General features: G+C 44.9%; 1 protein-coding gene across 1 annotated transcript; it reads left to right on the plus strand.

Moving 5' to 3' along the window:
- Positions 1-2919: 2919 nt before the first annotated feature.
- LOC147668244 (katanin p60 ATPase-containing subunit A-like 2) lies at positions 2920-56024 on the plus strand (the record flags this gene model as incomplete). Its single annotated transcript, XM_086948674.1, has 7 exons — positions 2920-2965; positions 16866-16992; positions 28145-28246; positions 44389-44487; positions 44600-44677; positions 54102-54200; positions 55961-56024. Coding segments are annotated over 7 exons (615 nt in total), but the record flags the coding sequence as incomplete, so codon positions are not given.
- Positions 56025-63404: the final 7380 nt, after the last annotated feature.

The raw sequence follows: 63404 nt of genomic DNA on the forward strand, positions 1-63404 counted from the left end.
GTAGCAGATAAGTCCAAGAGCTTAGGCAAAAATGTTTGAAAGAAGATGGTTGGAGTAGAGCTCTCAATATTCTCGGGAAGACCATACATTCAAAGGTTGTTTCTGCGATTTCGATTTTCTAAATCTTCAGATTGCTTCCTATTTATGACTCCAGAATTAAAATGCGAGAACATGAGACTTAAAGAGAATGTGTTCTTTGTTCCACAACAAGCATACGTGATTCCAACGAAGACCACTTATCATCCAAATGCTGTAGAGTTTTATTAGTTTCCTCCATGAAGGGTTTTAAAGCACAAATTTCTTCAAGGATTATATCTATCGAGGCTAAAGATGAGTTCACTGGAGAAGGAGGGTATTTTTTCGGTCGTTTAGTGGAAATCGCAGGTAGTTTGCTTAAAAGTTGTGTTTTTGGAATGGTGCCTGTCGTGTGATCATGTTTCTGAGGAGGAATGTCCTCTATTTTGTTGAGTCGAGTCAGAATCCAAGTGTGCAGTAAGTTTGGAAGAAGTAGTAAGCTTAAGGTTTCTTAGTCTCCCCCATAAAAAGACAAAGAAATTATAGTAAACAATGCTTAATTTTGAGTTTTCGAAATCAATACAGCAAAGTCAGGTGCAATGTGAGGAGAAGGACGTTTAAGTTTTAAAAGGAAATCGCAGGGTCCACCATCTTGGTCAACAAAATCACTATGAATGTGAGGAAAAGTGAAAAAGGTTACACAGTGAGGGTACCTAAGCTCTTCAATTTATAATGCAGAAAATCATTCCATAAAAATAGATAATCTGAAGAGTAAAGGCACAAAAATATCTTTGTTCTTTCTAAAATAGATATGCCAACTGCGCACAAGCAGAGAGTAAGCTAAAATGTAAAAAAAGGCTACAAAACATTTTGAGTAAGGTTGCCTTCAATTATATGTATTAATTGAAAATCAAAAATAACTTGCAAGAAAAGTTTGGACTATCTAGGAGACACTTTTGCAAAGTTTTGCAGATCAGGAGTTATCTGGGCAAAATTATGGCTCAAACAGATGCAAATATGGCCGTTAGTAGATAAGTCACACCATATCTCTTGAAATGTCAAGTAAGCATCAAGGTTCTTAATCAATAGGGAAGTTCACTTGCCCAACACGAGATGTCAATCACCAGGCGCTTCAAGATTGTAAGAGCTGAGCATTTTGAAGAGAGCACCCAGCGCGATGTAGAGGATCCAAAATGGTTGCCATTTTGTGAAGAAAAGCTCTGCACCAACAAAAATTTCGAAAAACAGGAGAAAGTCCACAAATGAAGGATCCAAATGCTTCCCGCAATAAAAGGAAGTTGAAATCCTACATCCTTACTCCAGATGAGAGATGATCCCCACTCGAAACGGAGCTACCTGACAACCGTCGGCGCGGAGCTCCGCAGTCATGCCGCCATCTTGTTTGGCGTCCAAGCCATGCCCCTGGCAGACTGTTCTACAACAAGTCATCCACCTCTGAAAGGAATATCAAGCAGCCAGCTGCAGTGTCACTGAAGTTTTATATGACACAGTACATGGGATTCTGCTAACGTGTACCTCTTCCGGGGTGGGAGCACAGCGCAATGCCTGGGTGACTGAGGCAGCTTGCCAAGGCATCGTGCCTTACCCCAATCTCGCAAAGGGTGCATCAGTCGATCTGCTCACCTTGGGAGGGATTGACAGTGTTTACCCAAATCTGCCTTCGTGGGATAGAAAGCCCACTTAATACCAGGGGACAAATAGTCCGAAAAAAGTCCTAAAAGGCGGAGGGGTGGCTTACCCACACATCTCGTCTTGAGACGCCCAACCCATTTTTATATGGCTTTCTCCTCAACCCCTTATCTACCTCTCCGCAATCTCATAAACCACACTTCCTGTACATTATTGTTGCCTTCTGTGTATTAGTAAAGTCGTCCTTCTATAGGTCCCATGCATCACATTTTATGTATCAAGCTTCTTGCCCAATGGTGGATGTTCAAAGCTTTACTTGCACCCTAGAATGACATACTTAAAAACATCTCTAGTTTCTTGTTATTCACTCACTTACAATCAAGTTTCAGCACATACATTGGCCTTCTGGTTCAGTGCATTGATCAGGAGGCAAGCATAATGCTTTCATACATTGCCATAAGCATCAAGGCTCTGCAGCTTATAACTCAAGTTTTTTATTTTTTCTGGGTCAAGCGAACTTGAAAATAGCATGTCGTGATTGGTACTCTCTTCTGATGTTTATCATTTCGAATGAAAGAAATAGCCACAACTGGAAAGTAACACTGCTGTTTAGAAAAGGGATTGAGCTACTTTGCATCAAATCATTGGGCACATAAACCTTCTTAGTAATTATGGATGACAGAAGCCATTGAGGTCTTTCGTTTGCCATACGGCTTCTTGAGTAATTTTCCTTGAGCTATTTCACTCCAAGCTCAACCGGAGTTTCCACAGCCTGCAATTAGTATACAAATGTCTGGAATAAAAAGCATAGTGGAATTCTTTCTTTGCTTATTTTGCCACTGCTTTTATCCTTCCAAGATGTATGTGTTCTCCACTGTGCAACCTCACCAGAATTCAAAGCAATCTGCTCCTACACATCAGTATAAACCGATAGCTGGCAATAGAAAGTAAGCATAAGCATAGTGGGAGAGAGAAAATGGCCCCAGCAAGAGCTTGTGTGGGTTGGTATTGCTGGTCAATGGAGATCTCATCCATAATGGCTGCAGATATTTCTTTAAGAGTATGTGGATCTTCCTCTGTACTCTCTGCTGCTCACCTAACTTTAGTAAAGTGTCTGACATTCGTAAATATTATGATGGTAATATTGTTCATAAGAAAATGTAATGAGGGTATTTATTTGATTATGGAGCATGGTAGAACGAAAAATGTTTTCTTTGATGACTGTTAATCTTTTCAACTTTATTTTCTCTGCAGAAAATAAATTGCTCACGGGTCCAAAAAGTGGGGGAAGACTGAGAAGGTAATGTTTCCTTTAGTCCATATAGTCAGTGCTTCAAATCCCTATGTTAGCCCCCTTCTTTGAATTTGTTTTTGCGACAAGCCATTCGCATCCGCACAACCCTTTGGCAACGGGGTTTGTGAAAAACTTTTATTATTTTTCTCATACTAACTAGTATGGATTACCTCCTAATACGAACAAGTAGCATACACAGACAAGCAGAATAATCTTCATTGTATGCAGTTGAGGAAATATTTGAGCAATTTCCTTGGCTTCTGCCTTTTTATGGAGGTATTAAAAAAAGGCACAGATACCAAATAGATTATTCTTTTTTTCATGCACAGTGGGAAATGTGTGCTTTCGTTCTAATTGTTCCTTAAAATGGGTGTTTACTGTATCCTTCTCTTCTAAATAAATTTCCAAATGATCCCCTCCACTACGACCTGCTAGTTTATCCAAAGAAGATGTTTGTGGAATGTGTTTACAAGTAAAAATGCTTTGGTTCCACTATGATGGTCATCCACTGAACATACTGCAGATATACTGAACATCACTGCTACAATACTATCGGATGTAGGAAGAAGGGTGACTGACTATAGAGCGTCTTTTGATTGCATCTGCTGAGGTGGTGAATGGTCCAAGCTCAAACTTACAAGCCTTTGCACAGCAGGAGAATTCCGTTTTGAATACCAGACTACTTCATCCAGCATCTGTTAAACACAGAAATTATACATTGCTGGTAATTACACGTTTTGAATTATAGAACAGAAAACATATCCCTTATTGGCCAGGAAATAATTTGACCGACCCTCCATCTCTATGCAGTCATTCCCATCAAAGTCTTCCCCAGGAACACTGCTTCTGACTCTGTGTTCCTTAGATTCCAGGTTAACAAAAGCAAATGTATTTTTCCTCACTTAGACTCAGGTTTGGCATGGAACAGAAGGGAGGCATCAAGTTTCCGAGTACCTTATTTAGGGTCTAGCCTTAGCCAAGACATTTTGATGTTACTATAATGATATGAATGATGTATTTACGTCACCCCCCTTCATCCATTGGTCTGTTCCAGTGTCATTCGTGTCTTGCTTCTGCCCACTACAGCATGGGGCAATTGGTCAGACTCCTTCCACCTGGCTAACTTCACTTTGCGTGAATGCATTTAGCCCTTTCACAAGGAGCACATCCACATGCAAGGTAGTTTCCTTCAGTGCCTCTCTCGTTTTGTTTTTACTTTATTATTACTTTATTCTTTGTTTTGTATTATGACTTAGAGCCTGATGTGTTAGTTGGATGCTTCTTGCTTTCTTCATACTTTGAGTTTTATTGAATTTGATATGATGGCACCTAGCTTGTATGCAAGTAGGAAGTAAAAACCCCATGGGATCATTCCACAAGATAGAACAATCAATGAATAATTTGACAGATTACTTGCACTGCAGGAGGCAATCCTCACGATCAATCAGCCTAATCTTTCTTTCTTTTCTTATTTCCTTCTTTCCTGCTCCTTTCCAATGGAAAGAGATTTTCAGCCAATGCCAGCCCGACTGGCTTTTTTTAAGTCTGTGTTAGCCAAGACCTTTTGATTTCAGTAACATTGTGTGTAACAGCCAGACTTCATCCATTAGTTTTTGGTTCTGTCATTCACACTTTTCTTCCACCCACTCCAGCATGCATCAAGGGATAATGTGGCAGAACACTTCATCCAATGGCTGACTTCACTATGAGTTACGGTTTGCTACCCTTTCACAAGAAGCACTTCAACACACAAAGTAGTTCCCTTCAGTGCTGGCGAGTACCGATGAGTACTATGGCAATGTATGCTTTTGTGAGACCAAAACCACTTTCTTGTCTTTAGCCAATGTTTTTGTTTTGATTGAGGGCCTACAGCTGCTTTAACAATAGAGGTTTGCAAAAACCTTCAAAAACAAAACAGGAACTTGCTAAAAGGCTGGCAGCCGAGGCCAGACCTGTTGGCTTTTCCAATGCTTGTTTTTATTTGCTACACATCTTGACACCTCATCAGATTAATTCGACTGATGACTTGGTAAACATCGACCCTCTGATCATCCATGTCCACGTCCTTCTTCAGGGCTACTGCCGTTGCCATTCCTGCCTCTCTTCCTCTCTGACTTTTATTGGGCAAATGCACAGCTTTTACAACACTGTTGTATGTATGCTCTTTCTTCTTCAGTACAGCTGAGGGGTCAAAGTGATGTACTTCCTTCCACTAATTACCAGAGCCAGTGGAGTAAATAGCCACTTATTTTCTTAGAAGGGCTTCCTCATTCTGTCCCCCTTTTCTAGGGCCAGTAGATGTCCCTCACCTCACTAAGTCTTCCTCAGGGATCCGAAGCATTTGCAAAGCTACCTCATAAGCTTCAAACCATTTGTCAGTAGCGTCCCCCCACAACAAAGTCGGGTACAGACCCTTGGGAATTGGGACCCTCCTGTCTCTAGGGGGCAATTTAGATTTGTTGCCACCATCACTGCTCAACTTGCCTGTCTGGCCTTGATGTCCAGCTCCTTAGGGCTTCCGACATGAACCAACTGCTCCAAAGTGATTCTTTACTCCATGGCCAGTTTCCTTCCCGACATGGGTAGTTTCTGCTCTTCCATAAGCAACTAGGCCATCTGCGCTTGCACTCCCTCTCTCTTCCTGATCGCTAGATCCTCTGGAAACAGACTGTGGGAACATGCACTGCTCTCTGCCCTGGTAGGGAGTTCTTTTTCAAGGTCAAGTCATCCCGCTCAGCTGAATGTTCATTCCTGGGAGGCCCTCTCCTTGTCTTTGTACCTCCTCATCCCCCTATGTGGCTTCAACCAATGACTGGTGAGCCTCCGCCCAGGCCCTCAGCGTCTTTTGGAGTTCCACCCTACTGGTGGTGCTTTGGTTGGAAGTCCCCTCTCCTTGCAGTACTCCTTGAGATGGGCCACAGTGTAGCCATCCATGTTTGCCAGCTCGAATTCCATCCTTGCAGGTGTGGTTTCAGACAAAACAGTAAGAGGGAGAATTTAGGAAAAAACAAAAAGAAGCCAATCCAGGAGAATTTAAACTCAAATTGGTCTTAGATATGGGATGGTTGTGTATCCAGTCTAGATGTTTTAGTGCACAAGAGGCAGATTCTTGCCTAGGGATACCTAGAAGTAGTCGGGCCGCCACATTCTGAATGAATTTGGTCAGGCATTTTCTTCTGGTGTTAGCGTAATGGGCTTTGCAATAGTCGACCTTGGATAGGAGCAATACTGACATTACCATTTTTTTTAGGCATTGAGGATTGTATGGGAAGAGCTTTTTGAGACATTTGAGCATGTAGAAGGAGGCTAAGGTGATAGTATTGACGTGACCCTCGAACGAGAGTAGACGGTCAAAGGTAACTCCTAAATTCTTCACCTTACTTACGGGTGTGGGAGAGATCCTAATGCTTGAGGCCACCATGAATGTGTTGAAAATTAGATATTCCTTCCAAAATGGAGAACCTCAGTTTTGTTGGTATTAAGTTTAAAGCAGTTTAATGCATCCAATCTCTAACCTCAAGCTGGCAGTTGTGGAAACCCGTGGCAGTGTCAGTAGGGTGGCTTGCCTTGGATAGCATGATTTGGGTGTCATCGGCGTATGACACCGCAGAGAACCCAAATGATTTGATCAATGTTGCCAATGGTGCCACATACACATTGAAAACTGTACGGCTCAGTGAGGAGCCTTGGGGAATCCCACAGGGGAGAGTAAAAAATGGTGATTTAAAATTCTCCAGTGCCACAAATTGTTCTCTCTCACTGAGAAAGGATTTCAGCAGTAATAGTGCTCAGCCATGGATCCCGATCGAGGCGAGGTGGTCTAATAACGTGCAATGATTGACAGTATTGAATGCCGCTGAGAGATCTAAAAGCACCAAAGCAGTGTTACCTATGGGATCTACTGTTTGTCTGACCAGTAGTAAAGCAGGGATCGAGGCAAGTTTGGTGCTATGATTGCTTCTGAAGCCGAACTGGGTTGGGTCAAGATGTCCATAAGTCTCTATGAAGGAGTTAATTTCCACCTTCATCTCTTTTTCCACCATTTTGGTGGGGAAGCGTAGTCTGTGTTGCCTAGGTTTGATTTTTTCCGCAGCGGGAGCACTGATGCCAGTTTCCAATCGGAGGGGAAGCTGTCCAAGTTGAACATTTAGTTAAAAATGGTCAGAAGGTGTGGTGCAATAATTTCGGGTGCCAAGTGGAAAATCCTAGGAAGACAGGGATCAAGCGGGAAACCTGATTTGGTTTGTTGCAATTGGCTCAATGACATGGGCTAATGTAAGAGGTGAAAAAAAAGAAAAAGTGGTTTTGTCCACTAAAATTCTTTGTTCGGTCAGCTGTGTATATTGCATGGAGTATGATATCCCTGCGTTCAAAGATAATACCATTCCCGTAAGATTATTGCTAGAAAAGTTGCAGTAAACAGCCTTGCTCTTGTCCTGAAAGAAGAATGCAAGGAAATTGCAGAAAGTTTCACTAGCATTGGTGATGGTATTAGCAGGGGAACAGGAAAGCTTATTTACCATTGCAAATAGTTCATTGGTTTGGGTATTCTCCGCTTTCCACCCGGCCTTGCTCCCTGCTGCTGACGTTGTTGCCATTGTTGTTGAGGGCCCAGGACGCCACGCTAATTTCTGTACCACCAACGCCCGCACCGCAGGTCAGGTCACGGGCGGAGTAGGAGTGAGACTACGTTTCCCAGTGTCCCCCTACCGGCGCCCAGCACCATCGTCAGCAGAAAGCGCCAGGAAGCGCTTAAGAACAGCGAACGCCTCCCGCAGCTCGTGTATCCTCAGCTTTTCACCCGGCCTTTCTCCCTGCTGCAGATTTTGTGGCCATTGTTGTTGGGGGCCCAGGACGCCGTGCTTATTTCTGTAGCGCCAACGCCCGCACCGCAGGTCAGGTCCCGGGCGGAGTGGGACTACGTTTCCCAGCGTCCTCCTACCGGTGCCCTGCACCATCATCAGCGGAAAGTGCCTGGAGGCGCTTAAGAACAGCGAACGCCTCCCGCAAGGGAGGGCCCGTCCGTGCTCGTAAGAGGCCGGGCTGGGCCACCCCCTTTAATTTTATCTATGGATTAATAGAACTCCTAGTACCAGAAGATACTCCAAAGAAGGTCGGGGTCGGACCTGTCAGTAACATCCACAGGCCCTGAACTGCACCGCCAAGCCACAGGAGGTGGTCGAAGAGTGGGCGTGCAGGACCGAGACATTCCATATTCTCTTCCAACTGCAAGGTACTGAGCATTGTCCCCCTAAAGAGGGCCACTCTCGTCACATTTTGGAACTGTTGGCATTATTGGTGAGATGAGTAAACGTAAAGATGTAAGCTCAGTTGGGGGGGTAAAGGGGACTCTGGACTCTTTCCTAACAAGGGCTGAGTCCCTTTTAACCCACGAAATACAGTTAACAGAAAACAGACTCTCCTTGGACAAGCTAATAGAATACAAGAGATCCTCTATGGGCTTTATAGCCAGGTGCCCATCCCCCCTTACTGGGATCCCCCCTGGCCAACACAACACGGTAGCCAGTACCACCACAAAGGCTATAATTCACAATATCCTATCATCATTGGGGTTGGACTCATCTCTACAAGCACAAGCCATCAAGTCACTGGATGATGACCCTAACCAGACACAAAATACCATACACGAGGTTGAGGGCACTACAGGCCGCATTTCTATGACACCCGATCTAGTAGGGTCAGGGGAAGAGGAGGACGTGATACCTTCAGATGTGCCAGATAAAGACTCACCCCAAGGGTCAGCGGCGAGGTTGTTACTCGATCCAAAAAGGCCCTGCAGGCCAAAGTTACATTAAAAACAATCACCTCTTTAGCAGACGCTAAGGCCCCAGGTAATAGCTTAAGGAGAGGGGGACAACACATTCAGAAAAAACCTAGACAGAGGGGAGGAGCCAAAGCGAAGGGGGCCAGTGAAGAAGGGGTACCCATAACCTCTACCCAGTGTCTGAACTGCAGAGCGTCAGAGACGTCGCAGGGAAGGGATAGAGAATTATTGTCAAAGCTGGATATTATATTAACTTCCCATCTGGGGCCCTTGTACGAGAGACTGAAGGTGAGGGGCAACTTTCGCGGCTACTCACACAAGGTAGCATCACGGCCCCACTGGAGAGGGGCCCAGGGTCTAACGGATTGGGGGATGTTGAGACTAGTACATACCCCAAGGTAGCATCATGAAAGATTGCACTGGTGGGGCAAGCAACGAACACGGCCAGCCTACGTCTAGGAAACAGGTGGCAAAGAAGAACCCACCAGAGGGAACCAACAAGAGCAAGGACTGAGGCCCACCTAGCTCTAAGGAAGATAATGGGCAGACAAGGGAGGAGAGGCTAGAGTATAGACCCAACACCCTTCCAGCAACTAGATCCCCTGAGGGTAGACCCGCTAAACCTGTTGAAAAAGGGTCATTAGCAGCGGATCAGTTACTGAACACCCGGGCTTTACCTGTACTAGACCTCCCACCGGCTTCAAGCCCCTACACCGTGGTTTTGACAGGTATCCCGGCATGTTGAGACGAGAGGGAAGAAACCGCACGCTCCTTGATCAACAAAGCAGCTCATTGGCTGGCCAATAATTTAGGATTCAATATTAGAAATCATAGACGTATTCTAATGGCCAGAAGAGTGTCATGGGTCGGAAATAGCAGGAAGGGTTTCCCGGGAGATTGCATAATTTTAAACTTTAGGTACTCCGAGATGGCTAGAGAACTATTGAACAACCAACAGAAGGGGACCTACCAGGAGGAGGGCGGTACTAGCATTAGATTGCTCCCACTCAGCTTCTTTTATAGAGACCTGAGGCACCCTATTAACTGGGAAGATTCGAGGCGAAACCCTTCGAGGTCAATTTGGGGGGTCGCACAGTACCGTTATTTAATAGTTATGCGCCACTCCAAAGTGTTTCCGCTCTGAATGAATTAGACTGACTGACTGGGCGGTCAGCGCCAGGACAAGGGGTGGCACGGGAGGATGTGCACCACATCAGGGACAAAGGAGGGATAGTTGTGGAGATGGCTGTGGTGTCAACATCTCGTTTCAGTCTTGGAGCCCCTAGCACGTTGGACGCAGAGACAAATCCACGCAGATTAGCTGCACCTTTAAGTGTGCATATCAATCAAAGGCCCAACCCCCCACTAGTAGGAGGGCAGGGAAACATTGACATAATCTCATGGAATATAGCAGGTCTGTCCAGTAAACTAAAAAAACAGGACTGGTTAGGATACATCAGTAGATTCCGCATTACTTGTCTCCAAGAAACTTGGGAGGTAGATTGTAGTGCACTAGCACTGGATGGCTATAAAATGTATTTTGTCCCAGCGCGTAAATCCTTATCAGGGCGAGCCGAGGGAGGCCTAATAACTTATGTGGACCTGAGGTTACTGGGGAAATGGGAGGACTTAGCCTGGGACTATGCCATCACGGGCGGACAGACCCTAGCTACCATGGCAGAGCTGGAACATAGGCTGGCAGGAATCGAAGCGCTTGGGGTTGCAAGCGCTCAATTGGTTTTACTGGGAGATTTTAATTGTCATTTGTGCCCCCACTTGATTAGCAGTGAGGGGGAATGGTCCTCTTGCCCAAGGGAAGAGGGACTGCATATGGAATACACCAGGGAGGGGGGATCTGAGTTAAGTAAGCTGATGGACATAAACACCCTCACTCACACAATGGATCTGACTGGAGTAGACTGGGACCTTCGTATCCACCCAACCTTTAAAGGCAAGGGAAGGGGCTCTGTTATCGATTTTATTTTTGTTCCGAGCTCCTTAAAGTGCCGAATTATATGTTTTGATTTTGAGTTTAGCGCCTTCAGCGATCATAATCCTCTGGTGTTGATCTTAAGGGACTCTGATTCAGTCAAGCACCCACATCGTAAGCAGATCTGAGGCTCTGTTATAGCCACCGACCAGGGAAGGAGACTGAGATGGGCTAACACCAATCGTGAACATTTTTATAGGGCACTACTCACGGAGAAAGACCAGCGGGTCTGGAAGTGCCTAGATCCATCAGTAGAGGGGGTGGATCTAATCACTGCATTTGAGGGAGTTGCACAATACATTGATGGCCTACTTAGGCGTAGAATGCCAAGAGAGGATGAGGACACACCTAGGTGGTTCGATCGGCAATGTTTTAGGTCCTTGAGGGAACTGAAGGCAGCCTTAAAGACTCTCCCCAAAGATAAGACAATGGTGTCCACTTGCCGGGGAAGGTACAAACAGGCACTAAAACACCGCAAAACCTCATTGCAACACCAGGCCTGGGCGAATTTGAGGGAAGCGGACGAATCATGGGATATGACCGCATTTTGGAAAATATTAAATAACCCTTGCTTCCAAGACGAGAACAAATCCAAGCTTGCATGCCACGTCCTGCCAGAGGCCTGGGTGGAGCACTTTCAAGGCCTCTATAATCATGATAGTATAATCCAGCTTCATCAGTAGAGATAGGAAATCGAAGGGTTGCCCAAACCCCTTTCTCTTTGGGTGAGATAAAAGCGGGAATTGAGGGTCTAACCCGTAATAAGGCCCTGGGTCCGGATGGGATCCCCCAGACCTTCTATTTACTCCGGTAGATATGTGGGCGCCTATTTTAACAAAAGTGATAAACACGGCAGTGGAGTCAGGCATGCCTTCATCCTGGTCCACTGCAATAATCGTGCCGATTTTTTAAAGAGAGCAATAAAGACAACCCACAATGTTACAGGCCTATCTTCCTCATCGATGTAACAGTGAAAGTCATGGGGAGGGCTATTCTCAATCGGCTTATGGACTGGGCAGACGAACACGACATCATTTCGGACATACATTATGGTTTCAGGCCAGGTCGTTCAACCTCTGATCAATGTCTCAACCTTTATCTCCTGGTAGCCAAGTACACTGTCGCTAGTGATGAGACGGTGTACTTGGCTTTCATGGACCTCACAGCAGCATTCGGCCGGGTTAATCGTAAGAAACTGTGGGAGCTTTTGGGGGCCATCGGCGTTGACACAGGACTGGTCAGCAAATCCAGAACTTGTACAATGCCATCTGTAACGCCAAAACACTATATGGCAGTGAGGTCTGGGGCTTCACCGACCCTTCAAGGATCCAAATTGAAGAAAACAAATTCCTACGATGGTTACTTAGAGTCCCACAGAGCGCACCTTCCCATTCGACCCACGAAGAGCTAGGTCTCACTTACATTAGAGACAGGATTCAATTGAAACCTCTCATCTGCTGGCTCACTACATGGACTAACCCTGAATCGGTTTTAAGCCAGCAGATAATAACAGATTGTATTACCAGGGAGCATGGGCATAACATCCCCTGGCTTAAATATGTAAGGTAGACCCTGTCTGGCCTGGGCTATGCTGACTATTTTAACAACCCGAGAAATCTGTTAGCCCGGGACAAGGCGATTGTCAAGTCCGCAATCCTACAGAACAAGGCTTCCATCAGGGAAGACATGGAGATGGCAAAGCCATCTGTGAGAGCCCAGCTCCTGGCTAAATATAGCCCAGGTATGGAACCAGATCAGTCTTATTTTTGTAATGCTCAGGACAGAGTTTTAATGAATCGATTTAGGTTGAACCTACCTAATCACACACTGGGGTATCCTTCGAGGTATATAACATCCAATGAGCTGAGGGGCCCCTGCAGCTGCGACTATAAGTCTCCACAGGACACGCTCCATTTTGTCTTGTTGTGCCCCTATTATGCTCACCCCAGGAAGTTATTTTTTTTAAGTATTTTAAAGAATGCTAGGTTCAAACACACAAAGGTGTCTCTGTTGTTTTTTAAATTGTCCGAAGAGGTTTTCACACTTTTTTGCCCTGTTAACTTTTTAAGGATGGCCGCAAGATTGAGCAATACCAAAGATGTGGGATGATGGCACCGGATGCTAAATTTTTCCACTAGTACTCATGATGTCTTTTTTTTTTTTTTTTTTTTAATAAATGAATTTTGTTTGAGGGGGGCTCCCATCCCAATATGCTTGTTTTATACTTTCCTTGTTCCATTCCCGAACCATTTTGAATGTAATAGAGTTCTATACTCTCTAATTTTTAGCACAGTTTTAATTTCATCATCTGAGATGAATTGTATAGTTACTTGTTAACACTTTGTATTAATTGTATAGGTACTCGGTAGTAGGCCCCAATCCCTGTGCCTTTTAATTGTATTGTGCCTTTTAATTGTATTGTACTTTCATGGTATTGTTGTATACAGTATAAAGTAATTTGATGATGATAAAAAAAGTTCTTTGGTTAAGTGTTTTGCTGCTTCTATGGCATTGATATAATACCAAGCTTTCTCAGCATGAATTAATGTTTTGTAGGTAGCTAGTGATTGATTGTATGCCTGTGAGAGGGACGGGCGGAAGGAAAAGCGAGAAGGCCGAATTTGGAGATCAATTTTGGTAGAGTTTTATTTACAGCAGCAAATGTCCAACAAAATGTCATCCCAACAAGACGTGCAGGTCGTTTAATGTCCCTCCGGTGTTGTGGTCGTGGTCTTCGTCCTATGTAGTTCAGGGTTCTTGGTTCAGTAGGGCACCTCAGTATGCTCCGGAAGTAAGAAAATGAAAAAAAGGGCAGTAAGATGATCTGTTTCCACAAGTCTGAAGGACCAAACCCTCCACCGTCTAGAGGGGCACAACCGTAGCGCAGGGTTTTAGACTTTATTTTATGTCGCTGCCTGCAGGGTGGTGAACAACAAAACAGGATACAGCCACAGTTGGTGTGTAAATATGCTATCTTTCAACCCCCTTATCTTCAGGGTGCTGACTTGGCGACATATAGCAGTGACCACGAGTAGGGGTAGGAAGTGCTCAAAATAAAAAGGGGGGGTCTGTGCGAAGGAGGTGGGGGTTTCAGTGCAGGAATTACACACACATACACAAGTGCAAAAACACCCACAGTGCCCCGTGACACGGCGCAATCCCCAGTGGCCTCCCTTTACTCACTCCCCATCCCGCTTCACGTCCCACAACAGCCGCAACGCTCCTGAGTTTCAGCGGCTCGTAGGTATCCGGGGCGTCTACCTCTCCTCCAACCAGGTTTCCGCTCCTTCTTCGGGATCAGAGATGGAGTCGGGGTCGACGTCCGCAATCGTCTCTTCTTGCCGTTCTTCTTCCCGGGCACACTTCTTCCACACGGCACTCGCTTCTTCTCTTGTGGTCTGTTCTCCCTGCTCCTCCAGTCTCCAACGAACTCCTGGGACTTACTCGTTCTCCTTACAAGAGTGGCCCGCCTCTTCTTCCTCCTATTGGTTCCTCTCTCCCATCTGAGGAATCCCTCCCTGTATGCAAGAGGCAGAGGAACAGATTAACCCTTTCTCTCCCTGTCTACTTATACTGGAGGTCACTCGACTGCGATCCGCACGGTAAAAAGGACGGAGGGGCATGGAGAGTATGGAGGCGTCCCCCACACCAGGTCTCTCTGTAAGTGGGGTTCAAATGAAGTTTCCATTTACTTTCTAGTCGACGACATAGTTGATTCTGGGTCCTAAGGTCCTCAGCGAACCAAGGTTCTGAGGGCTTGATCTTTTGTTCTTTTTCTATTTTTTAGATTTTTCAAAGGTGCTATAGAAACCAGAGATGTAGTAATACATTAATTAAAAGATTCTGCAGCTCTATTTGGGTCGTTACTGGATGATGAGTGATTGTGGGATAGGGCTGAACTAATGGCTTCCAAAGAGATAGATCGTCATAGACGGATTGTTTGGCACTCTTTAGGTTGCTGGGAATTATGTAGGTTATGCTGAGGCTTAAGGGTGAATAAGACCGCTAGGTGTCGGAGCAGATCAGCAAAATAGTAATAACATTTGAAGAGTGTTTTCGTTGGAAAAAATACCGTCCAACAGATGGCCAGCCGAGTGGGTAGTTCCCTTGACAAAATGGGAGAGGCCTAAGCTGTCCATAGCATCCGTTAATCTCTTGTCGTACGCGTCTTCCAAATGAAGATTGAAATAACCCAAGATTGTGAAGTCCGAGGACAGGACTGTTTGGTCCAGAAGATGATTTGGAAGCTGCTCTGGGGCCTGGCAGTCGATATATAAGTTGACCGCTGAAAAAATCATAGTTAACTATTTGAATTTTGGACAGTTCTTCAAGCTACATTGTGTTATTTGAGGTAATGAAAATTGCTTTAAATGAGCTTCGGTAGATGACTGCAAGACCTCCCACTTCTTTTGAATGGGCAGTCTTGGCTGAATAAGGAGAAACCGGGTAGTACCTCCCTAGAGAGGTCTAGTCCAGATGCTGCGTCGCCCAGGGTTCTGTGATAAAAGTTATATCTATCATTTGTGTGATGAAAAAGTCGGCACACTTAAGAGCATGTTTAATGAGTGAGCATGGGCTGATTAGAGCGTAGTGGGTTGGCTTTGGAAGGTGTGCTGATTTTGTGTGGGGTGGTAGATGTCAAGGTGAGCGCTTTAATTTTTTGATTTACAAAGGTAATCCCGCAGTCGGGGCAAGAGGTAGTTTCTGTGCTATTATCAGGACAGAGAGTAATACAGAGCCACCAAATTCCAATTTTCTATCTGCTTCCATTGGAAAATTACATTTAAAAGATATTTAAGGCAACCCCCATGTTAACCTATGTGTGGGATAGGCCTTGCAGTAGTGAAAAATGAATTTAGCAGTTTTTCTCTACCAGGACATGTAAAGCTCAAAGTACATGTCCTACCTTATAAATACACGGTACCCTCCCGTTGGGGCTCCCTCATGGGGTGACTTACATGTATGTGTTAAAAGGGAAGGTTTGGACCGGGTAAGTGGATTCATTTTTCAGGTTGAAATGGCAGTTTAAAACTGCACACACAGACTCTGTCAGGGCAGACCTGAGCCATGGTTACAGGGCTACTGAGCGGGTGGCACCATCAGTGCTGCAAGCCCACTAGTAGCACTTACTTTACATACCCTGGGCACATATAGTGCATTTTACTAAGGACTTATAAGTAAATTAAATATGCTAGTTGCGGATAAGCCAATGTTACCCTGTTTAGAGTACAGAGAATATGCAATTTAGCACTGGTTAGCAGTGGTAAAGTGCCCAGAATCCTAAAGCCAACAAAAACAAGTTCAGAAAAAAGAGGAGGAAGAAGGCAAAAAGTTTAGGGTTACCTTGCGAAAAGGGACATTTCCAACCGTTATGTTATGATTTATTATGTTGTTATGTGCTGTACCAGCTCCATGTTTTTCTAATCTATTGCTTTAAAATCCTAGAAAAGCTTATTGCAATGTATAGAATATTTTATCTTAGGGTGTTTGTTGTTCTAAACTCACAATGTATACTGCTATTAGTCCATCCAGGTTGTGGACCAAGCATTTTCCAAACCTTTGTGTATTGCCAGATTATTTGGAATTTCATTTAGTTTAGTGAACGTTGCTCTTAATACGACCCCTGTGGTGCCCCAGAGGCGACTAAATTAGGCTAACATAAACTGGAGCATGGGAGAAAATTGCATGACGTCTACGAACATCTCCTGCACGACTCTGATTGGCGAAGCCATTATCCAGAAAAGACTTCATCAGCAATGAGATAGACATGGATATGTGCTTATATGTTTTAGCCAAATCAACCTTTTTGTATTTCATAGTGTAACTAAGGTATAGTCTGTATATTCATAAGGTCAAAAACGTGAAAGGAAAATTATTCAACTCTATCAGCAATTAAGTAATATGACAATTATTTTAAAAATGAAATATCCTAAAATTAAGCGTGAACGTGTTGGGAAATTGAAAATAGTGGACCGTCTGTCTCCATAGACATTTGTAGAAATGACCTGTAGAGTGTACACATTTAGTGAGTAAGATATAATTCAGAGCAAAAGCGGTAACTTCCCATTATGACTAGTATATGGCACATTTGTTTCTGAAGTAAAGAATAAAATAATTGACTTCTCTCCTAGGACTGCCAGCAATTCTTCACAGCCGCTTCCAAGGATTGGCCAACAGCAGATGGTGCAGCGGCCATTATCAAGAACAGCGGTGAGGACAACAGAGTCTAAACAGCGAAATAAGGAGAGCCCAAAACAGGTGGATGCCTTTGGATGCAAAACTGTTTAAAAATGCTTGCACTACAGTACATCAATAGTAATAGGAATGAAATGTACATACCCATCTATATCTGTGTTCAAGATTGCGATTTGACATGGTCCTCTTTCATTCGGCTTTTTGGCTTACGCTGCCTTTCTAGTTGCCAGCAAAAGATGGGTTTTTAGGAGGATTCCTGTGATTTGCAAAGTAAGTGCTCTTTGCTCTCATGGCCTCCTCACAGAATGTTCTCTAATCTTCTATAGCAGGGTTCTTCAAAGTCGGTCCTGGGGGGCCGGATCCATGCCAGATTTTTAGCATATCCCTATTTAGATAAATTTACCTATCTTAAAAATCTGCCATGGATCCGACCATCCTGGACCGACTTTGGAGAACCCTGTTCTAAGTTCTTGTACTACTACTGTGTTGATGAGAACTATTATTCCTTGCCATTAGGTGTGTATGCACAGACCCTTCCACTAAGTGTATTTCAACCACCCTTTATCACTCCTCTATATCTTTCTGAACAATTCAGGTAATCTGTTTAGCCCATACAGAGTCGAAAAACCATGAATATATTCCTATATCTTATGTTGTTTTGTTGATGAGGCTTTTAATTCCATTTTTTTACAAGTTCTCTGCTGCCATTGTACATCCTAATGTCTGTAAGCTGTGAAGCTTTTATTGCCTGGTTCAGGATAATATTCAGTAGTGTTATAGTTGGGTGTCCTGCAGATTCGTATGACGTATGCATTGTCTCTAGTGCATTTGGATTCCTTGAATCAATCCCCTTTCGGGAGGCACTATGACCTCTTTTTTACTATTATATGTAGGTAAATGCCAATTGAATGTCTGCCATCTCCCTTTCATGTGTCTACTTATCAACCACCAAGTTTAATAAAGCCCTACATTACATTAATACAGTATTTCCTCTAGAGTCTTTAATGTAAAGTTTTTGTTTCTTTGAATTAATTATTTTATTTCTGTATTTTGGAAACAATTTAAGAAAGCTTGATTGTAGTTTTCTTTCAAGATCAAATCAGTATTATTTTGGTCCATTGTCGCGGAGCCTCTTAGTTGGAGTGTGGGTCCATAGACTGGGGCCTAATTTGCCTATTGTCACGCCTGCCTAGCCTCCGTGGAACTGAAAGTCGAACTACGGAGACCAATCCAAAATGGCCTCGACGTAATGCGCATGCGCGAGGGGTCCGAGCCGGAACTTAAGCTAGCTTACCCAGGCGCTCAGCGCTTTGCGCTCTAGTTTCTTTCTCTTCTGAGTCGTCACTTTCGCTTGGCTTTTTCATGTTACACGCCCATGTTTGTTCTTGGGCTGACGTCTTTGATTTGAGGCACAGCTTTCCTTTGCCGTGCACTTTTGTTCATTTGTTTAGTCCTGGCTTGGGGTCACGGTATATCAGACCTTACCTATCGCCCGGACTCCAGAGCGGCCATTCCTGTGTCTGATGCCGCTTTCCTGATTCCTTTGCCGAAGCTCCTTCCTTCCTGTTTACCTCACGCCGAGAGTTGTCTTCGGTGAATTCTCCTCAGGGGTAGTACAGAAGGTTTCTGCCTTATTCCTGGTAGACCCACGTGTCTTGTTAAACGTGGGTGCTACTTCTCATTCCTTCCCTCGCTCAGTGCCGGCTGTCTTACCCCGGTGTCACAGTGACTTACTTCACCCTGTTTCTTGGGGACCCGTCATGGGGCCGGACTAAGGTCCCGCCGAACGGCCGGTATTTGCGGGAGCAGTGGTGCGAGTGGTTTTACGTGGCATTGTGGGATTTGTGGTCCGCCTGGCGAGTATCCTCCTTACCTTTATTTCCACATTATTTGTTCGTTCTTTGGACTTCCCGGATTCAGGCATTCATCACAGTACAGGGACAAGAAGAACCGATAAAGCGCTTGTAGCGCACTTTATTTACATTGTGTTCTTATCAAATATTCTATTGGTGTTTATGTATGTATTTATTGCCCTCCAGGCAACTTCTTCTGTGATCCCGACCTTTTACCATACAAGACCCTTTAGCCGAGAGGTGGTTCTGGTTAGGTAAAAAGTATACTCATACCCTTACATAAGTACCTACTAGTGTCATAACCAGATGTAACATTTCATGTCCCTCAATCTAGGCCATATTGGAGATCCATAAGTTTCATGATCACATGTATGTTTCCAGAAGATGTCCTAGTTGCTTTCATTGACACACCCTTGTGCTTTCAGGTAAAAGGTGGTTTATGTATTAACATTGGGGGCTTGTGGGTTGACTGTTGTTGTATTAACTCATTATTCCTTGTAGCTTCATCTTCCGAAAGAAGCAGAAGAGAGCAGTGTCCGAAGAGTCCAGTGTTTTGTCTCTCCCTACTTTCCTTGTTTTGTTCCCTCCTTTCCCTCCATATCACCCTTGTATCCTAGTGTTTGATAGGCACAGGTGGTGTAGGGGGGAAGGGTTGGGGTTCTCGTCGGCTCCTGGCACTCCTGCGGAAACTACGACCGGATCTTTACACCTATTTGGTAATCTGGAACTGATTTTGACATGTCCTAAGCGTCTCTCACAGTGAACATGCTATTGTTGATGTGTCTATGGGAGGTTCTTTCTTTGCAACCCCAACAAGATATATTATTGTAGGGTAACTTTTATTAGTTTACTTTCTTCTAAACAGTTATTGTCCAGATCTGTGAGACTATGAAACACCTTCCGAAGTCTGCAGCACCTAATCCACTTTTTGAATGATCTCAGCACATCTCTGCATGTGAAACTGTCATCTTTGATTTTCTCATATAAATGCTATCTCCTCTAAAATCACGTCAATGTTTGACTCCAGTGGCATGGAGAGCACGCAACCCACTTCCGGGCATACCCGTCCCACTCGGGGTAACTAATGCAAAAAAAACAATTGATGGACAGAACGCAGAACAAAGTCATACATTCACCCCAGTACAGAGATCTGGGCCTAAATCCATCGTTTTTTTGCTCCCCATGCCATTCCAGTTTGAACCCAGCCATATACACATCAACCTGGACCCTGTGTGTCTTTTGCTTCCTCGCCCTAAGTGCACTGGGTATGCCTAGACGTGGGTTCCGGGCTCACTGAGCCACTGTATTCAAGCTATCCTGGCTGATGAGGGGTGAAACCCCAAAACTGGTCCTAGGATGCTTGTTTCCGATCCAGGGAGGTCCTTGCTTGGCAGTTCGGGCTGGACTGTTCCCATGAGGCACAGGGTCAGACTGATTTGCATATGGCCATGTCTGAACTGGGGTGGCATGGTGAGCAAAAGAACAATGGATTTAACCCAGATCTCTTGACTGGGGGTGAATGTTTTGATTTGTTCTGCATTCTGTCCATCAGTTGTGTGTCTTGTGGTCTGGTGTTTTAGCCTATGCTTTGTAGGGCTCTGTTTCATGCTTATTGCCCAGGTATACATGTCCTGCGACATGTATATCTGTGTTGTCAACGTTCATGAACCTTCATGAAGGCACGTCTCATTTTTGTGTGTACGGATACCAACATGTTCATCCAAGGTCATTCTCCTGGCTTGGGGAGTTGCACCATTTTACGGTCCTTTCTTGCAACACTCATCTCTTCCTCTTGATACAACACCACTTTACAGAAGTTAGATCTCTTCTGATAGGTCTGTGGATCACGCTCCCCTTTTTTATCCTCTTCATACTACAGCTTCATTTAGCAGCTTCTCTTGGCTTCTGCTCCCATCCAGCAGACCTCAGTTTGGGCAGTCTGGTATTTCTTTGACATTAACATCTCTTTATGTCTAATATCTCATAGGTGTGTCAGCCGTCCCTCTCATGTTTCCACAATCGCAAATTCATGTTTTCCTTGCCCGTTTTGTTCAGTTCACTAATTTTTGGGGCTTCTTCAGTGTAGCCAAAGGCGACCTCATTTCACTAGTTATTTCAGTAAAGCCTCAAAAGCGCCAACAACTTAGGTTGTAGAGACTCAAAGAGCTCCTTTAATCCAGTGAAGCCTCTCAGTTCCACTTCTGTTCTCTCATTGTTTATTTTTGTGGCTGATGTTGAGTATTTTACAGTGGAGTTAATTCGCCTTCTTATACAGGGGGCAGTTGCATCCTTTCCGGGTGGAGTTTCCTTTGCTGGGTTGGGAACAGTGGCGAGGACCCTCTTCTGCTACCTCTTTAGTATTTGGTTGCCTTATGATTATGCTCCACTGTTGTTACATCTGATACTCATTGTGGCAACCCTCCCGTTCACGCAGTATTGGCTCTTCTCAACCCTTTACTCGGTGTCATTGAAGTTAACCCCATTTTCTCGGTTGTGAGTACAATTATTTTTAACGATTTTCCAAATTTTAATCGTTCCCTCTGGGTAGATAGTAGAAATGGAAGATGAAAACAAAATCTTGTTAGTCTGTTTCTTCAGCTTCTTTTTAGCCGTGGATTACTTTCCTCGTTTGGTTTACTGGCAGCCAAGGGCACCTTGTATCTTTGTTCTGACACACTCAAAAGTCAACTCCACTATCTCTATCAGCTTTTTTTCTTTTTTGCTAGTGTATTTAATCTTTAGCTCTGCACTATGCATTACTTGACCGTGTAGGACCAGATGCAGCCTACTTTCAAGGGCTTAGTGCACTCTTTATTGTCATTTTACATCGTTTTCCCTCCTGACTTTGTGGTTTTCGTTTTCCTCTTTTGTAAGCCTCTGTTGTATTCAAAAGGGGATCCAACTCCAGACTCACTCATCCAACATTCCACAGCATCATCACGCACCAACATTCCACACCACACTCACACTGGCTGAGCAGCAGGTATGACAGCCTCCTTATAATCCTCCCTGTTGACGCTTTGCCAATCCGTGGTGGATCTGCACATCCCACATACCCACAAACATATATCCTTGCACGTCCCCTACATGGTGAAGGCCAGGGACCCAAGGTATGGGGAGTGCAGGGTCATAGTGCAGGCCCTTGAGGTGCAGAGGGGTCCCCAACCCTGTAGGTGGTGCGCATCCTTCGGGCAGCCCCATTTGTACAATGAATATCTGTGAGATATGGGAGACTCAGGGGCCCCTCATGACATTTTCCACCGGCGGGACACGTCTTTTTGCATTATTCCACTGGGGGAGTGGTCCGGCTTTCTTGAGAGAGCTGATTGGACCACAGGTAAAAAGACCGGTGCCGAAGGACTGTAATCCCACTGCATTTCTCACCATTGACCAACAACATTGCTTGAGACGCAGCAACTACTCCCTCGGGATGGCGGACATGCATGGGTGTCCACCTGATAAGAGTGACGCTTCAATGGCGGCAAAGCCACAGGAGACATGGAGCGCCTGAAGTGGTTTACCTGGCTGAGGAGCTAGCTGGAGGCAAAAAACTGAAAAATGGTCATGGTGGGAAATGTTTTGAAGGAATGCAGTGAAAGTTCATCCCAGCAGAGCTACGCCTGACACTAATGGATTTCACGCATGTGATGAGTAACTTCGCTGATGACACAAGGAAGGCATCCTCTTTGATGGTGTGTTGAAGCGTGCTTTGGCATAAATGAGGTGGCACTTCAACCTGGCATGGGTTCATCCATCTTGCGAGGAGCTACGGAAAGCGCCTTTCACGTCCATATAAATCACTGCAGCGTATACTTGAATCAAAACACCCGCGCGTTTTATTGGAACAACAATGCATTGAGCATCTGTGCCACAACTACTTGGGTTAAATGTTATGTCTTCCGTGCCATTGAATATGACGACATAACCGAGTAAAGCCCGGTTTCCACATGTCTTGGAAAATTAACTTTAATTTACAATAAACTTTGCAGCCCCGTCTTTAATTGCAATAGATCTGCACATCTGTTTGTTGACATCCTCTGTGCATTGGAAACGGAATGAGAGTTTTGGGTGTTTATTTTGATTTTACTTGTTAGTTTCTTCTGTATTTGATTGAACTGTTGACAGTTTTTTTGGGCTGCATTGCTAACAAGTATTTTAGGCGGGTTCTAGGAAAGCTGAATACAGGTGCTGCGAATTAAACAAATGAAATGCTGAATACAGGTACAGCGAAGTGAACAAATTAAATTAAGGTAAAATCAATCACATTTTGTCAGCGATACGGTGAAATATACATTTTTTAGGGGTGTTACTGTAATCTCTATGTATTTCATGATACTAACAGCAGGAAGATGAAAGGCGGAGTCATAAAGTAACCTGTGCAGACCAACCTTACGCTATCTTAACTATTATATTAATCCTCCAAAAAAAGTGAAAACGTAATTACCACCATAGGTGCAAATTCGCCCAGAGGATTCTCTGCCAGATCCGCTACTACTGCCAATCTAAAATGAGTTATAACGTCACCATTTCTTCTTGAATAACTTTATGTTGCCACCTATTCGCTTTACTCCAGGTGTAAGTACAGCTCCGAAATCACTTTGACACATTGGAACACCATTCTGAACCTTACTTACAGCCTCAAATCCTACCCTACATACTAGGCCTCTCTGTTAGCCCGAGATCAACAGAGATAGTAACTTCTCGTGCTTCCAAAAGCGGGTGCCTTGTATGGGGCATGAGACGCTATGGAATTGCTTCAATACAAAACAATAAAATACAATAAACTGTTCGCTGGATAAGGGCTCATATGAAAAATGAAGGCACTTTCAGTGCTCGATCACTGCTAAACATTTATTTAGAGAAACCCACAAAAAAAATGTAAGCAACATTCTATTAGGAAGAGTATTTTGACAGGTCTGGTTTTGGTTTACTAGGCCTTTCTACTTTTTTTTATTTAGTTATTTTTGCTCTTTTTAATTTCACCTGCAGAGGGAGCCAGTCATCGGTCTGACAAAGTTATTTATTTTTAGGTCTCGCCTGTCGATGCGCATGCGCATCGAGCAAGCGAGACTAAGGGGGCTTATCCACTCTTTATCCACTGCAAGGAATCGTGGCGATTCCTTGCAGTGCCCGTGACTTTTAGGCTCAATGCGCATGCGCATTGAGCTTAAAAGCGCGTGCACGTCCGTCTTGTTTTACCCGCTCCGCCCCCTCCCCTTCCCGCCGTGTCGCATTTCTCCTCCCCCCTCCCCTCTCCTCCGTCCGTCTTGTTTGTTTAATTTAACCCGCTCCTCCCCCTCCCCTTCCCGCCGTGTCGCATTTCTCCTCCCCCCTCCCCTCTCTTCCCTCCGTCTCGTTTGTTTAATTTAACCCGCTCCGCCCCCTCCCCTTCCCGCCTTGTCGCATTTCTCCTCCCCCCTCCCCTCTCTTCCCTCCGTCTCGTTTCAGACTCCCTCCCATCTTTCAAGAGACCACCCTTGTGCGCATGTAAGCTGTATAGCGCCATGTGGGTGTAGAACCAAGAGCAAAAAAGTTGGCGTCAAGGTTCTGTTTTTTTTTTCTGAAAGCCCCAAATGTATATTCCTTCTTTCCTGTGCACCCCATCCACAAATGCACCTTTTCTTTTCGTTTTAAGCAGTTAAATAGAAAAAAAACATTTCCACACGCTCGTATTTCTGCACGCACACTAATGTACACGAAGCCACAGCTGTTTTAGCTCTAAAACGTCGCGTGGTGGCTATGCGGGCTCTAAGCCACTGCCCGGGGTGATGCCAACGGCAGGCTGGTTCTCCACAATGCCCCCTCCCTGGGCACTGAGGCTCCCGCCAGCCTGGGAATCTTTCACGAGACGCGTGTTGTTTCCAAGAGCGAGAACCCCCGATCGCTTTCTCCTGCCAGGCGGCTGGCGTCTCTCTTTTCAGGCCTGGCAGGCGATAACCACCCTCCTCCTCCCTGTGCAGGAAAGGCAGGCGCTGCTGCCGCCAGTAAATAGAAGCCACGGCCGGGGTTCCATTCTTGCGCTATTTGGCCATTGAACCGCTCAGTACGAGCCTCCATATTCTCTTCCCTCAATTTTTCCAGGTGCCATGTTAATGCTCTATTTGGAATCACCCTGGTTGGTCAAACTGCAGGGTAATGTAATGCACGCTTAATTACCCCGCAGAGGCAGGCACTACAGAGCGGGGCTTTCTGAACTGTGCTTCACTTCACTGAGTTTAATGTTTCCGGCTTAGTTTTGCCCCCGATTCTTTTTTACGATGCTTGCCAAAGTTTTTATTTTTATAATCTTGGAGCGAACCTACCGCATTCTTGCGTACTGTATTTGCGGTTTTGTTACCCAAAGCTAAGCTGCTGTTTCTTTTAACTTTTTTTTTTAAAGCGCCGTTTTTATTGTCGTGTTTTGTGATTTCGCGACACTGTAGGTTTGCACGACTTCCGTTCACGCTTGCTGCGCTAAGTTGGTGGTTTTAAGACAGTCCCAGCCAAGAGGTGGAACCAAAGTTCCACTTCAAACATCCGGTGAGATAGCTCTGCTGAGTTTGTTTGGCTGCGGAAATCTGTTTGGAGGCTGCGGACAACCCGTTCTGCCCTGAACGAAAAGGGAACAATAGAGTAAGTTATTTATAGCTCAATGAAGGTGCAAGAGCGTGGCAACAGACGCTACATGACACAGGCTCTTAGCACTTATGCGAGGCCATGCTGATGACAGGAACACGCATACGCTCAAGCTACCTATATCTTTATGTTACTGTGTTCTTGGATGGGGCATCGGCCTCCATCAGTCGTTAGCCGTGTGAATGGTGAGTGTAGTGGGCTCTCTCTGCCTTGTACTGGTTCGCAGTAAGGGGTTGCGTTTCGAGGCCCTTCGCCCATCTCTTGGCATCCCACATTCGTTGCATGCAGATGGGGTTCATGTGGACGGCCTGTGGGGGCGGGGAGTGGGCAGTGCCCTTTTATTGTCCTATTGTGGCGAGAGCAATCAACAATATTGTGATGGGCTACTAGCCTTTCTAGTATGGTAAGCAACTTTTCAATAAATATTTTACTCTGAGTGATAGAAGGGGCTCTGTTAGTAAAAAGCTGTTACGTACTTTAGGATGCAATTTAATCACTTGTTGAGTAACATTTTAAACCCCTCACCCTCCCTCACCCTCACCCACACTCACCCTCACTCACCTTCAACACCTCACCCTCACTCACCCTCACCCACACTCACCCTCACTCACCCTCAACGCCTCACCCTCACTCACCCTCAACACCTCACACTCACTCACCCTCACCCTCTCTCACCCTCTACCCTCACTCACCCTCAATACCTCACCCTCACTCACCCTCACCCTCACTCACCCTCACTCACCCTCACCCTCACTCACCCTCACCCTCACTCACCCTCACCCTCACTCACCCTCACTCTCACCCTCACTCACCCTCACTCACCCTCACTCTCACTCACCCTCAACCCCTCACCCTCACTCACCCTCAACCCCTCACTCACCCTCACTCACCCTCACCCACCCTCACCCTCACTCACCCTCACTCACCCTCAACCCCTCACCCTCACACAGTGCAATAGGTCTCGGAGCATTTGAGTTAGAGCTTTTAGAAATGTTTATGGCTTTTTTTTTTTTAATTCTTTAGCATTGGCTACAGGAAACAAAAATGCTAAAGATTTACAAAAAAACCCATAAACAATTCTAAAAGCACTAACTCTAATGCTGCGAGACCTATTGCATTTCCAATGCTTGTTTAGTTTGAGAGAAGGGCTTAGTCCGTTCTACTGCCCCCAATTATAGCAGGATGGTAGAACATATCGCTAAGGGCCTGTGAGAAATGGGGTTACTGATTGGGTGTGAAACCCTACTCAAGCAGCAACCACAATTCTAGTCAGGGTGAAACACAAGCAAAACCTCAACCTAACCTGTGCTTAACACTCTGGTTGCTCGGCTCAGAAGCAGTCAGGCATAACTTAGAGGAAATGTGTAAAGTATTTATGCAGAACACACACAAAGTAATAAAGTGAAAAGGCAACAGAAAATGTAATAATATTTAAACTATTTTACACCAAAACGAGAAAAATGCAATTAGTAGAAGCAGAGATATGCAATTTTAAAGATTTGAGTAAAAATAGTGCTGAAAAGCACAAAGCTCCAACTGTGGTTGTTGCTCAGGAACGGAGCAACGTAACAGGTTCAGGCTGACTTTATGGGAGTGTGGGCTGGATACAGGGACCAAGTTAGTTCAGAGAAATGTATCGTAAATCCTAGTTGCAGAGTGTTGAGCTCTGCAGCAGCAGTCCTGAGAAGCAGTGCGAGGTATGTATCGAAGATGCGATGTTCAGTGGTGGTTCAGATGAGGTGCACAGGTTGTAATGCATTGAGGCTCTGTTGGTTCCGATTGGAGACTGCAAGGTCCGGATTGAGGATGTGTCATGCAGTGGCGGTTCCAATAAGCTGTGCAGTCTGCAATGCAGGTTTACACATCAAGTCTGTGTTGCGCTGCATTGGTTCCGATGAGGCATTGTGAAGTGCTGCTTCGGGTGTGTGTCGCTCTGCTTCGGTTCTCATGAGACCAAAGCTGGACTGGCAGAGCATGGTTAGCCCCTCTTATAAGGGTGCCAGGACTGGAGGCGGACCACTTGTGGGGATAGGGGAGGGGGGTTATTACTCACAGCAGGCAGAGTCCTGGTGCAGGGTTCAAGATGAGCCAAGATATGATGTGGCCTTACAAAAAAAAAGTGGGCCCTCCCCTAGCCACTTGTGCTTAGTACCTGCCTGGAGAGAGCGAGAAGCCAGAATTCATAAGTCCACCTTGGTACGGCTGGGTGTTCTCGACTCCTCCTCCAACCCTCTCTCATGGATTGTTCCACATTTGCTTCTGAGGAGGGCCCTGCAGAGAAAATGCCCCACATTTGATTGTTTTCCTGTTAGTTAGGAGCTTTCTAACTTTTTCCCTCTTTTAAGGCACTGCCTTCCCTTGGTAGGACAGTATCATGGTGACATTCCCTGTCTTTTATTGAAGAGGCAATACTGTGAACGTTTTATGGTATTCTAACACTGTATTAACCCTGTGAATTGGGCGAGCAGGCTCGTTACCCTTCCAAGACTGGCTACTGCCCTGCCGGAGGAGCCACCACCTGCCTTGGTGTCAAGCTTCTCTGGCTACCGGGTTAGAAATTCATACATTGGTGTTATGTAGCTAATCTAAATCTGAACTACTGGATAACATATATGTTAGTGGCCCATTATCTTTCAAGAGCCAATAATCATAAGGGTGTTAATGCTTGGAATTGATATGTTGCACCGTGGAAAGTGGAAAACTGCCTCTGTTCTAAATGTGAATTATAATGTTTTCTGTACATTTAGGAAAATGGCAATTCAAGTTCTCCAGAGATTTCGGATTTTGGTTTGAATGTTTCCGCAATCAACAAAAGTGGTGGAGGAGACAGCAACACTCATCCTCGAAGGGTTAGTAGAACCATATTCCATATAACCACCTTATGAAGGTGGCCTTTTGAAGCATCTTAAACTGTTGTAGTGATCTGCATATGTCTACAAAACTCTGTTCCACATATAGGGCCAGATCTACAAAAATGAGGAATTGCGTTTTCCTAGTTATGATTCTTACTAAATTGCAATTAGGGAATCGCAATTCCTAACATAAGAAACATTTGTACTTATAAATTGCGATTCCTAGTGGAACATACATTGACCTACCTCATCAATATTAATGAGATAGATCATAGTTTGTGCCTCATTCGGAATGATAGCCATCACAGGGATGGTGGCCTGCTGGGGTGGCCATGTCTGTGATTGCTATTAAATAAAGTTATCTTTTTGCTTTTAAAAAACAAATGTTTTAAATGTAGCCTTGCTTCCTTAAAGGAAAATGGGATGAGTTTAAAAAAAAAAAGAAAATGCGACATTTACGTTACATTTTTTAAGAGTAGGCAGTGGTCCGTGGTAAAATTGGCTTGCACCTGATTTGGCATATTCAATTTACTTATAAGTCCGTTGTACAGGGGTATATCATATACCCAAGGCCTATAAATTAACAACCCAATTGTGCACACCTGTTCCACTGTGTGGCCTGACAACATTGCCAACAGGAACTATACTTTAGCTGAAAGTAAATTCAGCAGATCTTGCTTTGATGATTTCATTTGACATGCCATGTACCTTCTGAGCCCTGGAAAGTTTCCAAGTGGGCATCGGGGAGGAAATTAATCATTCATTGCCATTATATTTAGGATTTGTAACGCTCCGTAGACTCAGACTAGACATCCCTATGTGAACAGATGGAATGAAGGTCTTGATAGCCAGTTCTTAATACACCTCCTGAAGACTGGGCGTTCTCAATACTCCCTTAGTCTTAAAGGAGGCTATTGTAAGTTTAATTAGCATTTAAACAAGACACGTTTGCTGTCTGATCTAATATATTTAAATTACTTCAGCAAACATTTGTTTTGTGAGTGTATAAGCAATGCAAGTGGATAAAATGCAATCTTCTTTTTCAAATATAGGAGGGTAGCTCTATACAGTGTTTGATAAACAGTATTCTGAATCGTAACAAAAAATATTTGAATTACATTTTAAAAAGGCAACCAATACAGATAGTCCTTCTTCTTGATAATATTACAATCCACATTTGTAAAGCGCAAACAATCACCCGTAAGGGTCTCTAGGCGCTGGGGGCCGTCGGGAAGATTAAGCAAGCTATTGCCCAGAGTCACATGGTACTCGGCTAATTTTGCCGCTGGCGAAGGGGATCGAACCGCGATCCCCAGATTCCAGCGTCAGTCGCCCTGGCCGCGGCGCCACACCTCTCCCTGATACAGGGCCAGCAGTTCGTATGTTATATAAAATTAAACAGACATGTCGTCACACACAGGGAACTACATCGTAGTCCCACAGCAACAGACTCAAGCTTATAGATCAAGTGCAAGGCGGCATATATTGGCTCTCAGATCAGGAGACGAGGCATTCCCTCCTTCCACTCACTCACGTGTTGGTTAGTATCACAGTACTGTCTCCATGGTTCCAAGATCCTATCATACTTTCTTGGACACTCCATTCCCCCTACAGACATACGCTTCAGCAGACATGTACCAGTTTGTATCTGATTTTCATGTCTCTACCTTGTGGAGGTCTGCCGCTCCCCAGGGGGGGCAATGTTGCCTCCCACAAGAATCAGACCGAAATGACATTGAAGTTTTGCGTATTTGGGGGAGCTTCATCACTCCAAATACCTAACAGGAGGAGATCTGCATGAACTCTTACAATTTGGTTTCCACCTTAGTCAGACAGCATTAGCCCCCCTCCTCATCAAGTAATGGTATCTGAAGTAAGCAATAGATAATGGAAGAAGGTTCCCACCTGACCGCATCGACAGAGACAGAGATCAGAATCTGTTCTACTAAATTTAACTCTCTGGATTTTTGTGTTGTAAATTCTACGAAGAATCTTAATTTGGACCAGCATGACCCTTGCACTGAATGCCACCTCTCTTGGGCATTGAAGGACCATTTCCCAATCCAAATCCTGCAGTACACCCTTGTCACTGACTGTTTTTCGTAAGGTTTCTGGTGGTATCTAGCAGTATTGTTAATTATTTTTTGTAAGTGAAGGATATCACTTTTTATATAATCGTTTATTTTTTATTTATCTAAGAAGTTTTCTATTGCGCTGTTGCGCTGGCCAGACCCATAGGTATCAGAGCGCTTTACAGCAGGAGGGAGAGAAACCAAATACAGGTTATAGAATAAAATAGAAGTATTCATAAGTGTTCAAAAGTTACAATTGTGCTGAGTGTCCGAGGTGCGCCATTGAGGAAGAGAGGTCTAGGGGTCCGAGGTGCGCCATTGAGGTAGAGAGGTTTAGAGGTAATCTCGATGCATGGACAAAGTTTTAGGCTGAAACTTTCTCCGAGCGGCGGTGAACCAAGGCGATCGGTTGGGGAGAGGGGATGAGGTAGGCAGTGGATGACCTGTGTTCAAGCAGGTAACTCTCTTCAAGGAGAACTCTTATCGTCCACCCCTCCTCCCACCTCCAGTGCCCTCTGGGACATAGCCTACCTGTGCACATCTCAGTTGCCGAAATCAAACTATTGCACTGTCTGACAGTTAATGTTATTCTTTTAAGATGTTCGCAGGGTACCATTTAGTAGTCTGATCCCAGACATTTCCCAGCATGCTGATACCTATGAGATCCTATTTGCTAAATCCTTGTCTAACATCTAGCTCCGTCTAGATACATGTTTGCAGCTTTTTAAATGTTTACCACTTCTGAAGTTAGGTGTATTCCTCAGCCCTCTTTTAGTGTCAAAGACAGACATGGAATCCCATGTTCCCATTCATCCTGGAACAGAAACGACCATTAGTTTGCAACACAAATTGAGCTTCCCAATAGCATGTACCAGCCTCAGACAATGTAATGTTGCTGTATTAAATAGTGTAAGTCACTCTTGAGATTGGGATCCATGAAGCACCACATCCCTCTGTAACAGGGAGTTAAGCACCAAAGGGCTTAAAGAATTCCTCTGGGACTCCATGTGATTTGAAGGAGGTAAAGGAACATTGGAAGTCAATACAGGGCCGCCTGGCAAAGGACAGAATGGGAATGCTTTCTCCAGTGCAGTTTATTCTCTCGAAACCAATTAGATTCCTTGTGTAGGTTAAGGTCAAAGGATTTCTTTGTATCATGGTTGATATAGATACAAAGATACTTAAGGTCCCTTTTGATTAATAGCAACTGGACCGCTGAACCCTGGACTTGGGCACCAACCAGTTAGTGAGTATTGTTCCGGTAATCCCATATCCTGAGTATTGTCTAAAGAACAGAAAATTATGTAGGAAATGTATTATTATTTGAGGTGGCTGGTCACCCAGCTCAATTAATCATAACATTGTCTCGACAGGGTGAACCCCAAAAGTTACTACATTGACTTGAGCTCCATCCCCTGATAGCTAGGGCACAGAGCAGACTGGTTTAACTTAGGATTTCTCAAGGAGCTTCTCTGGGTTATTTCTAAGGCTTCTAGAACCTCGGGGACAGCACGTAGGGGACTGGCCTCACTCCAGCAGAGGCCACGAGCAAGGTCCAGTTAGTACTGGTCAGCTGGCCACTGCAAGAAAAAATATTCGCACAGTAGATCAGTCTGATAACCCTTGCAGTACACTTCTTTGTCCTGGGTACACGAGGGAACAGGTTCAGTCCTTCAGGGCCCCTCTAAGGTCACAGTCAGCATATACAGTCCTCTATTGATCTTCGGCAAGTCATGAAAGTGTTAGGAGGGTGCCTTGAAGTGCCACATTTATGGTTTGGCACTAGCTAGTGGATGGGGGTGACTTGTGTCTCCTCCCTAACCAATGGTGTAAAAATTCCTAGGGATAGCTACACACCACGTTTTCAGCAGTTCTGCTACAATCAAACCCACAGTGTGCTTTACTCCTAAAATCCAAGATGTGAAAGCCCTTTCTACCTTGCACAAAATCTCTGTGCCCACCCAGAGGTGTGCCAAGTGAAACCGGTAGACCCATATTTTGTAGTCACTCAAAACTGGTTCTAGAGTAGCTTCCCCCCCTCTGGGTTTGGTTGAGGGAAACACAGGTTTGCCTTCCCCAGGACTCACCTTACATATAAAGGACAGGCCCTTTACAAATTAACTAAGTTCTTGAGTTTACCCTAATTGAACTTCCTGCAAGGGGAAGAAACCCCCCTCATCAAGTCCAGGCCATTTTCTCTGCTCTGGGAGCAGTTTTAACACCTCATTAAGGTCAAGTGCTGGCAGACCAGCTGTCATTATCTAATGCTCATAAGCCTACTGTAGATTCAGGCAGGTAAAAAGTAATTTTCTAAAAGTAACTTTGTCTAAATATTTATAATGAAAATTAATTTTACCATTACATTGGATTTTAATATGTATTGAAAATAGTATTTGAATGATTTTTGTAGCACTTTCCTGTTGAAAGGTACAGCTTAAAGTTTATTTTCTGCATATTTATTTTTTCTAGGATTCAGCTGCATCCCAGCCAGTGAAAAAACCTATTAGGGATTAGTCACTGGAGGAGCACGCTGACTTTAATTTTGTATATATTCCACTTTGAAATATCAGTCACCCTACCTTCTAGGTAACAAGGTACACTTAGAGGTAACTTATTAACATTTAAAAGCGGAGTTTGCTGCCTGGCTGTCAGTCAGACTACTGAGGTTCAGCCTGAACCCATGTTTTCCGGGCCTACATAATGAATGGCATAATAGGGGCTGCAGTATATGAATGGCATTTAACTGGCAGGTTCTAGGTGATAAGACAATTTAACCATGTTTAAAAGCAGAGCACAGGAACTTTACTCCTGACTGGAACGTTTAAAGTGCACAGAGTTCTAAGGCTGGATCTTTCCATAGTAAGTATTCACCCTCCAGTACAAGGAGCTTGCACTCCATTTTTGTGGCCTTAGATATTCTTGACTTTTTTCAGTGCAGACGAACTAGAGATCACCTTCCCTAATCATAGTCATGCACGCTTTCCTAGCCACATTCCCAACCGACCCTTCATTTTCTAGGGAGTAGTTGCTAGTGACCCAATTTGACAGTTACTGTTTTCTCTTGCCATGTGTTTAATCTCCATTCAGAGAAAGTAGAAGATCTAGGGCTCAAAGAAGGAAGTAGCCCAAGGTCTCCCAAGTTAAATATCTGATATCAGAAAATCTATGCAGGTGAACTGGTAGAATATATTGAGCTCCCCAGAATAATGCGAATACTGCCTAATGCCCGAAGGTGTATGTGCTGTATGTTCATCAAACCCTGCATTGCGGTAAATCATTGCATGCATGAATCTCTAGTGCAGAGTCTAGTATATGATCATTAAATCCCCTCCAACATCACAGGGTTTAAATCCCCTTCATCTGCCAGCAACTCCAGACCTCCAAGGGTGTTGCCATCAGTAATGAGAGCTGCCAAAGGTTCCCTGCCTGCTGCTTGGAGTGGATCTAGCAACTGTGTCTAGCACACCTGTTTGATGCAGACCCTCTGCCGTTAGCGCTCTCAGCCCTTCAGGTCTATACATGACTTTACTAGTACACCCATCAGCGGCTGCCTCTTTTCCTCGGATCATGCAACACAGACTTTGGCCTCAAATTTGTAGTACCAGGTCAATCATTTTTGGCCCCAATGAACATGATTAACACATGATTTTGAGGGGTTAATTTTTAAGTGGGTCATCTTTAAAGCTTGGCCATTTTGCCAGCAGGCAGACTAGGCCTATCTAATATGTATCCTTGATGCACCTATATGTATATGTTTGGAGGCTTTGAGCCAATGCAAACGATGTTTGGTTAGGGAAGCTTTTAGCACATTGGCATTTTGCAGTAGTCTAACTTGGTCCTAAATTCTGCCTTGCCACAATTCCTCAAACAAAAGGGCCTAATGTGCCCAAAGAGTTTCAGATAATAGGAGGGTGAGTTATCAACTCAATTCACTTGCTTAAACCTTGGATAGTGAAAACTACAAACAAAAACTTAACATTTTCACCTTTGGCATTTTTGGGATCAAATCCTTTTGGATTGTAATAGAGGGGTAAGAGATCAGACTTTGCAATCATTTAGAGGAATAGAACCTTGCAAAAACTATGGGGAAAAAACAAATTTACATTCCTTACACCTGCCAGGAATTCACAATCGACTTTCCGCAGTCCTTATGATCTTGTGGAAACAGGGAGAACCTTTCTGTCCCTGAGATCTCGTGGACAGGAGGCCACCCAACTGGCCCTTGGTGAGTGCTTAGGGACCCGGGCCACAGCAGTTGGCAATTTGCTGCAGACCAGCAACATCCAAGCAAAATCCAAAGTGATAGCCCCCTTCCTAGAGCACAATTAGCCCTAGGCCACCACAAGTCTGCGGATAATCCATTTGCAGTACCTCCTGCCTCAATAGTTCCTCTTATTGATGTCCCAGCATCAAACCAGTGTAGTATGGTTCCAATCCCACGAGCGTCTCTAACTCATGAGAGCAGAACCCCAGTAGTTATTCCCACAATGGCCTTTGAAGAATAGATCAGTTCAAAAGGCCACCTTAGAAATGCACAGGCCCTCTCTAAATTCTGTCCTGTGTGCCATCTTACCCCAGGTGCTTTATCAATATATTTAGTGGGGCTAAGACCCTGCCCCTTGGAATACAGGTGCCAATTCCACCCACTCCTATCTGTCCCAGGAAGGCCTCTAGAGTCAGAGGTCTGCAGTTTTCCTTAAGCCCCTAGTTTATGGCTGTCTTATCAAGAATGCATATAGCTGTCCTCCTAGCACCCAGATGTGGATCGGAGACAGGCTGACAGGCACACAGAGCCACACACACAGACATTCCCACGTTCCTAAAGTGGTATTTACACATTAGTAACGTTGAATAAATTTTTCACCACTGGAGAGGATTTGCCAATACTAACTCATTGATATCAAACACTATACTGCCTCTCTTCTGCATGTAGGAAATACAGCACAATAGCCTTTCCACAGATCTCTCCTGTCAATCCAATGCGAGAAGCAGGCTCTGCCGTAAGAACACACCAATCGTGCACATGTCCTACCTCTTCCCAACACCGCACCCTGCCCCAGGGAGTACTCCGATGTAGCGCGAGACATGATGAACCTTAGCAAGTAGCTTTTTAAATGCCAAGCCGAGTAACAGTAACCTGCACACACAGGCCCTGCAATGGCAAACCTGTGCAACGTTTGAAGAGCTACCTCCTTGGGTGCCACAACCAGTGCTGCAGGCCCACGGACGGGTATTTGAGTCACATGCCCTAGGTATTGGTCTTGCCCCTAGGCAAGGGACTTACATCTAACTCAAATCATCCAATCATGTAGACACTAATCACCAGTATGTGTATGACAAGCACAGCGCTTTGGCACTGAATATCATTGTCAAAGCGTTTAAAGTCCTACGCTAGCCAAACAATGTCCAAACAGGAGGTCGGAAGCCAGAGAGGTCAGGGAGACTACGCCAAAATATGCAGGTCTAATAATCGTGCTCTCTCCAACGACAGCACACAGTATAGGACACTGGGTCAACTCACTTCAGTCAGCCATTGGATACCTTCACCTTGAGGAGGTGCATACTGCTTGTTCACATGTATACAGTCAACTAAACAGATAATAGTCCTCCAATGAGCAGGCTTTCAACACTAGCTCTCCTCCAGCCACATGAACTGCAGTTTATGCATGATCTCCTGTAATTTTGCTTGTTCTGTATTTTTTCACTGCTAGCCTGCAATCTATTTATACTGCAATATTACCCCTCTTTTAACTTTTACATGTAACCTCTGTATTGTTACTTGTTTCATTGTTCCCTCTGTTGTGCCATATTCCCACTGTATTTTCCTGCCGCCCTGCCCATCGCCTTAGCCCTGCTCCCTCCTCCCATCCTACTTAATAGAGGCTGCACCTGGTGGTATGCGCCTGGCCCGCACCCAGCACCGAGCTCAGCGCCTTGGGCCGTGGTCCCTGCAACAACTACTGCTGCACATCACCTTGCTCCATGACAGGACCATTCACCTACTGGCACTGCATCTTCTCCTGCAGCACCACTTCTCCTGCAAGCACGGCAACCACGACCAAGACCACACAAATCAACTGCAATGCCTCCTGCTCAACACATGGTCACGCAACAAGAACACCACAGAGATCTGGGATACAATCACCTCACTTACCCACGACGTCATATTCTTCACCAAGACCTGTCTCAACCCCGCTTCTGTGTCTGATATTGCCGCAACAAAACCGGACAGCCACACAGAGACTGCATTAACAAACACTGATGTGATATTGCCATCATCCACAGGGAAACAATTCTCTGCAGCAGCACCATAGATGACGCCATCCCGGTCATGGAACACATCAACTTCCAGCTCCAAACTGATGGCAAGACCACCATCAGAGACGCCCTCGCCTACAGACCCCAGGACATCTCCCTAGCTTCTGCGATGCCATTCCCAAACTCATTGCCCTGCTCGCTATTGGCTCAAAGCACTATATCTTCTTTTAGAGACCTGAAACTTTCACCTCAACGATATCAACACCACAAACCTCCTGGAAAGCATGAACAACATGTCCTCACATAGATTCTCACCAACCCAACACACATTGCAGGTCACAACCTTGACCACATCTTCATGCCCAGCAGCAGTCAAGTACAGCCATGTCACATAGCACACCTGGACACCACCAAGCCACACATCACTGCAGCTAGAACAAAGTTTCTGTGATCCAGTGGACTAACTCCTTCACCACCTCCCACCCTGACACCTCCACTAACCTAGAACAAGCTGTCAAGAACCTCTCCACCTGGATCACCAACTGCACTGACAAAATCGCCCTGTGAAACCCACCAAACTCAAGAAACTCTACAAACAGGCCAGCTGGTACATCACAGAACGAAGAACCCCCAAATGCACATGCAAGCATGTGGAAAGGAAATGGCGCACCAGAGCTGATCTTGAGCTCACGGACCGAGCCATTTTCAAGACATCCCTCAACCAGTACCACCAACTCCTGAACAAGATTAATAGGAACACCTTCAACGATCGCATTGAAGCCGTCTCCAACCACAGCAAAGAACTCTTCAGCATCGTTAGACAGTCCTTCAACCCTGCAGCCACCGGAAACATCATCACTCCCTCCCAGGACTCTGCAACACCTTGGTGAACTTCTTTCATGACAAGATTGCTACCATAAACAAGAACTTAGCACGCCAACCCACTCTCATCCACCTCACTTCCTCCAGTCATAATCTCACTCACTCGCTCATCATGTGGGATCAGCTCACTACTCTAGACAACACAGTCGCCATACACTCCATCCACTCTGGAGTACCGTCGACCCCCCCTGTTCCCACCATGTCTTCAACTCCCTTGAATTCCCAAGACTACAGCCGGTGGAAGATCCCTCTCCTTCCTTGTAGCAAAGAACTGGAGCACCCTGCTGCTTCGCCTCAGACAATCACTGTCTCTGCCTCAATTCAGGAAGGACCTCAAGACCTGGCTCTTAGACTGAACCACAATTCATTCGACGGACCAGCAGTCCCCCCTCCCCACCTCCCCTGGTGCCTAGAGACCCTTACGGGTGAGTAGTCATGCTTTTCAAACCACCTGATTGATTGATTGATTGATTGAACCTCAGGGGCAAGACAGTGCTTAGAGCTGTTAGAGACCGTTGGTGATTTGGTGCTTTACAAATATAATATAATATAAAATAACATAACAATCAGGAAGGAGCTCACCACCATCTTTTTCACATCCATCGCCACAGCCATCTTCCCCGATGAATGGAAGCACGCTGAAGTCAAACCCCTACTCAAAAAACCTTCATCCAACCCCAGCGACCTCAAGAACTATCGACCCATCTCTCTGCTCCCCTTTCCAGTCAAAGTCCTCGAAAAGGTCATCAACTGCCAACTCATGGTGCACCTGGAAAACAACAGCCTTCTGGACCCCTTCCAATCGGGATTCCGCAACAACCACAGCACCGAAACCACCCTGATTGCTGCAATCTACGACATCGGGAACCTCCTGGACCAGAGAGAAACCGCGGCCCTGATCCACCTTGATCTGTCAGTTGCAGTCTACACTGTTTCGCAACACACTCTCATCAACAGAGTCCACGACATTGGAATCCAAGGATACACCCTCAAATGTATTGCCTCCTTCCTCACAGGAAGAACACAGAGAGTCCACCTCCCTTCTTTCACCACAGAATCCAATAACATCATCTGCTGCGTCCCACAAGGCTCGTCCCTCAGCCACACACAGTTCAATGCCTAAATGACCCCTTAGCAAACACCAATAGAACCCATGGACTGAAGACCGTACTCTACGCCGACGACACCCAGGTCAAACTCTCGCTATCTGAAGAACCCTCCTCCACCAGAGACAACTTCTGCCTCTGTATGAAATGTCATCTAATGGATGAAAGACAACTGCCTTAAGCTTAACACAGACAAAACAGAAGTACTGATCTTTGGCGCGACTCCTGGTGGCCACCTGAATTTGAACCGTCGCCGACCCCGAGTGACCATGCCCGTAACCTTGGAATCATCCTTGACAACAAGCTCACCATGAAAAACCAGATCAACACAGTCACCTTTGCCTGTTTCCTCACCCTTTGCATGCTCTGCAAGATCTTCAAATGGCTCCCTGTCGAAACTAGAAAATCCGTCACTCAAGCCCTAGTCACCAGTCTGAGCAACTGCGACAATGCACTCTACATAGGAATAGCCACTTACCTGCTGAAGAGACTGCAGACCATTCAGAACTCGGCTGCCAACTCACATCACCCCCCCCCCCCCCACCTCAGGAAGTGACACTGGTTGCCTACTCAGAAGACATGCCAGTACAAGATGCTGATCTACACCTATGAATCTCTGTACAATCAAGGTCCAGCATACATCAACCACTGCATGAACTTCTGCCAACCCTCCAGGCTGCTACGCTCTGCCTCGCTCTCACCTCCCCGCTTCTTGCTCCTTCTCCTACCTCATGGCCAAGTCCTGGAACGACCTCCCACTTGACCTCTGAACCTCATCTTCTCTGCTGGAATTCAGGAAAGGACTCAAGACCTGACTGTTCAACTGAAGCCCCTTCCACCTCTGGGTTCTCATTGCTTAGAGACCCTCACTTGTGATTAGCCGCGCTTTACAAATTCTGTTTGATTGATTGATTGAATGTAAACAGTTGAAGGGACCTCTATTTACCAGTGACTGGTAATCGGTGTCATCACTTACTTCGATAAGAATCAAGAAATTCATTAAATTAACTCATTATCATAAACCTCTTTTGAATATTTGTCATATAGAAACAAGCAAAATTCATTCCAATAGCAAAAGTGTATACATACATTTATATGTTGAAGCCACCCCCCTTGTTTTTATGAACATCATTGGAAACACTTCAGTCTGACTCGACATGGACACCTAGTAACCGCTTGAGGTACTGCAGTGTTGTGGAGACCAGTTGTATTTGATTTAAGAGGGACATCTAATAATCACTTGAAGTACTCCATCTTGTCAACTAATTTGAGGATTTTGCCTTGACTCAAAAAGAACCTCTTTTAACGACGTGAGGTACTGCAGGTGTGTACATTTCTTCCCAGCTTCGAGAAATGTATAGTAAGTCAACCTCTCTTATCCATTGGCTTGCTAAATTGTCACTCAAATGATGCTCTTGCCCACACATTACACAGAATAAATGAAGGAGTCAGACAATTTAAGCCATTGGATACCCTTATTTTGAGTAAGTGACTGCATTGTGCTTCTGCATGTGTATGCATTCGCATAAAATATAATCCCCACTAAATTAGATATTTGAAGACATTTGTATTTACCAGTGACTGCTGGTCCCTTTGTATAATAAAATGTCAACACTTTGTTAAAAATCAAGCAGTCTATTTAAACATGCAGCGTTGACCCATTATTATAAACCACCTTGTTCACATTTGTTTATACCATGGAAAACAAGCACATATCATGAAAAGTGTGCATGCACATTTATAGTTTGAAGCTACATTCCCTCTGAGTTGGGAAAGTCATTTGAAGCACTTGAATCTGACACGAGAGGGACGCATTGGAGCCAGTTAAGGTACTGCAGATTCATGAAACAGTTCTCAGCCTTTGGCATCTGACTTAACCCCTTTGCCGCGGGGCAAAGTCCGCCACGGTGCAAGAGGGGGCAGGGTTGGACGAGGCGCACTGGTACTCATGACGGCTCCCAGCTGTCATATATCATGGTGGACGTGTGCTCAAGACGGCCGGGAGCCGTCCGAACTCCGCCCACTGATTAATTCTCTCGCACAGGCGGGGAATTAACACCGCGTGGGCAGAGCGGTAACGTTCGGACGGCTCCGGTCTGTCATGAGCTCGGAAGGAGTTAAGAGGGCCCTAGTTCAATCAATCAATCAATCAAACATTTATAGAGCGCGCTACTCACCCGTTAGGGTCTCAAGGCGCTGAGGGGGTGGGGGGGGGGGTGCTGCTACTGCTCAAAAAGCCAGGTCTTGAGGTGTTTCCTGAAGGTGAAATGATCCTGGGTCATTCGTAGGTGTGCGGGGAGGGAGTTCAATGTTTTGGCTGCCAGGTGGGAGAACGATCTTCCGGCGGTGGTTCTGCGAATCCGTGGGACGGTGGCGAGGGCGAGGCTGGCGGAGCGGAGCTGGCGGGTTGGAGTGTAGAACGAGAGGCGGTTGTTGAGGTATTCGGGGCCCATGCCATGGAGCGCTTTGTGTGTGTGGGTGAGGAGCCTGAATGTGATCCTCTTGTTGACGGGGAGCCAATGTAGGTTTCTCAGGTGGGTGGATATGTGGCTGTGGCGAGGGATGTCGAGGATGAGTCTCGCGGAGGCGTTCTGTATGCGTTGTAGTAGTTTCTGAAGTTTGGCGGTGGTTCCGGCGTATAGGGCGTTTCCGTAGTCCAGTCGGCTGTTTACGAGGGCTTGGGTGACCGTCTTTAACCGTAGTTAAGGTGCTACAGGCTTGTAGAGGCATTATTTGGAGCTCACTCAAGAAGAACTCCAAGTAACCAGGTGAAATACTGCAGCTGTATTTATAAATGTCTTGCCAACCACAAGAACAATCCATAATAAAAAAGATACTTATATATATGTGAATAAAATAAGCTTTCATTAAATAACCTTATATCTTTTGGTTTGCTCCACTGACATTGGCATTTTTGTTCTTCCTACCACAGCATTCAGGAATAGGTGCCATAGGCTTTCATATCAGCTACTGCGACTACTGGCTGACAGCTATGTTGTTACTCAAAAAACAGTTTGCTAAGAATAAGTTTGAAGGCACTTGAATTTACCAGTAACTGCTAGTGTGTATGTATGGTAGGATGTCATCACAAGTGTTCCATAGCAATTAAGACATTTATTGAAAGTTGCAAGCCTCTTGTTTAAAATAAAAAAAAAATAATAAACATATACACATACAGGAGGAATCTAGGCAGCTATCTTTACCCATTGAACTGATGAATTGTCATTCCGATTGTGCTCCCTCTCAACAATATTAAACAATTGGTCAGCTTATGTCTGCCATTGGATACCTTCATAATGCACAACTCCATTTTTCTTGCTCGTATGAATGCATTCCCCTAAAATATAGCCCCCCCCCCATGTCAGTTATTTGAAGACACTTGAACTTCCCAGTGGCCGCTAATACCTATGCGCAATAAGGTTTCAAGACTTCAATAGAAATCAAAGAATTTAGTCAAATCTGCAGTATTAACTCATTACCACATACCACTTTGGCATATTAATTTATCCTATGACAAAAAAACACAATTCATTAAAATAGAAAGCATGTTTATTATTCAAATATATATTTTGAATCCCCTCTCCCTCAATTCTGTGAGTGTTACATCTAGTACATTACTGAAGGACTGCAGCCTTGTTAAAAAACTTTAATTCCACATTAGCACCATTGTATTATATTTGGAGCAACCAATTACCTGCAAGCAGTAACTTGGAATATTTACGTTTGCAAGTCCTCAGACTTTCGTCATTATTAAGCATCAGTCTCCTTTATCATGTGAGCCCAGCATTTCTCACACAAGACAGGAAATTCTCTTGGTAACCTATGACTTTTTAATGTTAGTCAAGAAGTACTTCTGCTCACCTTTCCCCAGCCTCCATTACTCTACCTGACCAAAAAGCCAGATACATTATATTTTCAGAAACATTTGAAGCGATGAAAGACACTGAGCAGTCAAACATCTTCTCAGTTTATTCATGTACTGAAGTTATAAACAATTCATCCTCAGTGGGGAGTTAGTTCAGTACAAAAGGATGCCTGTGATATTAGAAGCGAACTGTTGTGATATGTGGCGCTTGCATCCAAGCGATTCGACGCAGCGCTTCGCTCTCAAGAGAGCCTCCTTTTGTCTCGGTGTGATGAGTCCCAGTACCTCACAAAACCTTTTTCGGACCCTCTTCACCTGTCACCCCATTTTATGTAATTGTCATGCTTTAATATGAAGTGCCTTTAACTGTTAAGTTTTTTTATCAAGTTTTTTTTATCAACTTCCCCTAATCATACCAAGCAACAGGATGTACCGTCATTCTTAAACATTTCCATTCCTTTTCAGTATATACCTAACTCTCTCTTGAGAGCAATTCAAAACCCTTAGCTTGCCATCACTTGATGGGTTTACAATGGTTTTGCTACTTGTTTCAAAACTCCTACGCATTTGCCACACTATTAAAAACGTTATGAGGTGCAGAGTTTAGTTTCTACGTCAAAATCCTACTAGAAAATGGACATCCCTCAAAATGTTACTCTAAGTAGCACATCCTTTGGAAGATATCCATGCTCATGACATCAAAACTGAGGCATTATCCAATACAATCCTAAGATATGATTGAACCCCCTCCCACCCATCTCTATGGTGCCTCCCTTAGGTAACCTCTATAAGCACTACTGTGTAGATGCTATTTTTTTATACTATGTGACTAATTATATAAGGACCGATTGTCAATGAATTCCAATCAGACCAATGTTTCAACTCCTTCCATCTTGTCTTCATGTATCAATGTACACTTTAATTTTCAGATGGAGCTGTATGAAAGACGAATTAAATCTTCCCCACCGCTGAGATGATTTCTGCTCTTATACATAGCCGATTTCATTTACTATACTATATCGGAAACTTTCTGACCTGATAACATTTCTACAGATTTAGCAGGAAAGACTTGGGGCCGATTACGATGTTGTCCAGAAACTCTTCCGACCGAATAGGTGTCGAAATCGTTTGTGACCGAATCGGGTTCTGCGAGTCTGACTGACCGATTACGATGCTTCCGAACAACGTTTGGTCGGACACGCATTGTCTTCAATGAAAGCTTGTGTCTGAACGAGAACACAGGCTCCCATTGAAAAAAGCGGTTGTTGCAACCCATGGTGCCTGCCACACTGTGCATGTTTGTAAAAAGGGGTCCCATAGGTACCCCCACAGCCCCCAAACCAGTGGCCTACAGGTGAAGGGGGGCCTGCTACGGGCCCCCAAAGTCCAATTCCGGCAGCCGTTTTGTGTCAGACAAATCGATTTGGAACGGCTGTCAGAATCGGACATCGTAATTGCTCGCTCGGAAACAGTGCCATAGAGCTGTACGGTTCAGCTCCAAACAACTCAGCCTGTCTGAATGCTGATCAGACCGATTCGGATAGCCTGAACAGTTTCCTTGCTTCATAATCAGTCGTTTGGAAATGTATCCGATTTGGTTGGAAACATGGGTTCCGAATTGGATTCTCTGAATCCCATTCTGAACCTTTCCGGCTGCCATCGTAATCTGCTCCTTAATCTCAACTTGCTGCGCTTTTGGAAACACCCAAAACCGATGTATTCAAAAGTTACCTAAAGAACAAACTCTGATGTTCTCCTCCTTGTAGCCCAGCATTGTTGATACTCAAGCTTATTTCGTTCTTACATGTAGTGTACACCCATACCCATTTGGTTAGGTATGTGCTATAGAACACCATTAAGAAATAAAGGTAGTTGTGTAGAACTCTTGAAATGAGCAGATGTGATAAACACTGATGCCATTTTGTTTTTGAAAGCCATGTTGTATGTTACCTTCAGGGTCAAGTGATTGATTTCCGAGGGCTAATTCAAGACGCGATCAAAGGAGCCTCGAATGAGATCACCATTAACAGCCTCAACAGTAATCCGGATCCATCTGTAAGTCACGTTATGATTTATGAACTCTGTTCTGACAGTGAGATCTGTAAATACAAAGATAGATCTTTCTCTTATTTTATTGTGCTTGATGTTGGTTTTCTCCTTTGTCCAGGAACGGTTAATCAAACCACTGACGGGTTTCATTGGAATGAGCAGTGAGATGCGAGAACTTGCAACAGTTATAAGTAGGGTAAGAGAATCAAATATGTTTCCATCTACATGTTTTAAAGTTAAACTGGCTGCAATTTCTAATGTGTTCTAAAATTGTATTGAATGTAGTAGATGACCTTCCATCTTACCAAATAAGCAAATCCTGAATCTGAAAGTCTTCTACCTCAAACCGAATTGACTTTCAGTGTTCATCTCGTTAGCCTCCAGCCAGAACACTGAGCTGGTCAATAAAAGAACACATTGAACCTACATCTAAAAGGAAGTAAAAAAATCTTCATCAGCAGGTTTGCTTTCAGCGTAAGTTGAGAGTTCTGTATTTTTGACAGTAGAGGGTTTCCAGGGAGAGTCCCGAAAAGCTTTTGTGAATTTATACTTTCTAAGTAATGGGGCAAATGAAAAAATGTATTGTATTGTATTGTATTGTAATTGCATTTATATAGCGCTTACTACCCCTGACGAGGCGTCGAAGCGCTTTTTCGGCGGGTAGCACGCTACTCCGGGACCCACAGAGAAATTAGTGTTGAATTAGTATAGTGAAACATGCAAGTACATTTTAAGTGGTGGATAGGTTAATCAGTTATTTGGATTTGGAATGATAGCAGAAGGATAGAGTAGGACAAAGGTTTGTATTTATTTATCGCTCGCTTGTTGACGCATGCTATTCAGGGAGCCTATAGAGGATTAGTGGTGAAAACATATGGTGAAATATGATGTAATTTCAGTGGTGGATATTAGTCTGTTACTTGGAGTGAGAAGGATAGCGGATGGATAAAAGGGAAGAAAGATTTGCATTCATATAGCACTTGTTACCCCTGATGGGCGTTGAAGCGCTTTTCTGGCGAGTAGCACGCCACTCCGGAACCCATAAAGGGTTAGTGTTGAAAATTAGTATAGTATAAATATGAAGTAATTTGAGTAGTAGATATGTTATTCAGTTATTTGGGCAGTATATTAGTATAGTTGAATATGGAATATGGAATTTGAGAAGTGAAACATGTTAGTCTGTTAATTTTTATTGAAAAAGAATAGTGGAGGGATAAAAGAGTGAAGGATTTTTTTTTTTTTTTTTTAGCAGTAGGAAGAAGCTTTTGGATGAGTAAAAGGAGTTTTGGAGGGAAGGAGTCAGAGGGGAGAGTTTGTAAAAAGAGGTGTCAGATGATGCAAGGAGGGGTAGAGCAGGAGAGAGTCTAGAAAAGGTTATTTTAGCGATCATAGTAGTGGTGTGGGGTTTGGGATAAATGAGAGAGTGGATGTAGAGGATATGTTGATAGATCTATAGGTTGAGAGATAGGGTATTGCATTAGAAGGAGTAGTAGAAAGAAGTTTGAGAGGAGTCAGAAAGGTTGGGGTAGAAGATATATTGAGTGAGGTATAGGCTGAGAAATAGGCTAGTGCATTGGAAATGCTAAAATTAGAAGAAAGAGATAGGTATATAGATCCATAAGTACATTAAAAGTATATAGATACATAAAAAAGTAGGTATATTTAGATTAAATATATTGATAGAGGCACAGGATGAAAGATAGGGTAGTGCATTGGATATGCTTTTTCAGGAGAAAAGTAACAGACACACTGATCCACGTACATGGAAGGTACATAGATGTACAATGGCAGTATGTACATGTAGACCAAAAATGATTTTTATTTATTGATAATGACATTTTGCAGGAACTCTCAGTAGTGCCTACTCCTGCATAATACTTTTAGAGGCCTAATAGGGTAAAGCTTGTAATATGTTAGTCACTCTTGGCACAATAGTGGTAATTCTTTATATACTGTGACTATTCTTGGCTCGGTGGTGCCCAGCTCTGGTGTAATGCTTGCATTGAAATACTATCCGTAATTTCTGGCTTTTTAAAATAACATTATCGCTACTGCAGTCTGAGGTCTCAGTCTATTGTTGTAACCTGCCAGTAGGCGTTCAAATATGCACACATTCATTCATACATGCAGGCATTTAAGCCTCCCTCTGCTGACCCATTTATCCATCCATCCTGGCACTCAGTTAATTAACCAGTCATCTATGCACTCTTACATTCATCCATCCTGCCTTTGAGTCTTTCTCGCATTCACTTACCCATCCACACAGCCATCCACGCAAACTCTCCAGTCAACGGTGATGCACTTCTATTTAAAAAATAGCCAAACCTATGTTGGTTTGCCAATGCTTGTTAAGTGTCTTACATTGGAGGTGATATGTAGCGTAACTAGACTTGAAGGTCACTACTAAGTGTAAGCTTTGTGGCCTATGTGCATTGCTTATTAATATATGGGGCGTGTATCCATCTTCCGCATGAGTAATGTCTCACTCATTGCGGACTCTTCCGACTACAGATGGTCCTCACCACTCAGCCTTAAGTTCCACTTGTAACTCTGCATCATTTCTGTTTAGTTGACACACTCTTTCAAATAGAAAAACTTTTAGCAAATAACAGCAAAACACGATTGTGAAGTATGGCTGTCTAAAGGGTAAAAAGCATTGTTTGCTTTTCATATATTACTGGCTGTGAGTTCTCTTCTGGTGCTTGGGTTGTCGGCCTGGGGAAATGGAGTGGACTGGGAATGTTGGAGACACAGAGATCCATAGTGGCACAGGCTCTTCACACCAGTTGTCTCAGTGCCTCACCCTACCTGGCCATGCCCTGCCAGCTCTGCACAGAGTCCACGTGCTCGTAGCAGCACAGCTGCCAAGGCTCCCCACTTATTCTGCCCAATTGTCTGATCTGCCTATACTCCATGCCCATGTAGCCAAGCTCCTAACATGGCCTTTCATGTGCCCTTGAATACCCACACTGCCAAGCTCCTCACACTGGCAGCTCCTCTCAGCAGCTGTCTAGGTGCCCCAAGTGTCTTACACCAACGGCCCCGGCCGTGCCAGCTCATCATGAAGTCCACAAGCTGGTAGCGTTGCACACTGTCCGCTTAAGGTGCCAGTGATCCTCAGACATTCTGGCCAAAGGCTCTAATTACCCCACACAGTGCGTAAACTCAAGCACCTAACACAGCCTGTCCATGTACAGTGGAAAACCCCTACTACTAATCTCCTCACATGGCCTGTCCATGTCCCTCGAATACCCACCCTACAAACACAGTCCACACTACTAATCTCCTAACACTGCCTGTCCATATACTCCAGGATACTCACACTACTAATCTCCTAACACAGCCTGCCAATGTACCCCGAATACCCACCCTACAAACACGGCCTGCCCATGTACCCCGGAACACCCACAGTACTAATCTCCTCACAAGGGCTGTCCATGTACCCCGAATACCCACCCTACAAACACGGCCTGCCCATGTACCCAGGAACACCCACAGTACTAATCTCCTAACACTGCCTGTCCATGTACCCCGAATACCCACACTACTAATCTCCTAACACAGTCTGCCAATGCACCCTGAATACCTACCCTACAAACACGGCCTCCCATGTACCCCGGAACACCCACACTACTAATCTTCTAACACGACCTGTCCATGTACCACGAATACGCACCCTCCAAACACGGCCTGCCCATGTACCCAGGAACAGCCACAGTACTAATCTCCTCACATGGCCGACCATTTTCTGTAACCCCGCACACAGTCTGTGTGCGCCCACATTCCCACAGTAATAAGTGGCAGACGTTCTGTTTTCATTTGCACCAATCCCCTCACATGGTTGGTGAAGTGATGTAAAAGGTGACTTGGGCTAATATAACCACCTCTTCCTCACATCCAGGAAGCCATCTGGAGTCTTCTTTTCTCTGGGTACCACATCAATTCAAAAACCTAACAAAGTGGATGTTTAGGTTTTTTTTTGTACTTGTATAGCGCACAGCTACCCCCAGTGGGTTTCCCGGTGCTTGTACGAATACCGCAAGGGAACCCTTCCTGGCTTTCCCTGCGAAGTGTCCACTCCTGGGCACCCCCATGGTGCAGACCAGGCATCCCTCGCGTTGTGGGGGCCGTTGTGGAGACTAAGCAAGCTATTGCCCAGAGTTGCAGCGGGGGACCCATAATCAGAATAGGCACTGAGGCGAGAGAATATCCGGTCAGGGGAATTAATGAGCCAGAGACCTGCCGGGGCAGGAATCTAACCCTGGTCCCTACCCAGAGCTCTGCATCGAGGTCTGCCTGCTCTAACCATTGAGCCACACTTCTCCCTGTAGCCATAACTAATTGTTATTTTATTATGAGAATTAGCTGTACTTTAATATACGTTATGGGAGCTGGAAATCTTATGAGGCCTCATTACAATCCAGTAGGCCTGTCCTGATGGGGAGTGGAACTGGGAGGAAAAGTTGATCTGTGTTTGTGACTCAAAACTGAAAAGTAAGGAGTGCTGCAGTAGGATGGGCTTCTACAGTGGTGGTGCATCAAAAAATGGATTGTGAAGGGGATACAGTATTAATATGGAGGTTACAGCAGAAATTGGAGAGGTTAGGAGGTTCAGGGGCCGGCGCCATAACCAACGTTGAGCCCTGTAGGAAAACTAGTTCTAGGCGGCCAAAAGCACCCAGAAGCATAACCTGGGGCTCCCGCCCCCCACCTGCCCCCCATGAGCGCCGGAGTGTGCGCCAGGCCCCCGTCCAATGTGGTGGCCTGGCGAGATACCAACCTCCCCATGGGGGACAGCACCCGCAAGGCAGTAAAGTTGGGAGGGTGGGGGCGGAATATAAGCTGCTGCTTCCCCAGGTAGCTCCTATCTTCGTGGAGCGGGGGAGCAGCGCACCCTGGTTTTTTCGACCCACCCACCCTCATCTACGAAAAACATCAGTGTTGCAGTGCTGGACAGCAACAAGAGCGTCTGCGGAGAAATAATGCTACAATGTTTGGCTAAGGAGACCGACCAACAGAGCGGTGTGTAGGAGGAGGGCCACTCACTTTGGGATGCCGCACGGCAGGGTAAGTTGGCCGAGCAAAAGAGGGGGTAGCAAACAGACAGCACTCGCAGCCCACACCCAGCCAGATGGCAGGGCAAAAATCGGTAGTGAGTTGGGGCCTAACTCCGGGGAAAAGCTACCCCCTCCCCTCCCCCCACACGCAAAGGGCGTGAAGACCAATCAAAGGGTGGTCCCAGAAGGGACTAGAAAAGAGAAAGGACTACAAAAGAACTAACAAAATAACTTTTGGTGCCATGATGTACGAACTGGGGAAGTGTACAGAATGTACCGCAATGTGATATGCAAAACATGCTAAGGATATGTATGATTTATGACCCATGATTTGGCAGTTCGCAAATAACAATGATGATAAAAGGGGGGGAGGAGCCTGGCTCGCGAGCAAGATGGCCACCTGATTCCTCAGCTCCGCTGACCACCTCGCCATTCTCCCGATTTCCGCCTCACCCTGATCCTAGTTCTTGTACTGCTTGCCGGTAGCGGAATCGGGAGGCGGTCCTGATCAAGCCGATGTGCTTCTTGGGTTGATCCCGGCAGGGGAAGCGCCGAAACGCCCTCACCTTCCTCTCCTGCTTCCCGGGCGGGACCGGGTCTTTGTCCTTTGTTGGCGTCCGACTCTTCACGGAACGACGGCGGCCATCACCGGCACTACGGGGTCGGCTGGCATGACGGAGCAGCTGTTCTACACCCTCCGCTTCCCACCCCGCCTGATTCATAGTCGGTGGGCACTTTAGCAGGGAGGCGCAACGTTGTTTCTCTTTGTCTCGGGAGCGGCTCTGCAGATACATTGTATCCCCGAGTGTCGAGGCGGGCGCCATCTTCCCGATTGCTTTCATCTCCTGCAATCGTCGATCCTGGGCTGCTGCATCGGACGCCACCTATTGCCCACGCCGCTTCGACACCGGGAAGGATGGATGGAGCTGCCCTAATACCCTTGGACTTGTTTTGCCATGCTGAACGTTGGCGGGGCGCCCAGACGCTTGCAGGGGGTGATGGTAGCCGATTGCCGGGGCAGCTCCACATCGAGTTGCCTTGGGTGCAGGATCAAGGTGCGTCCTCTCTCCCCGAGGAGCCATTGCAACTTAGCGATATTTTGGGCGCCCTCAACACCTTGAAAGCCGCCATGTCTACAGCTGCCTGTAAATTGGGGGATCGGTTGGACGCGATGCTGACTGTAACTTCTCTGCCCTACCAAGGATGCCATCGAAAGCCGGACACTACGCCATACCCTGTCTCTGGCCTCTGTAGTGCCTCCGCCCTGGTGGGTACTGGTACACTGGGGTCGTCGGACCCCAGCATGACCGCGGTGCCGGCGGGAACACCTTCACGGAGGTCCAGCGCTTCTGGAGTCACGCTACGGCTGGAGGACCATCACTGTGAAATATACTCTATGGCGGCTTCTATGCGGAATATTGACGTGACCCATTCCCTTCTCCGAGACCGGCTGCCACTCGCTTGTTTATTGGATCCTGGGGTGACTTGGCCGCGTGTGGCTTTTTCTCCTACCACTGCAGACCACCTGACTATGCGCTGGATGAACTTTAATGGCCGCCTCTTCGTCCTGTTGTGGTCCCTCTGCTCCTTCATCGTCTCCGGACCGCCTTTTGTTCAGTTGGACTGTGTCGCTACACCGTATCGACGGGGTCAGGGCTGAGGTCGCCCCTTACCGAGTCAGGACTGTCCTACTTGCACTGCTGGGATGCTGTTGGACTGCTGGGACTGTGTCACGTTGGTATTGTATTGGTTGAGGGGTCGGGATGCGGGCGGCCTGAGTAATACATGTCGGTGGCTTTTAGGTATAACCGTGTAGCTGTGTCTTTTATCCAGTTGGGCTAAGTTGCTGCATTTTACCGTAAGGGGTGAGGCTGAGGGTGTCCTCTCTCAACTTGGAACTGTTTTTCTTGTATCGCGGGGGCGCGGACGGACTGCCGGGGATTTTGCAAATTGGTATTGTATTGGTGGTGGGACTGGGGTAAGGGCGGCCGGAATAATATGTGCGGGTTGCTTTCGATATGTTCTTATGGCCCTCCCCCGGTCTTATGTGATTTATATTCTTTTTCTTCCTTTTCTCTATGGTACTCCCTCTTTTTACTCTCCTTACTTGTTTCTACATTTCGGGTTCTCTTTTTGGGGCGACAGACACACTGCTAGGGGGGGGTAGGCCATAGCCTCTGCATGCGTGTTGGGTCTTCATTGATTCGTTTTTGTTTCTATGGGCCTTATTTTTCTCTTTTTGTTTCTCCTTTTCTTTTTGCTTCTTCCTGGGTCAGTGGGTTGGTCTGGTGTTAGGGTGGGTAGCGGCTAGCGTGCTCCATTCTGTGTGTTTCATCATCTTGTTGTGCTAGCTTTGTGCCGCCATTTTGGCTATGTTTATTGCTCGTTGGATTTCATTGAAAGACGTTGCCCGCTTATTACATAGATGGTTGTTCTGTACACTGATCCGTTCTAGCTTCTGTATCTCCTTATATAAAAAATCATTTAAATTTAACCTTAACTTCTCCTGACACTCGGCGCACGTTGACCTTAGTGTAACACATGTTGTATGCTTCTATGTACTGACGTGCTATCGAGTTGACGTATATTTTGCTACAAAGCTCACGAAGTGTCGTGGCCGGCCGGTTGGTTGTAGGCCCGTATTTGTTTCCTGAAAGTGCAAAATAAAGGTTTTCAAAAAAAAATAAAAAAATAAAATAAACAATGATGATAAAAATGAGTATGTACATAATTCTAATAATCTGCGGTCAACAACAACCCTGAGAATGGAGCTTACATGGACTGTTGAGGAAGCGAGTGATCTGGTAGACCATGGCTGCGTGGCAGGGCCGGCTCTAGGGCGGTGTGAACGGTGCCACTGCACCAGGTAATGACTTTGAGGGGGCAGCGTGTTCGGAAGTATTATATGGTTTAAAAAGCACCTGCTGCTGTGTTGCTGGCCTCTGCCAATTTTCAAACAACAATAAAAATGTCAAGGTAACCCCAGTGATTAATATTCTTCCTGGAGAGAGAAGGAGTTTTGTCTAGGGGAAGTTTTAACTCATTTTATGGTAGCACGGAAGGTTAATATGCCTGCTGCAAAGAATGTGTACCATGCAGATCACAAAGTGCATATAATGTAATAGGTCTGTGGTTTTGTCAGAGAGATCCTTTCGTTACTTGCGGGGTAGATATTAAAATCCTAAAATGGAATAGTGAGCCAATATCAGTCATCAAAGAGCTGCATGTAAACTGCAAGGTATAAATTAGAGCATTATGAATATTTCCCCCGTCTTTCATTATTCTAATGTTTAAAAAAATGCTCAGTTCGGTAAAAAAAAGAAAATCTTATTATTAAATGTAACCACCAACCAGAGGGTTTGTTTCAAATTCGGAGTCTGCGCTTCTCCAGACCAAGTACTCATAAACTATACTGTCTACCCTTATGGAAGACATGTGGCTCACCTTGTTGTCTTCTGGCTTATGTAACATTTCATATAGACATACACGTATGATTAATTGTCTCTGTGCAATGTGTGTGACGTAGAGTGCTCTGACACTGTACACGGCTATAAGCGGCACTATAAAGCTTATTAAATGCACCTGGATGAGAGTGGTTATTGTGGAGACTTGAGGGGCACTCTTAAAGGGTGGTAGTGAGGGAGTCCGCCGGGGAGGCGCCAACAAACATTGTCACACAGGGCGCTACCAGCGCTAAAGCCGGCCCTGCTGGGTGGTGAGGGGGTGACTGGAAATTATAACTCTTCTGGGGGGGGGGGGTCAGGTATCTCGGTGCTGCCCTCAGATGACGTGCTGTTGTGAGCTCCATGTAAAGCTGGGAAGGGATGAAAACGGGCACATACGGAATATGGTGGTGTTCCATATTGCAGGACTATAGGAGAATATTTAGCCTGGCCTTTCTACACTTCCTGTTTCACACTGAAAAAACCCTCCTCCCAACACCTCCTTCGTTTGCCTCACACTATCACCATCAGCTCCCTGGTCAACTTACTTTTAAAAGTGTGATCGGTTTCATTTTTTGGTCCTTGCTCTGTGTAAGCAGAAGAATCCTCTTCCTGGTGACCACAGGAGAGCGTTATCCACACATGGCTTTTCATTTAGACAGAGCGTAATTGCAAGAGCCTTTTCCAAGAACCATGCCTTCCTAGCATCTTTCTTATTCCCAGCAGTGATAGTTTGCTGCCCCTAATAGGGACTCTCTGACGTGGACTGAAATATCCTAGCTATCCAGAGATGGTTATTTACATCCAATCTCATCCATGTCAACCATGCAGAGTTTCTCCTCATCCCATCTGGACTCATGAATATATTTGAACATTCATATAAAAATTCCTGGCAAGGCATTTCCATGTGAATGAATAGTGTGAACAAGATGGGTATGGTTAAGTCTTCATGTGTTGTTTAGACTGTTGCTTGGTCCCATTCGGTCATCCCAAATAGCTCCACATTTATTGTTGGCAGATTATTTTTTGTAAATCTTTCCATTTTCTTTGTACACTACAGGACATTTATTGTTGTCTGGTTATGTTGTGTAAGTCTTTCTACTTCCTCTGTACACTACAGGACATTTATCTCCAGAATCCCAACGTCCGGTGGGATGATATTATCGGCCTCGATGAAGCCAAACGACTAGTTAAGGAAGCTGTTGTCTATCCTATAAGGGTAAGAACTTGTTGGTTTATTTGTTCTGCTCAGTTAGGGATCTATTTTGAGAAACCAACATTATGTGGTTTCTCGTAGTGCTTGTCTGCTCTACAAAAAGCAGTATTTTCGAATAGCTATGTGACAACAGGCTTATTTTCCAAAGATAAAGACCAAGAATGGCGGTTAATGGAAGTCACTTCTTTTGGCAAATCAGCAGGCTTCCTTCATATTCTCCAATATTGTGGCTGGTAGGTGGTGTAGTATTTGTGTAACGGGGGAGGCATTTCAATTGGCGCAGCATAATACAGCTATTCTTTTTCCAGAGAATCACTATATCTTAGTAGCACTGAAATGTTAGGTGGGTTCATTGGTTGTGAAACCAATAATGTGAAAATAATATCTTTTTTTGGTCATTCTGGTTTGTTTCTTATATTTAGTTGCATATGGTCGCCTGTTTGCCAAAGTTTAGTAATGTGCATCCTCAAGTTCAAAAGGTTGTGGAGCGCCAAATGAATTTAAGATTTTTTATGGGTTGTGGAGGGGATACTGAGTTTTGAGAAAGTTCCTAAATTACCCTTTTAAACCCATTGCTTGCAGTCTCGATCAAGTATTAACTTCCGTGTTTTTATGGAAAATATGATCCACCATAATCCATCGAGTTCACTAGTGCATCATGTTCAGTGTGTGTTCTGAACATGTAAAAAGGATTTAGTGGAACTGTCCAACTTTATTATTGATTTGGGGCCTATGAGAATTTCATTTGACTTTTCAATATTTATAAATGAATGTAAAATGCAGTTAAACAATTTCTTAAAGACTGTCTAAGGATATGACTCAATTAATTGAATAATCAACTCATTAAAGAAATAATTAAATGAAAATACATAAGATCAGATTTTGGTCCATTATCAATAAATTATGAATTGGAAACAGAAATTATATCCACTGCATCCTAAAAGAGGGTCTCGATTTGCAATTATGTACGATTATGTTGAGAAGAGCCTAGGTTTATTGTAGACCTAGCTAAGTGAAGATTTGCCATAAGTAGATATTGTGGCCTTTTTTTGATCGAATCCATGATCTTACCCATTGTCTTAACATTGTCAATATGAATTAATTTCATCTTAGACATCTTAGATTATTGTGAGTTATTGCACTTTTTTGATTGACAGCGTACGAGTCATGGGGCTGTTGGGTCAGTCTAGGCGAGCCGTTGGCTCTCTTGCACTGTGAGTGATGGCATTCAGCCTGCTAACAAGGGAACATATCTGACTAAAAAGAAATGCTCTTCGGCGCCAGGGATGGTGGGCCAATGCATTATTTTGTCAAACGCATTTTTCTCTTCAAGGCTTCATCTTTTTTATGTTTATCGTTATCATTTTGTTCTTAAACTATGTCTTGAGGTTATAGAAATGCAAAGCCAATAGTACTTTTTCTGTTCCCGAATAAAAATCATATTTTCCTGTTTTATGCATTAAAACTGAAAAGGGTTTCTACACCTGCCTGCCTTGAATTACCCGTTGTGTTCGATTTAAAATATTTGCAAGGTTGTTTTTTCATTTCCAATTTTTATTTCAAGCATGTGGCCAATGTATTTAGGGGGTAGCGTGTTTTAATGTTTTCTTTTTCAAATTATACATTTGTGACATATTTTTTGCAATAAATACCGTAGCTATCGTACCAGCTTACAAAGCTCATACCAACTATTCTTATTTATACCAGCAGTTAATGTATATGTGCCTCTGTTAACAGTCTTTAATGTGGCCTTTATTTTGTAGTATCCTCAGCTGTTTACAGGAATCCTCTCGCCTTGGAAAGGACTGCTGCTTTATGGACCTCCAGGTAGATATGATTTACAGAAAATTGTCGTCTGAAAAGTACATATTTCAAAGTTGTGACTTCATCTAGCCCACACCACAGAAGGCTCGGAAATAAAATGAACAGAAACTGATTATTCTAAGAGTATTGGTGTGAAATGAGCTCGTTTGTAACCGGAGCACAGTTAGCAGCACCTCTGTTGGAATGAACCATCTTTGCTGGTTGCCTTGGTAGCCTCTGGAGAGAGTGTATTAGATATCCCAGGAGACATTGCCTGGACAGGATCTTGACTTGACACTGGTAAGCTTGGAGAACTAGAAACGAGGGAGGGGGGTGTAGGAGTGAGGAGGAACAGGGAAGCGGGCGGTAGGAGTGGAGTAAATTATGCCTACAACCTGCGTAGATTTACATGTTTTTTTCCGAACTGAAAATCGGAATAGATCGAAGATAGGAAAGTGGTTTGTTCCAAGCGTGTTCCAATTGGACATGGATTTGGGACAAAAAAACTGGGCCAGAACGCAGAAGTACGTCATCTACCCGCACTCCCCTATGGGCTGCATTAGTTGATGGAACATATCTTTAGCTCTTAGAAGCAGCGAGGGGCACACCCAGGTAGGCTGAGGAGTCTTCCACAGCCCTCAGAACCTTACGGTGAGGCCTCTCAAGAGGAAAAGGAGTGTACAAATTCAGCCTATCGTGACTGGAAGCTGGGCACAAACCGTGAGATGCTAGACGTGCATGGGCAGAACTGAAAAATGTGTAGCTTTCGGCAGGGAGAGTCATAATCGCGGGCAAGGTAAATTTCTTCAGAAACACTTTGCGTAAGAGCACATGAATCTTGTAAGAAATGTATAGTGTGAAACAAGCATCGTGAAGCCTGATGTGAGATCACTACTGCACTGTGACAGTCTGTTCCCTCACCCAAAAGCTGACAAATGACTTTGGCGAAGAGCTGGCATGGTAAGCCCTAGGCTGAATAGTGAAAACTAAGGGCCTTTTTTGGACTTAGTGGAACAAAAGGGGGTGGTGATGGACGGAGCATCTGAACCAATCAAACACTCACACCCAGTCAACAGATCTGAGTTTAATCCATCACTGTTCTTTAGCCCACTCTGCCACCCCAGTTCAGGCATGGCTATATGCAAATCAGTCTGACCCTGTGCCTCATGGGAACAGTCCAGATCCGAACTGCCAAGCCATGCCTTCCCTGTACCGGAAACAAGCTTCCGAGGACCGGTTTCTGGCATTTCAGCCGTCTTCAACCCGGCTTGCTTGAATCCAGTGGCAAAGTGAGCAAGGGACTCACGTCTGAGCATACCCTGCCAACTTATGGCGAACAAAGTGGTACAAAAGGGGGTGGTGATGGAGGGAGCATCTGAACCAATCAAACACTTACACCCAGTCAACAGATCTCCACACCACTGGAGTCAAGCTATCCTGGCTGAAGACGGCTGATGGCCAGAAACCGGTCCTAGGATGCTTGATTCCGGTCCAGGAAAGACATGGCTTGGCAGTTCGGGCTGGACTGTTCCCATTAGGCACAGGGTCAAAGCTGATTTGCATATGGCATGTCTGAACTGGGGTGGTGTGGGGTGCGAAAAAACGATGGATTTAGGCCTAGATCTCTGTACTGGGGTGAATGTATGAAATTGATCTGCATTCTGTCCGTCAACTGTTATTTTTGCATTTTTTGGACTTAGTCAGACGGGATACTCCACCAAAATGTGGAGGATGTTCTGTCCACCATATTACCAGCGCCATAGACTATAATCAAATTGTAAAATGACAGACGGGAACTGCGTTACGTTTGTGATGTAGTATTCCATCCTCCAAACTTTAAATAATGCCCTATGTCCGAAAAGCAGAGAAACTTAGAGATTCTATAGAGTTGGGAGTTGAGGATTCTGGCCTGTTGGGAAGTTTGAGATTTTTCTAAGATCTGTGGCCACTAACCAGAGCTCTCGTTGCCAACAGGGCTGGACTGAGAACGCAAACCAGCCCTGGCAATCAAGTCAGACTGGCATGGCTGGGTAAGGTGTGGGCTGTGGTGGGAAACACTGATGCTGCTCTTGTTACAGGGGGCCGTTGAAGCTGCAAAACCAGCCCCAGTAACAAAAATGGCCACCAATGGTCCAAAACCGGACCCCACCCTTCTGGTACACTGGGAAAATGTCCGGTGCCCGCTACAGCCAGTCCAGCCCTGACTGCCAAGAAACCCCAGGGCAAATATTGTGCTTGATAAATAAATTAATAACATTCTTATGACGTTAAGGTGGTAAACAAAGCCAAAACAATGGAAAGTTGTCCCACCCCAGTAGAGAACCACAATGAGTTATTGTAGATTCTCCTTATTGAAGGCGCCTAAGTGAAAGCCATGGAGCTTTGTATGGGCCCTCCTTAGTTGTCTGGCCAAGTAAAAGAGAAGCAAATGACTAAAGTTCAAGGAAAAGTTGCATCACCTCCTTCCAGTTGTAGAAGTGGCTGTGTTGATTCATGCTGGATTGATCTTTTTAATGTTCTTTAAAAAGTCATTCGATGTCCGAACCACTGGCAGGGAATGTCGACAGCAGTCCCTTACCCAGGAGGCAGGCTTCTCAAGTAAACTCTTGTCAAAGTGTGTCCCACCAGGAGAACAGTTTTACAGAAGGTTGTTTGCAAAACGTTTTTTGTTTGGGCACATACCCATCTCTATTTCAACAAAAGATTGCGCCCCAGATTAACCGAAGACGTGGAAATGACATTTCAACCATTTTAACTTTAAACATGTTATTTGCACTGAGAGGGAGGCATTGGAATTGCAACCTCAGCAAGAGAGCTACCCCCAGGGTCAGTACACGTGTTCACCGGCGTTCATGCAGATGGGTATTTTTTTATTTTTTTATTTCAACAGATTTTAGTAGCAAAATGTTTCCTTTGGCCGATGCCCAAAAATACGTTTTCATTTTTCACCTTGTTCAGTCTGTATCCAACAATTATTGTTCGAATGCCAGGGCAGCATGGAAATGTAGAACAGTCTCACGCTGAAAACCGATTGTTACAGGTAAGTTTGTTTTTCTTTACATCCCCACTACTTTCCCTGAGGTTGGTAATCAAAAGCACACAATTTAAGCCACACTTGAGTGTAGCTTGAGAGATTAGTACCATGAATACCTATCAATCAATCAGTCAAGGTTGGGAAAGCACAACTACTCACCCGTGAGGGTCTCAAGGCGCTGTGGGGAGAAGGGGGAGGGGGGGCTCCATTGAGTGCTGGGGTCATCCGAAATGCCAGCTCTTGAGGTACTTCCTGTACTGGGGCAATGTGGGAGCTTTCCGGAGCTGGACCTAAAGTTTTTTTTAACATAATATCACAACAAGATGACTGTTTATATTTTAAATATATAAATTGTATGATGCAGACACGTCTTCAGCAGTTTAGGGCTCTCAACTTTTGAGAGAAGAGATGTTCAAAGAATAAATACCTTAAAGGCATAGGACATTTAATACAGCATTTAAGCATTGCTTGCATTGTAGGACATTCTGTACAAGTTAAAGAGCACTCGGCGCTGTCAGAAGCTAGGCTGGATTTGATGATGTGTTTGAATTTAAAGCACAGCTTTACTTTCATAATGGCAGATGTATTGCAACTCTTGAAATTGAGGACGAACATTGACAAACGACTCTGTGCTCCGTGCGCAGCATCCGTCCAATGACAATCCAGGATTTGATTGCATGGGTTTATGGCAGCTGTTAGCTACAGTATTGTTTTGATTAACATACTTTAAAATTCATATGCACGTTGTTTATCACTTCTTCCTTAATGAGTGTGTGGCATTTAGCTCTCGCCTGTTATAATGACAACCTTTTGCGACATCTTTCCCTTTCTTCCCATTTGCTTTGTGCACCTCCCAGCACAGAACCCGTTCTAGCCTGAAGAAAGCCCTGTCTTCTGGGTTTCAGCTGTGTGCTAGTCTGTCTCTTGCGTTTTACTTCTCTCTCTGCACTTCTTACTTGGCAACTCCATAAAAGGTCAAATATAGAAAAGGAAAGAAAAGAAGAGGGGCGTGGTCTTGCGGAATGTGATGTCAGAACGATAAGAGTGTCTGCTCTCATTTAGGAAGGCTTTAAAAACCTTTGTGTGGTCCGTCAACGCTGTTGTTGTTCCTATTCCACAAGCGCTTGAATAGGTTTTGCATTGTGGCGCTATAGAAATGTTCATTGGACGATGATGTATATTATTGGATTCTTATCTCACATTCTGTCATGGGATATCATATGATGAAGGACGTTATCACTAAGGTCATGCATGTTCACTTACATGAGGGTATGCCATTCTCATTCCAAGGGCTTGCATTCTAGCAGCCTCATGAGCATCTCTGGGTGCTGCACCCCACTTGCTTAGATATTGACTGCTGATAAGTGATTAGGTCATTTCTAGAGGTGATTTTCTCAGCATGTAATATTTTTGGAATGTGAAGTGGTTCAACAGCCATTAAAACAATGAGCGACCAATGAAAAAGTCAATTTGTGCACAAATCGTGTTTTCTGCAAGTGCAAAATCTCATTCTTTATGAGAATTTCCCATGATGCACTTGCTCGAAAATTACACAGTTGTAGAAATTGACCTCCTGGTGGAGATGAGGTCAGGCATATTTCTACTCTGAATGTGGTTGGGGGTTCACTCTTGTAAAGGGCAGGAATGTATCTGTATGCAGGGTAGTCTGTGGGCCCACAATTTCCCAGAAGTACTCCTGGAGTTTTGCGAAAAAAAAATATTTTTTTAAAAATCACTCCAAATATAAAACAATATACATATATATTCTGCGTCCGCATCTTTTTTGGGCCCGCCTGTGGCATACACCAGAGCTAGAGAGCTACGCAGACGGCCTCAAAGAAGTTATGAGCTTGCAGGGGTCGCACAAAATAGTCTGGCTCTCTAAAATAAAGGAACTTCTGATGGTCATTGGCATTTGGGCAGTGTGGGAGTCCGGTGCCTCACTATCCAAACTGGAAGTCAAGCGGGCTTACTGGCGGTGGGTCGATGCCCAAGAATCTAGAGCGGATAACTTGGGCAGACTCACCGATGAGTTTCGACTGTATAAATCTGTACCCTTGCTTGAACCCTACATGGACTTTATCAGAAAACCCAAAGACAGGGCTTTATATGTACAATTTAGAATGGGAACCTTACCAGTCCATGAACGTACCTCGAAATGGAAGCTGCCCTATTAGACGCCTGCCACCTGCCCGCACTGAACTGGAAACTATCACACATGTTTTTTTTGTCTGCAGCGCCTACAATAAGCCTAGATCCAAATGGCTAAAACCAGTCTGTCGCCTACTTGAGACTAGAGGCTATGCCCCAGCACTAAGAATTTTACAATCTAATCCTAATACAATACTGGCATGTGGGGTAGCCAAATTTCTTACCTGGGCATGGGTGATCAGAATTAAAGCTGTGTGATGAACTTTTTCTTATACAATCGCTTGTTTTCCTTTTAATCCAAAGCTGTTAATGGTTTAATACTGTTTTAACTTGTCCTTTTAACTATTTATTAAGAATTTTTTTTAATATCATGAATTGTATTTTTAATGCTATGTGCTTTTAAGATATCAGTATATCGAAATAAAGCTTTGTAAAAGCTATATATTTATAGTAAAATGAGCTGGTTTCAGTCCTGAAACGTTCTTAGGTGTACACAGCGTTTTCTCTGCCCTCAGTTTTCATTTTCTCTACTCTGTTTTGACTTTCTCTGCTCGATTTCTGACCTTTTCTACCCTCTGAGTTGCTGCTTTTTCTCGTTTCGCCGGTTTGACTTTCTCTGCTCAGGTTTACTTTCTCTGTCCTCTGTTTTTGCCATTCTCTGCCTTTTGTTCTTCCCTCTATTTGACTTTTTCTGCTGGGTTCTTCCCTCTTAATGCCGTTCCTAGTCTCCCGCCGTTTCCCTACCCTCGCCCCCCCCCCCCCAGCACACTGACCCCAGGAGCTACTTAATAGAGGCCGCAGCGCGACCTCCTTGAGCCAGTCCTTGAGCCAGTCCTTGTGCCAGCTCCTCATGCGAGTTTTCCTGTCCCGCTTGCACGCAGTCCGCCACCCACTGCTGCCGTCAGCTGCGCCTCCTCAGTTCGTTTTCTCTCCTATATCTTCCTGTTTTCTGCTTGTTTTTATCTGCCCTGTTTGATTTTCTGCTCGGTTTTTTACCTTTTCTGTCCTGTTATGCTGCTTTTTGCTCCTTTGTCTGCCCTTTGTTTTTACTTTACCTGCACTGTTTTGATTTTCTCTGCCCTCTATTTTTACTTTCTCTGCTCAGTTTTTGACCGTTTCTGCCCTCTATTTTGTGCTTTTTGCTCGTTTCTCTGCCCTCTGGTTTTACTTTCTCTGCTCTGTTTTGACCTTCCCTTCCCTCGGTGTTTGCCATTTTCTGCTCCTTTTTTCCTCCCCTCTTTTTGACTTTTTCTGCTTGTTTTTTTTCCATTTTCCTGCCTTTTCCCACCTCTCGCCATTTCTCTCCAGCGCCCGCCCTCCCCCAGGACCCACTTAATGGAGGCTACAGCAAGACCCAATTGAGCAGGTCCTCGTGCCAGCTCCCCCTGCACCAGTTTTCCTGTCCAGCTTGCCCACAGTCCGCAACCCCCTGCTGCCTTCTGCTCCACCTCCTCTGCTCATTTTCTGCCCTGATTGATTTTTATCTGCTAGTTTTTTGACCATTTCTTCTCTCTGCTTTGCCACTTTTTGCTCATTTCTCTGCCCTCTGTTTTTACTTTCTCTGCTCTGTTTTGACTTTCTCAGCCCTCTGTTTTGCTGTTCTTAGCTCTTTTTTCTGTCCTGTTTGATTTTTTTCTGCTAATTTCTTCCCTCTTTCTGCTCTTTTCTTCCTCCTGTCACCCTGCGCCCCACCCTCTGCCCAGCACCTACTTAATGGAGGCACGCAGCACGCCGAAGGTGCGCCAAACGCAAGCCTGTCCCCACCTGTCTACGCATTTTACAAATGTAACTTTCAACTTTTAACTGGAACAGCTAGAGATTTGGAGTTTGGGCTCTCTGAGCTCACAATTTAATAACACATCTTTTAGTAAAGGTGGTTTTTAAATAGTGTGTTTGAAAATGCCTCTTTTAGAAAGTGCATGTTCTTGTTTAACCATCCTGTGCCTCTGCCTGCCTGTGGAAGCAACGTCTGGTTTAGACTGACAGGGGCCTGTTTGTGCATTCACTCTAGACAGTTACACAATGGGAGTTGAGGAGTGCCATGCATATCCTGATGGTCCATCACCAGGCTGATAGGCCTTCCTGAACTAGAGTGGTGGGAGATGTCACCTGCACCTGAATATGGCTGTGCATGGCCTCCAGGGGGTTGTAGACAATGCTGTCTCCAACCCCCTGGAGTGAGTCTGGAGCCCAGGCAGGACAAGAACGTGTGTACTACA

This window comes from Lissotriton vulgaris, unplaced genomic scaffold, assembly GCF_964263255.1.
Source record: "Lissotriton vulgaris unplaced genomic scaffold, aLisVul1.2 SCAFFOLD_9215, whole genome shotgun sequence".
Taxonomy (NCBI): Eukaryota; Metazoa; Chordata; class Amphibia; order Caudata; family Salamandridae; genus Lissotriton; species Lissotriton vulgaris.